Source organism: Phyllobates terribilis, unplaced genomic scaffold (assembly GCF_046119375.1).
Source record: "Phyllobates terribilis strain yellow unplaced genomic scaffold, ASM4611937v1 Scaffold_1__5_contigs__length_1240528914, whole genome shotgun sequence".
Lineage (NCBI taxonomy): Eukaryota > Metazoa > Chordata > Amphibia > Anura > Dendrobatidae > Phyllobates > Phyllobates terribilis.
The window spans coordinates 845,594,813-845,666,901 of record NW_027362761.1 but is presented as its reverse complement, the minus strand read 5'-3'; positions in this window follow the sequence as shown (position 1 = coordinate 845,666,901).

Below are 72,089 nucleotides of genomic sequence, written 5' to 3'. Positions count from 1 at the left end.
AGATACCACAGGTGGTGTCACAAACTCTTATAAAATTAACAATTATCCACCCTTTTAAAGAGTGACCCCAGGGTACGGGCCAGGGAGCCGACCACCGCGACATCCCAAAGGCCAGGCAAAGGCCCGGGTGACCTCATCGACTGGCTGACTGTGGATTGACAGTAAGTGGGATCTCCAACCTTGTCATCATCACCCTGTGTGTTATCACACCCGTCGTCCTCAAAGCCAACCTCTTCCTGCCCTGACCGAAAAGTCAAGTTGTCGCTCCAATCAGGTATTTGAGTCTCATCATCGTCTTCATCATTGTCTCCACCAACAGGAGTTACAGTTTGGGAACGAGAGTCTACATTATGCTCAGAACCTTCTTCATCTGGTCCTGGATCCGACTTATAAAGATTCTGGGCATCAGTGCAGATCATTTCCTCGTCTGGATTAACAGAAGCTCTGGAGCAGACCTCCGTTTCCCAGGCTATAGTATGAGTAAACAGCTGTGCAGACTCAACCATCTGTGTTACCCCATACTCAGACGGGCAGCTGGAGACTTGGGAGCTGTGAGGAAGCAAGTGCGATTGGGGTGACACCTCTGAGGACTGGAGTATTTGTGATGTTGAAGTTGAGGTGGAGGAGAGCCCACTTGAAGGAGCACTTGATATCCGCTGAAGCACCTGCTGTTTTTGTGCCTCATCTGGAATTTGTAGTGATGGGCGTGTCCGTAACAAAGGGATCGTATCACATTGTCCACGAAAAGAAGTCGACATGTTAGTTTGGCTGGAAGATGGTCTTTCTTCTGCAGATGTTACTCCCCCCCCACCGCGGGGGTCTCGACCCACCAGCGGACAGGCACCAGTATTAGGAGAGGGGGGCTGGCCGTCAGGGTCCACCGTGGCTCTAGCACAAACCCGGCGACACGGAGGTGGCACGGGCAGTAACGGACTGGCCGTGTCGGCTACTCACTTTTTGGATTTTAGAAGGGCATGACATGCCTATATCTGTGTCTCCCCCTCCTTTTACTCCTCCACCTCTTTTATTTTCGCATGACTATATGTACTTGTCACTTTTCCATGTGTTAGTTATGTCTTCTGAGCAGTTTGTCAGCTGTTGGACACCTTTGAAGGTGTTTTCTATGTGTTTCTATGTGTTTTTGTTTGCCTGCCATTGGTTTTAACGGTGTTCGAAGGTGTTCGACGAACAGTTCGACGAACAGTTCGGCGAACACACGGGTGTTCGACGAACCGAACCGAGCTCGAACACTACGGGGGTGGCTCAACACTACTGCTGACACAGTAAGGACCTTCTGGTTGTTTTCCTGCATAAACTTCCAGGTTGTAAGTGTAGGTCTTACTGGCATCAACAAGGGCATACATTTTTATTCCATATTTGTTAGGCTTTGATGGAATATATTGACGAAAGGCACATTTACCACGAAAACCAGGGAGCATTTCATCAATAGTGAGATTCTCCCTTGGGCAATAGCTTTTTTTACAGTTTTCAACAAATTTTTGGAATATATCACGAATTGGAGCAAGTCGGTCAAGTGTTTTACGTTCGGTTCGGGTAGTTCTGTCGTCAAACCGAAGGCAACGAATTAGAAGCTTGAATCTGTTTATGGACATAACAAGGCCAAATTTTTCAACTCCATCCCCATCTTTACTCCAAAGTTCCTCCAAACTTTGTCTATTTGCCCTATAAGCTCCTGCAAGGTATAATAATCCAAAAAAAGCACGCAGTTCTATTTCATCTGTGGCCTTGATGGTTCTGTTGCAGACGAACTTGTCCTTTATAATGTCTATATATTGGTTGGTATATGTGACAATAGAGTCCAGAATGTCATCTGTGAATAAACTATTCCAGCATTCAACTGCAGTTTTTGCATTACTTGCAGTTCCTATAACTGCAGGAAGGTGAGTAATAATGTTTTGAGGTTCCCTACGTTTTTTCTGGAGTGGCTTCTTGTTCCATTAGTTTTTTTAATCTTTTCCCATATAATAAGATTCTACATCTTCATCCTCATCACTGTCACCATCTTGCTCTGTTTCAGAATCCACTTCACATACTTCCACCTCATCATGAGAATTATTCTCACTTTCCTCTCCTAAATCCTCATTCAGTGTGGGGTCTGCATCATCTAACAGCATGTTTGCTGCTTCCTCAACATCAAGGTTTTTTGATAAATTGTACATTTTCCTCTCCATTTCAGCAGATAATCTGAAGCAAGAGAAGGAATATGTGTTAGGGAACTACTGTATATGCCTGAGCAGCACACTTTCTTTTTTAATCTGCCTTATTTCTATGAAATATCCTCACACTTTGTGCTATACATTCATAAAACAAGCTAAATAAACAATTGTGATGAATAAAAACATAAAATACCAATCTTATTGAGTGTGACGTGTTCACATACAATGAGCCTGAGAGATAAGCGCAGTTATATCTGTCCTCCTGAAGCTCTGCAATCCAACTGTGGTATGAGGTTTCACAGAGCTGCTAGAGACAGGAGACTACCTGGAGGGAGGGGATTTCCTCACAATCTGGTGAGGAAGGAGAAATGAAAGTAAAAGAGATGTGCCTGTCAGGCCTATTGTATGTGACGGAGGGTTAATAACTAGTAAAGGCTAAGTATACAACTGTGGGCTGACAACCTGGTAAGCTCCATGGGTATTACCCTCTTCCCAGGCTATAAACATCAGCCCCCGCAGTCAGCTTTCCCTCTGCTGGTTAATAAAATTTAGGGGGAACCCATACCATTTTTTTCTGAAATGTAATAATTTATTAATAAATTACATGTACAGTAAGCTACAAACTCAAGGTGCCCTAATTACTAACCCCATAGTCAAATTTTAAATAAATAACACGCAGAGTAAAGTTTTTTATTTTAAATAATGACACAGACTCCTTTATTCAAAAATAAAAAACACATACTTACCTGTTCCATTGAAGCCCATGTCTCAACAAAAATAAAATAATAAAGCAACATAGTACCTGTCTGACGTGGAAAGAATTCAGTGTTCCATGCCGCAATCCATCTGTGCGACATGTGCTCTTCAGCATGAGCACTGGCATGTTGTGAGTGTTTATGCTGAAGAGCAGGAGATAATGACTCGCTGGAGCGAGAGTGGGCACATGAACTGCTGTAACCTCTGTGAGATCACCACTTGCACCGTGAGAAAAACACTCGTGGTGCTGCACTGAGCTCTGAGTTTAACACAGTTAATCACGTTGAGATCTATCTGAAAACAGGCGATACACTGACAGGAGCATCATTGCTCCTGTAGTGTACAGCGCTGAGCTGCCAGGAGAGAGGTCACTTGAGTTCATCAGCTGATGACTACTGTGACCTCACTTACAGCACCACTGCTGAGTGAGAATTTTCTCCCCCAGCGGTGATGAGTGTGCCCTCTCTCGTGGCAGCTCAGCACTATTCACTGCAGGAGCGATGATGCTCCTGTCAGTGTATTGCCGGCTGCCAGATAGAGCAGTCACATCTCCGGATGTGGCTGTTCTCTCAATGATACGATCGCCATGGGACAGCCTGGACACCAGGAATGTTCGGATTCGGGCTCGACTTTTGCCAATTTTGTGAAAAATGTTCGGGAATCTGAGCACAAATCCGAATGTACAATTATTCCCCAGCTCACTCCCTGATTTCAGATATTTTTTATACAAAAACCTTTGCAATGTTTTGCTTTGCTTTCTAGTGCATTGAGGAAAAAGAAAAAAAAACATTATATAAATTATGTAATTGTAATTCAAATGCAAAGGACAGGTTCCAGCTACACTCTATTACTAATCAATCACACTGGTGCTGCTGGCACCTTCTCACTCTCCCTCCCCATATAAATTGAATCTCTGCATTATTTGCAAACTACTACTCTGTTCTTCTTCACTGCTGCTTTATTCAAAATATTACTATCTGGAGTATGTGTTGAATGTTTTAGGGCTTATTCTTCTTATCTCTATTACTGAGCTGTGAGCTCTGAAAACCTCTCACCATCCTAAAACCACCCTAAAATGGCTACTGCATTTCCTGCCTAGGCTTTTACACAGGCTTTGACAGTTCCTCCTTAATGTCTGCGCTATATCATGTGATAAGATTGCTAGGCAGTATTTGGGGTATACAGTGTGGCCATGCATTCTGTCATGTCAGTCTTCTGTGACTGATGCAATGTTCTGTATAAAAAGCAGTGGCAATTTTTTTTTTAGAATTCAACTGAATGGAGTCCCAAAATGTTTGGATTCGTTGGGACCTGTGAGCTTTATAACATTTGACTAAAATTCCATTTACATTGAATTTACATTGATAATCTCTGTTAGTGATTAAATTGGAATTTGACAATTCGCTCAGATTTGGCCAAGGAGTTCTATTTTCATCTAATTTATTTGATGTGAATCAAATGTTACTTATGATGCTCTGGGATCTCTCCAGACCCCAAAACATAATAAGAATTGTAAACATAGGGTTAAAATAAAATAATTTTCATCTTCTCACTCATTTGTCCGGCAACCACAGCCCACCACGTCTGGTTCTCCATACAGCCCCATCCAACCTCTATTCTTCTGCAGCGCTTGCAATGTCCTCTTCTTGCATCTTTACTCTGCAATGGGTTTCCAGCAGTGAGTAGGTCTCAGATATCATAATGCACATTGTGTTATCAGAGGTTTATTCGATTCTAAAAGCCCCAGCGCAAAGTGAAGATGCAGGAAGAGCACATTGCTTTGTGAAAAGAAAGATGAGGCCAGAGGAATTTGAGCAGATGACTCAATGGGAGCTGCTTCGGATAGGTGGGCAGTGAGGGAAGTATTTTTTTATTTTTAATCAACGATAGGTCATCAATGATAAAATAGTGGACATCTTCTTTAAGTGCTAGCATCTCTCCTACTCTATAATTGGATAGCTTGCAGAGAGAGTGATTTGAATAATGCTATTTAAAGGAATTTCTAAGAATGCATACCATATTCTATCTAAAGTATGATTAAAAGTAAAGGTAAACTTTAGATTTCTAAACTCTACAGTTTAGAAAGTCAAATAGTGACATTTTCAGATCTGCACGGATAAGCTCTTATGCATTGACAGGAAGTGAAATATTTGACACGCATTTACATTTGATGAGGAAAAAGCTATTATTGTCTGTCTGGCATTCAAAGGGAAACAAATATAAAAGTCATTCCACATGGATGTAGATTATAACAAATGTTTGAATTTTTATATTTATTTTGTAGGCTATGTACACCATTGAAACGCACGATAAGGAAACGCATTTAAGGAAACCAGGATGGATGAACACAGAACTTAAACACATGCTAAAAAGAAAGAAAGAAATGTTTATTAAATGGAAAGAGGGAGGCATATCTAAAGAAGATTATAATGCAGTCTGCAGATCCTGTAGGGCACGTATCAGGTTAGCTAAAGCTGGCAATGAATTAAGGCTTGCAAGAGATGTCAAAAGCAATAAAAAAGGATTTTGGGGGTATGTCAAAAGGAAAGGAAAAGTCAAAGATGCTATAGGATTTTTACAGGATGAAAATGGAGAAATGGTAAGAGAGGATGTTGAGAAGGCCGAACTTTTTAATTCCTATTTTGCATCTGTTTTCTCTCAGAAAGAAAATGTAACATCAACTGATCTTCACTGTCCTTTTAAAGGAATAGAGGAATCCAAGTTATCTGTAAACAGAAAGATTGTGAGGGAATATTTAGCTAACATAAATGAGTTCAAGTCTCCAGGTCCAGATGAATTACACCCCAGAGTACTGAAGGAGATCGTAGAAGAAATTTTAGAACCACTCTCCATAATCTTTGAAAATTCTTGGAGAACAGGAGAAGTCCCAGAAGACTGGAGAAGAGCAAATGTTGTTCCTATCTTCAAAAAGGGGAAGAAGGTGGACCCAGGGAACTATAGGCCGGTGAGTCTGACTTCTATACCAGGAAAGATCTTTGAACAAATTATTAAACAACATATATGTAAGTACATGGATAAGAATGAAGTGATTAACCAGAGTCAGCATGGGTTTGTAACTAACAAGTCATGTCAGACTAACTTAATTTCCTTCTATGACAGAATCACTGACTGGGTGGATCAGGGAAATGCTGTAGATATAGTATATCTTGACTTCAGCAAAGCATTTGACAAAGTATCTCACACCATCCTTATTGAAAAAATGACCAAGTATGCAATGGACCAGGCAGCTGTTAGGTGGATTCATAACTGGCTTAGTGATCGGACTCAAAGGGTGGTTGTAAATGGCTTCACATCCAGCTGGATGAATGTCTCAAGTGGGGTACCACAGGGCTCCGTCCTGGGACCTGTATTGTTCAACATCTTTATCAATGATTTAGATGAAGGAATTGAGGGTAAACTGATTAAATTTGCTGATGACACAAAGCTAGGAGGGATAGCTAATACTAAAGAAGAGAGAGAGAGGATTCAAAAAGACCTAAATAAACTGGAGCAGTGGGCAGCAACCAACAGAATGGTTTTTAACAGGGAAAAATGCAAAGTACTACATCTGGGCAATAAAAATAAAAAAAGCATATACAGAATGGGAGGAATAGAGCTAAGCAACAGTACATGTGAAAAAGACTTAGGTATACTAATAGATCATAGACTGAACATGAGTCAACAGTGTGATGCAGCAGCAAAAAAGGCAAATACAATTCTGGGATGTATTAACAGAAGCATACAGTCTAGATCACGTGAAGTCATTATCGGTCTTTACTCCTCTTTGGTCAGACCTCATCTGGAATACTGTGTACAGTTTTGGGCACCACATTTTAAAAAAGACATAGACAAACTGGAGCAAGTTCAGAGAAGAGCGACCAGAATGGTGACTGGTCTGCAAACCATGTCTTATGAGGAACGGTTGTAGGATTTGGGAATGTTTAGCTTGCATAAAAGAAGACTGAGAGGAGACTTAATAGCTGTCTACAAATATGTCAAGGGCTGTCACATTGTAGAAGGATCATCTTTATTCTCATTTGCACAAGGAAAGACTAGAAGCAATGGGATGAAACTAAATGGGAGGAGACACAGATTAGATATTAGAAAAAACTTTTTGACAGTTAGGGTGATTAATGAGTGGAACAGGCTGCCACGAGAGGTGGTTAGTTCCCCTTCAATGGACGTCTTTAAACAGAGGCTGGACAGACATCTGTCTGAGATGATCTAGTGAATCCTGCTTTGAGCAGGGGGTTGTACCAGATGACCCAGGAGGTCCCTTCCAACTCTACCATTCTATGATTCTATGATAAAAGGAGCTCAGCTTCTGCTGTACAATGCCACACTGTCAACTGTTCCTGTTTCAATCACTTAAGTAGCCATGCCAAATAGCCAAAACTTCAACCAAACCAACCAAAATTGTTCCTGCCTTTGTTTGAACAATGAGATGGTAAGAAGTTTGGCGATATGTGAGAGACGCTGACCTACGTCTCTAAATACTGAGCATTTGAGCCATTGTGGCTAGTGTTGAGCCACCCCCGTAGTGTTCGGGTTCGGTTCGGTTCGTCGAACACCGGGATGTTCGAGGAACTGTTCGTCGAACTGTTCGTCGAACACCTTAGAACACCGTCGAACACCGTTAAAACCAATGGCAGGCAAACAAAAACACATAGAAACACATAGAAAACACCTTCAAAGGTGTCCAAAAGCTGACAAACTGCTCAGAAGACGCTTTCTTTAAAAAAGCCGGCCGGCAATTCAGCAGCGGCATACACCGGTACCCGACAATTTAGACAAGAAGGAATAGAGCCTCACACATAGATTAGATAGATAGAAACATGTCAGTCACATATATATGAAGTACAGTGACAGTGTTGCTTACTGTACTTGTCATTTAGTGTAAAGGATTTATTAAAAAATATAATAGTGTTTTCATGCACTGTCTCTTTAAAAAAGCCGGCCGGCAATTCAGCATCTGTACCCGACAATTTATAACAGACAGAATAGAGCTTCACACATAGATTAGATAGATAGAAACATGTCAGTCACATATATATGAAGTACAGTGACAATGTTGCTTACTGTACTTGTCATTTAGTGTAAAGGATTTATTAAAAAAAATAATAGTGTTTTCATGCACCGTCTCTTTAAAAAAGCCGGCCGGCAATTCAGCATCTGTACCCGACAATTTATAACAGACAGAATAGAGCTTCACACATAGATTAGATAGATAGAAACATGTCAGTCACATATATATGAAGTACAGTGATAGTGTTGGTTACTGTACTTGTCATTTAGTATTAAAATAAAGGATTTATTATTAAAAAAAATTGGCGTGGGGTTCCCCTTAATTTTAGTCTCTAGCGGAAGTTAAGCAGACAGCTGGGGCAGATGTTTGAAGCCTGGGAAGGGGGTAATACCCACGGAGCTTCCCAGGCTACTAATATGAGCCCCCAGCTGAATACATAGCCTTTACTAGCTATTAAAATGGGGGACCCCCCCAAAAAAATGACGTGGGGTCCCCCCTAATTTAATAGCTAGCAAAGGCTAGGCAGACAGCTGGGGGCTGATATTAATAGCCCAGGAAGGGAGCCATGAATATTGGCCCCCTCCCAGGCTAGAAACACCAGCCGTCAGCCGCCCCAGAAATGGCGCATTCATAGGATGCGCCAATTCTGGCACTTAGCCTCGCTCTTCCACGCTGCCCTGTAGCGGTGGCAGGGGGTAATAGGGCTGGGGTTGATGTCAGCTTATAATGCCAGCTGACATCAAGCCCAGGTTAGTAATGGAGAGGCGTCTATAAGACACCCCCATTACTAACCCCATAGTCAAAGTTAAAAGAAAACACAAACACCCAGAATAAAGTCCTTTAATTGAAATAAAGACACAATCCTTTATTGTTCTAAATTAAACCATACTTACCATCACGCCCATTCCAGCTGAAGCCAACGATCTCCTGCAATAAAAGAAAAATAATAAAGCAACATCATCCTTACCTTTCCATGGTTCCCATGACAGCTTCAGCTCTGCTACATCGAGATGACAGGCTGGACCGCAGCAGAACGCTGCCATCCAGCCTGTCATCCCGCAGACACTGAGAAGTGCAGGCATGCTTGCGCTCTGCAGTGTCTGGCTGTGACGGCATAAAGATGAGACGAGTTCATGTCCAATGAACTCGGCGCACCTCATGCACGTCACTGACAGCGTGGGAAAATTCTCACGCTGAAGCGCTGAGTGCAGGAGAATTCCCCCACGCTGTCAGTGACGTGCATAAGGTGAGCTCATGTCCAATGAACTCAGCTCACCTCCTGCACGTCACTTACAGCGTGGGAGAATTCTCCTGCACTCAGCGCTTCAGCGTGAGAATTCTCCCACGCTGAAGCGCTGAGTGCAGGAGAATTTTCTCACGCTGTCAGTGACGTGCATAAGGTGAGCTCATGTCCAATGAACTCAGCTCACCTCCTGCACGTCACTGACAGCGTGGGAGAATTCTCCTGCACTCAGCGCTTCAGTGTGAGAATTCTCCCACGCTGAAGCGCTGAGTGCAGGAGAATTTTCCCACGCTGTCAGTGACGTGCATGAGGTGAGCCGAGTTCATTGGACATTAACTCGACTCATCTGGATGCCCTCACAGAGAGACACTGTGGAGCGCAAGCAAGCCTGCGCTTCTCAGTGTCTGCGGGATGACAGGCTGGATGGCAGCGTTCTGCTGCGGTCCAGCCTGTCATCTCGATGTAGCAGAGCTGAAGCTGTCATGGGAACCATGGAAAGGTAAGGATGATGTTGCTTTATTATTTTTCTTTTATTTCAGGAGATCGTTGGCTTCAGCTGGAATGGGCGTGACGGTAAGTATGGTTTAATTTAGAACAATAAAGAATTGTGTGTTTATTTCAATTAAAGGACTTTTTTCTGGGTGTTGTGTTTTTTTTAAATACTTTACTAGAAATTCATGGTGGTCATGTCTAATATTGGCGTGACCCCATGAATTTTGGGCTTAGGGCCAGCTGATAATGCCAAGCTGGCCCTAACCCCTTTATTACCCAGTGAGCCACCGCATCAGGGCCCTGGATGAGTTGGGTACAGCGCCAGAAGATAGCGCTTCTATGAACGCGCCATTTTCCGGGGTGGCTGCGGACTGCAATTTGCAGCGGGGGTGGCCCAGAAAGCTTGGGCCTCCCTGCGCTGCGGATTCCAGCCCCCAGCTGCATAGTTGTACCTGGCTGGACACAAAAACAGGGCGAAGCCCCACGTCAATTTTCTTTAAATTATTTCATGAAATAATTAAGAAAAAAAGGGCTTCCCTATATTGTTGTGTCCGGCCAGGTACAAATAGGCAGCTGGTGGTTGGGGGCAGCCCGTTCCTGCCTGCTGCACCTGACTGGACACAAATATAGTGCGAAGCCCCACGTCAATTTTTTTTTAATTATTTCATGAATTTCCTGAAATAATTAAAAAAAATTGAAGTGGGGCTTCGCACTATATTTGTGTCCAGCCAGGTACAGCAGGCAGGAACGGGCTGCCCCCAACCACCAGCTGACTATTTGTACCTGGCCGGACACAACAATATAGGGAAGGCCTTTTTTTCTTAATTATTTCATGAATTTCATGAAATAATTAAAAAAAAAATACGTGGGGCTTCGCCCTATTTTTGTGTCCAGCCAGGTACAACTAGGCAGCTGGGGGCTGGAATCTGCAGCGCAGGGAGGCCCAAGCTTTCTGGGCCCCTCCCGCTGCAAATTGCAGTCCGCAGCCACCCCGGAAAATGGCGCGTTCATAGAAGCGCCATCTTCTGGCGCTGTACCCAACTCATCCAGGGCCCTGGTGCGGTGGCTCACTGGGTAATAAAGGGGTTAGGGCCAGCTTGGTATTATCAGCTGGCCCCAAGCCCAAAATTCATGGGGTCACGCCAGTATTAGACATGACCGCCATGAATTTCTAGTAAAGTATTTAAAAAAAACACAACACCCAGAATAAAGTCCTTTAATTGAAATAAACACACAATTCTTTATTGTTCTAAATTAAACTATACTTACCATCACGCCCATTCCAGCTGAAGCCAACGATCTCCTGCAATAAAAGAAAAATAATAAACCAACCTCATCCTTACCTTTCCATGGTTCCCACGACAGCTTCAGCTCTGCTACATCGAGATGACAGGCTGGACCGCAGCAGAACGCTGCCATCCAGCCTGTCATGCCGCAGACACTGAGAAGAGCAGGCATGCTTGCGCTCCTCAGTGTCTCGCTGTGACGGCATCCAGATGAGCCGAGGTCATGTCCAATGAACTCGGCTCACCTCATGCACGTCACTGACAGCGTGGGAAAATTCTCACGCTGAAGTGCTGAGTGCAGGAGAATTCTCCCACGCTGTCAGTGACGTGCATGAGGTGAGCTCATGTCCAATGAACTCAGCTCACCTCATGCACCTCACTGACAGCGTGGGAAAATTCTCCTGCACTCAGCGCTTCAGCGTGAGAATTCTCCCACGCTGTAAGTGACGTGCATGAGGTGAGCCGAGTTCATTGGACACGACCTCGGCTCATCTGGATGCCGTCACAGCGAGACAATGTGGAGCGCAAGCAAGCCTGCTCTTCTCAGTGTCTGCGGGATGACAGGCTGGATGGCGGCGTTCTGCTGCGGTCCAGCCTGTCATCTCGATGTAGCAGAGCTGAAGCTGTCGTGGGAACCATGGAAAGGTAAGGATTAGGTTGCTTTATTATTTTATTTTTATTACAGGAGATCGTTGGCTTCAGCTGGAATGGGCGTGACGGTAAGTATGGTTTAATTTAGAACAATAAAGAATTGTGTCTTTATTTCAATTAAAGGACTTTATTCTGGGTGTTTGTGTTTTTTTTAACTTTGACTATGGGGTTAGTAATGGGGGTGTCTTATAGACGCCTCTCCATTACTAACCTGGGCTTGATGTCAGCTGGCATTATAAGCTGACATCAACCCCAGCCCTATTACCCCCTGCCACCGCACCAGGGCAGCATGGAAGAGCGAGGCTAAGTGCCAGAATTGGCGCATCCTATGAATGCGCCATTTCTGGGGCGGCTGACGGCTGGTGTTTCTAGCCTGGGAGGGGGCCAATATTCATGGCTCCCTTCCTGGGCTATTAATATCAGCCCCCAGCTGTCTGCCTAGCCTTTGCTAGCTATTAAATTAGGGGGGACCCCACGTCATTTTTTTGGGGGGGTCCCCCATTTTAATAGCTAGTAAAGGCTATGTATTCAGCTGGGGGCTGATATTAGTAGCCTGGGAAGCTCCGTGGGTATTACCCCCTTCCCAGGCTTCAAACATCTGCCCCAGCTGTCTGCTTAACCTCCGCTAGAGCCTAAAATTAAGGGGAACCCCACGCCAATATTTTTAATAATAAATCCTTTATTTTAATACTAAATGACAAGTACAGTAACCAACACTATCACTGTACTTCATATATATGTGACTGACATGTTTCTATCTATCTAATCTATGTGTGAAGCTCTATTCTGTCTGTTATAAATTGTCGGGAACAGATGCTGAATTGCCGGCCGGCTTTCTTAAAGAGACGGTGCATGAAAACACTATTATTTTTTTTAATAAATCCTTTACACTAAATGACAAGTACAGTAAGCAACACTGTCACTGTACTTCATATATATGTGACTGACATGTTTCTATCTATCTAATCTATGTGTGATTCTCTATTCCTTCTATTCTAAATTGTTGGGTACAGATGCTGAATTGCCGGCCGGCTTTTTTAAAGAGACGGTGCATGAAAACACTATTATTTTTTTTGATAAATCCTTTACACTAAATGACAAGTACAGTAATCAACACTGTCACTGTACTTCATAAATATGTGACTGACATGTTTCTATCTATCTAATCTATGTGTGATTCTCTATTCCTTCTATTCTAAATTGTCGGGTACCGCTGCTGAATTGCCGGCCGGCTTTTTTAAAGAGACGGTGCATGAAAACACTATTATTTTTTTTGATAAATCCTTTACGCTAAATGACAAGTACAGTAAGCAGCACTTTCACTGTACTTCGTATATATGTGGCTGACATGTTTATATCTATCTAATCTATGTGTGAAGCTCTATTCTTTCGGTTCTAAATTGTCGGGTACCGGTGTATGCCGCTGCTGAATTGCCGGCTTTTCGTGTTTCACTGTGAGCACTGTTCCCATCGATTTGGGCAATCACTGTAATGCCACAACCACCATGGCTGTGGCATTACAGTGAGTGGCAGACAATCCCTGCATGATTGGTGCTCTAAATAGCACCAGACATGCAGGACACGCTTTTGGTGCACGAACAGTTATCGAACTTAACCTCGAACAGCCGAATTTTTTGCAAATCGTTCGGGTTCGTCGAACAACTCGAACACCGCCCATAACAGCTCGAATTTGAGATTGGCGAACAGTTCTAGTCGAACACCGCTCATCTCTAATTGTGGCTACTGTGGTCCAACACTTAGGGCACATTTATATGAGCCTACTAGGGCCATTTAATGACCACTGGTCACCATCATTCGAGCTGATCAGTGGTTGTTTAGAGACCTGTTTAGACAGGCCAACCACTGCTCTAGCTGCACATAAAAATCATTTATATGTTTGTTCTGCACCCATAGACTGTCATCAGGCTTGACAGCACACATTCTGTTTAGACAGAGATTGGTGATTTTTAAGCTTGTTCATACCGTGATTTCCAGCCTGTTTAGATAATCAGAAAACAAGTCTTCCTAAAAAAAAACTCATTTATGATAACTTACTTTTCTAAAGGGGTCCTAAGCCCTCGGGGAACTGATGTGCCCTACCACAAGATATACGGGCAAAACATGCTGAGATATGTTTTACAGTGCTAAATGGCTCATACATTAGAATCCTTCAAACTCTGTACAGATCCCAAATAAGTGAAGAAAAAAAAACAAAAATGAATGAATGACTGCAGTGGTTTGACAGAAAATGTGTTTTACCTTGATTATCTCTACTTCAGCAGGTTTTTCCATTACTTTAAATTCTCTTCCTTCCAAGGTGAGATAGAAATGATCCAAGTATGTATGAGTCATGTTAATAGACACTACCAATGCATTGTAGTATTAGGTAACTGGGTATTTTAGTCATGTATATTAAAGCAGTAATTTATCAATCCAGTACAATCAGTGCTTTGGTAGTGGAGTAATTTATCCCATTTAGGAATTTGTGATTCCCATGTGTTGAAGAGGAGAACCTGTCAGCAAGTTTTACATACAGAAGTGATAGGCACTTGATTTGTCCCCCAATAAAATTATACTTTTTTTTAAAGATTCAATATGCATATTTTGAGAAAGCTAGCATATGCAAATCTGGCTAGAAGTGCATCGGGGTCAATGCACCTGGACTTCTATTTAAAACATGAAGGACCATGTCCTACCATGTAGGACAAAAAATAGGAGATAAATGTCTCTACCTAATTTACATCAATATAAAGTGAGTTATTAAGCTGTACAGATGTAACAGTGAAACAATAAAGTCATCTTAGCTTTATCCATATATACATAAATATAAATAGTAACAGTAGATAAAATGGAAGTCCAGTGTTCCAGATTTCTACTTTCCAAGTCCTGCAGGAATTGAAATGAGAATTGTATAAAAAGTTGACATATTTGCATCACGTATATGGGACATAAAATCATTAGACTACTCTCTATAGCATAATATGGATTTCCAGTTCCACAACGCATTATCTAAAGTGACTTTTTATTACATCTGTGAAGGTCATAATTAACATCGATTTTACTGGAAACATAGCATTGTACTAATCCTCTGAGTTACAATGTGCAATTTGTGCAGCAAGTCGACAGCAATCTGCAGTTATAGGCAATGTATACAAAACAAATATTGTTTTTGAATATTTTATGAAGCCCATCCACTCAAGAACATGGATACCATAGAGGCAGGCCATGTGATTACTGAGAGAAAAGGATCCAGCCAGTGCTGTTAGTTGGTGAATATCTGTGCAGCACTCATCTTGCCAATGGTAGTGGAGAACTGTCTAGAGGGAAAGGAGTGTGAAATAGACACCAGAAAATGTTGTAATGGGTAGGAAATCCAGCGTTATGGTGAAGTCCAAATTTTAAACTTGGTAAAATAATGAAATTCTACAAAAAAATCTAAAGTCCACTTATCTAGGTCCAAATTGTGTACTGATTAATTCTATTATTTTTATTTAAAGGGAAAGGGAAAGATGTTCTGTTTGTAGACCGGGTAGAACTCAATAATAAGTCAGATTTCAGTAAACTTCTATGACACCTCTGGCTAGCGTTGCTGACAGAAGAAAGTTATGACTATAAAAAAAGGTTGAAAAGAATATGTAATATCCTCCTAAAATAGAACAGGTGCTATTTATAACATATTCCAACATGGCATTGATCTACAGTATTTGTCTTCCTGCAGTGTTTTCTAATTTTTTAACACAGATATACCTGGGGATTTTGCTTAATATAAAGTGATAACAGTCTAGTTACTCATTCCATCATTTTGTGATAAGTGTGGGTCAGACTGCTTGGACCCCCTCTGGTCAAGGGAATGAAGGGACCACAGTGCTAGTTCAGCGCTTTATAAACCATCAATTTTTGTGATGGTGAAAGCTTTAAATCCCATGATGATGAGCACAATTATTGTACACCGCTTGTTGGGAGCAGATATGTGGAGTAGGCTCAGGAAATGAGTTCACAATTCCCGGTAGATGATTGCTGTGTGGTTCAGTCATCATCTGCCTCCAGCACCTGCAGGTGGAGCTGAGTTCCACTCACTGCTCTTAACTTGATAAAAGGAGATATCCAGGACTTTTATTGATTCTGCATATAGGGCTAAGAACTTTACAGGCAGGTATTTGCCTTTTCTGCACTGGGACAATTTCTGCTTCATTTCACCTCTTGTCAACAGAGCAGCACCTTGTCTTCTGGTCTTCTCTGTTGATGGGGCTTCACTACAGGATTGACAGCCTGCTCCCTGCAGTTAGGTAGCAGGAATCCAGCTGGCAACCAGCATGATATTGGCAGAGATACCATGTCAAAAGAGCAGAAAAGAGAGACAGTGCTCTGTCAACATAAGGTTAAGCAGAAGCCACAGAGTCACCAGTGGGAACAATCCATGACTGCTCTGAGCCAGCAATGATTGCAGGGCAGAATAGGCAGGCAGTAAGCAACTTTTTGCCTTTTAATTCTTAGCCCCATATGCAAAAATAATAAAAGTTTCAGATAACCTCTTTAAATGTTGCTGTCAATATCTGTAAATACAGTGCAGTTGATCACAGGTTCATGTCCCCCAAGGGGACTAAAAAAGAGTAAAAAGAAAAAAATAATTAATTCAAAGAATGTAAAAATGTAAAATATATAAAAATTCAAATCACTACCCTTTTCCTCATTAAAAATAAAGAAATTTAAAAATAAAGATATTTGGTATTCGTTCTTAAAAGTCCAATCTATCAAAATATAAGATTAATAAACCCAATCAGTAAACAGAGTATTGAGATGTTTTTAACTCTGGTGAAATCTGTGAAGTCTCAGATCAGTGATTGTGGCTCTCTAGCTTTCTGCTAACAATCTGCAATATTCCTGCAAAAAATCTAGTTTCTGATGTAATCTGCACACAATTCCCTATGCAATACCTGGTCATAACATTATAGATCATGACGCTTATGGCCCTTTGTATGACATATATTTGTGCCCATAAACTTGATTTAATTCCACCAGTGGAATAAATTAAATCCTTTAATTGTGTTATCACATGATTTGATCTATTTTTCTGCAAAATATAAAGGTTGCCCATGTAACATGGCTGTGAATAAACCCTTTAGGTGACACTTTTTCTGGTAAGGTTTATAGAATAGGGATTCTTTATGTTATGTTACAATAAATATAGGGTGAAACTTGCAAGGAAGTACATTTATCTCTAAGCTTGTAATCTACTAATGCCTCTTTATGGTGCTCTCCTGAAATATAATTCAAGGTGCCAATATTTTCAAGTGAAATATCTATTATGGCTCTAATTAGCATTGAATTAAATTATGCTGGATCATAAGTGCATTGGATTTTCCTTGACAAGTACTTATTGCCCACTCAGGGCTTCTGTGAATTTAACAATTCATTTGAAAGAATTCTGATGAAGTATATTGTGCTTCATGCGTGTCTGCTTGGCCACAATTACTAGATATAAACATGAAAATGGCTCTTTTCTCTCAATTTTATCCAGCAAATCTACTGCAGCTGCACATTTATATAGAAATAAAAATGTGATTTTTTTTTTTAACTATTGAATGATACCTTCCAGCAGCATTTCTGGTCTTGGTTGACAGAGAGAGAAAGATGTCAGGCATTATTGAACTGTCTTTTTTCCTTTAAATTAATATATCTGTTAATCAATCGGATTATTTTCTGAAAAAATATATACGTGATAGGGGTGGTTTTGCATTTATGGTCACTAGCAGCTTTTCCTGCTGATCACCAATGTTTTCTACATCTGAACCCATGGAAATAAGCTTATAATAATAACTAGTAATATTAATGCTGGTTTGGAGAGATGGGAAGCCATCAAGGGATTTTAAGATCTAGTGGAATGTATAGTAATATGGGAATAGCATGGCTTTACTACTACCAAACTAGTTTTTCTCTTTACTATTCTCTCTACTATTAGAACAATACATTAGAAACAACACCCACTGATTATAGCAATATGTATGGTTATTTGTAGAAAAATCTAATATTCGAAGCAACCATATAAAAGGATTATGTTTGCTATGTGGACTAGAAATGGCAGACCTGACCATGAGAACATAACCAGCAAAGAGAAGCACTGAACAATAGAGGAGAATAAAAAAATCTTTATTGAAAAAAGTGATCCAGTGGCACTACACACACAAGAGAGCCCACACTGTGAGAGTATATATAGGTTAAAAAACAAACAATCTACAATGTAAATTGGAGGACCACATGACATGCAGTATTGACAAAACTATATATGATACACATAACCTTGTATATCTATATTGTACCCCAACACATACAAAAAATGTAAAAATGTATATTGTAAATTGTTTTTTGACCTATATATACTCTGACAGTGCGGGCTCTCTTGTGTGTGTAGTGCCACTGTACCACTTCTTTCAACAAAGATTTTTTTATTCTCCTCTATTATTGTCTATATAATAGCTTATATGTATATATATATATATATATATATATATATATATATATATAAGCTTTGAATTGAATATTAAATGACTCATGTTAATCTGAAAAGACTTGATATGGGTGCACTGCCTAACAGTTACTGCCTTTTAAGTGGAGCAAGCAGCGTCAGGAAGCTAATTTCAGAGAATAAGAAAGGGAGCAGAGCAAAATGAAAGATTTTAGGACAAATGTATTAGGAAGCAACTTATCAGCAAGTTCTTCAAGTTTATGTGTTGTAAATATTAAAATGAGCACATCTCAACAACTTTGGCCAAAAAGTTATGATTAGACTTCTGGGTGAGAATTAGTGGGTCTTGTGGGGTGACCCTTTTATGTAGTAGTTGGTACCCACCTAAAATGGTACAAGGAAGGACAACCGGTAAATGAGAAGGTTCCTTAACGGGAAACTGTCACCTTGTAAAATTCTATTTACCTGAAGATATAGAATAAAGATATGAAAAGCAGCACTAGCAAGCAATTAACAAAATATGGGTGGCAAGTCTTCCAGGCATATATCAAGCCTTTAATAAACCCACGTGGGCTTTAGGCGACGTTTCGGCTCAAAGTGTTGCTTGAGAAAGGCTCAAACTTTGAGCCGAAACATCGCCTAAAGCCCACATGGGCTATTAAATCACTGTTTATATTTTTCTAATGTAGAGTGCTGTCTTCATTTTTTTATTCTATACCTGAAGATATAGGGTTAATCTGTAGGGAAATAGAATTCCAATGCTGCCAAGCTGCCATACCGAATGTGCGGCTACCAGTAATAAAACAACTTATTTCCTCCTGAAATCAACCAGCTTTCAGTCATAGGAAGGGTGCTACAAAAATTTTTAGAAATGATTTGAGAAACATGCCAAAAAAAATCAATGAATTCACCTCCTGTTTTCCCAGATTTAATTCCAGCTGAGTATCTGTGCTGGATGTGCTGGAAAGGGAAGTCTGATCCATGAAGGCCCAGTTTTTCCACTAACAGGACTTTAAGGTCTTGTATTGTAAATGCTCTGTACAGTACCACAAAAACCTAGATGATGCAGGGTGCATGTCTTGACAGGACAGAGCTGTTTTGCTTGTACAAAGTCATCCTACCTAATATACAGGAAATACATTTGCCTTTTTATTCTATTGGAGATAGTCTGTTGGTACTGCTTATCATCGAAGAGTTTTGCTAGCACTGTTAATTAGGGCTGTTGTTATTTGTTGAACATTTCAAGTTTCCCAGAATGGAATTCTTAAAAGCATTAAAGGAATATTCCTATCTTCAAAATCCTATCCCAGTATGTAGTAGGTGTAACAATAATAATATTGGCAAATACCTACCATTACAAATGTAATATAGTTCTTCTGATTTGGTATGTGCAGGGCATTGCAGGAGCTTAGGCATCCATGGTTACAACCACTAATAGGTGACTGTGAAGAATATTGGAGATATAATCATTGTAACCTATTTGGCAGGGGATGCAGTAATTGATGCAAAAGGAGCCCTGACCAAGTATTGAGTGCATTTACTGAACATACATTTCAGTAGGCCAACATTTCGGATTTTAAAAACATTTTTCAATCTTTTGATATAAAGTATACTAATTTATTGAGATAATGACTTTTATGCTTTCATCATCATTAACAGAAATAAACACTTGAAATAGATCACTGTTTGTAATGACTTTATATAATATATGAGTTTCACTTTTTGCATTGAAGAACTGAAATAAATTAACTTTTTGATGATATTCTAATTTAGTGAGATGCACCTGTAATATGGAAAAATACCTCTACTATCAAACTTCATTTTGAAGAATGAGTTTCTTGATAATCATTGATCAAATAAGATGATTGATGTCATAAAGAAAACAAAATAAAATCCATAAATACATCTCTGGAGAAGGGACATATTACCTTCACATTGAACATGTGGAATTAATTATAACTGTAGAAGTGAGAAAGAAATGATACTTCAACCTCTACAGAATTAGAATGTCCTGCCATGACCAGGTAATTACAACAGGAGAACTGCTGAGAACCAGCCACGAAGTCTAGGATTTGTATACTCAGAGGTGCAGAAAAACAGGGGCTTCCTCTGTTCAAAGGAATTATGTCAGACAATCTGGAGCCAGTGGTCATTGATGAATATAGAGGTTTGCATCGATCCAATACTTATGGGAGATATATTTTTGGCGTCATAGCGAAGGGATGAACATAATGTATTCACTCACATCACCTTAAGGCCGGCCGAACACCAACAACTTAATATAGGTCAGAAGGATGTTGCTATCCATGCCATGTTTCATCTACCTAAAGAAAGTTAAAATCGTGATAGGAAATATGGCAACAATATCTCCCACCTGGCACCTCCAGGTGAAAAGATATCCTGAAAGTTGGAGATCTCATCTTCTAAAAACCTAGCACATCTGATGACCAGCCCCCCATATGAGCTTACCAAGGGGAGGTATGTGGGCATAACCTTGATCTAATAAAAATAAGAGTTTGGGATTTTGTCATTTGTTAGTTCTAGAAGACACAGCACTCTGTGGTTCTGTCCATTACCCTAAGAAGTTGTTCTAAGGAGTGCTTCCCTCCACTAAGCACTGAGACATTTCTGTGACAAAAGTTTAGTATTTTGCTTTTCTTATCCTTTTTATTTTATGTGATTGCATATGCCATATTGTTTTGTTCCCATTTTGTAACATCTTTGTACCTTTTATAAACACTGCCTTCCTTACCGGATTAAATATAAAACATTTAATAGCTCTATTCCTCTTGCTCTGTAAACCATACCACTGAAGCCATATGCTACCTGTAACGGATGTCCAATCTGCCTGTATAAGCAATTGGTGGTGGCAGCTAGTTCCTTTTGTTATTGTTTAGTTGGGGGTTATCATATTTGGGTAGGGAAAACAATCACGGCCTTGTCCATCATTAATCAGTCAATTACGTACTTATCCTGATGATTGGAGGCAGCGGAGTTGCATCCTCTGTCAATTGATTTTCTCTTGGAAATTAAAACTTACAGCACATGATATTTATAATGCAATATGCTGTCCGTACAAGTAACAGCAATAAACCTACATGTAGCTGTAGTATGTATCATAAAGTCCCAACCACAGTGTCCCCCTGTACAAAAGCAGTCACAGTGTGCACTAAACCCAAACTATAGTGTGTCCTCCTAAACAAGCCACAATGTGTGATAGCCTGTTAAAACTAGTGTCAGCTGATAGAATGCCTCAAACATCAGCTAGTAAGCCCTTATTGGAAGTTATAACATCCTTCAATGTCAGCAAAAGGGTTCACAGATGATCACAATTCCCCTTAGTCGGCTAGAATGCCCAAGTGAGGTCATCAACAGCCCTCTTTACCGTAAGAAATAATGACCTCCAGTGTTTTCCATAGCTCTTTTTGTTGTTATGGTTGTGTAAACTATTAGTGCCACAGGAGGAGGAAAACTTGGCAGACACTAGATGCAATAAAAAAAGTATTTTTTAAGCAGAATTATATTACTAAAAGCATTAAATATATCATTTGAACTTGACAATTGTACATTTATTATTAACAGAGGTAAAAAAAAACAATTAACTTGTTTTATATTGGGAATATTATTTCATTACATTTTTAACCAATTACCTTTTATATCATATTGATCACTTTTTATATAATGTCAGGTGCTTGAAGAATATCTTAAAAATCTGAAAAAGCACTGTCCAAATGTTTTAAGCAGGTGTAGAAAAATGCTGCAGGGTAAGACTAAGAATGCTTTAAAAAATAAAAATGAGTTTATTTTTACCAACTAACCAAGTGTAAAGTGAATTAACAAAATAGAAATCTTAAATCAGTATTTGGTGTGATCACCTTTGCCTTTAACAGAAGATCAAAGCATCAATTCTTCTAGGTATAACTGCACACAATTTTTGAAGGCACTCGGCAAGGAGGTTGTTCCAGGTATCTTTAAGAACTAAACAAAGATCTTCTGTTTGGATTTAGGCTTGTGCAAATCTTTCTGTCTCTTCATTTAATCCAGGACAGGCTCAATGATGGTGAGAGCAGGGCTCTGCGAGCGCCATATCATGACTTACAAGATTCATTGTTCTACTTTACAGCTCTTAATAACATTTGCTTTATGTTTGGGTAGTTGTCCTGCTGCAGAATAAACTTGGAGCCACACGCCTCCCTCATGGTATTGCATGTTGCATCCTGATGGTATTGCCTCCTCTGCATTGAGGAAACCATTAAGCGTGACCATATTCCCAACTCCAGTTGCTGAAATTTAACCCCAAACTTGCATGGAACCTTCATTATGCTCTACTGTTGCCTTCAGAACCCATTAATACTTATATTTTTTAATGCATATTTTTTCAGACCTGCCTAATACTTTTTCACAATTCTGTATGGCTTTATATATGAATAAACACGTCCTGCTATAAAGACCAATCTGAGGACATGCATTTAGTGTTCAAATTTATCATCTGAAATCATTTTCACAAGCAACAAATATCAGTAATCAATAAAGTACAGACTCACCCTTCCATGAAAACAAACAAAATAATGTTAATGCGAGTCAATTAAAATAGTCATCAACTCCAGCTCTTTCATTCCAATTACTAGTGTTATTTATGACCACCTTGAATTTGTATTCCTTTTACAATTAAATCCCTAGACCAGTTACTAATGCCTTTAATACCTGTTTTTCATTAGTTCATATTAAACGACTCATTGCCACTGTTTTCACTTGAACAGCCTTCTCATAAAATCTGGTTAGGCATGATAGTGATATTGCATAATAAATTAAAAGTATTAAATCATGCAGCAAAAATTGTGTCCATATCAGACCGCACTGTACATTATAGCTATTTATGGAGCATAGTTACCATTACCATTTCAATTTCTATACATTTAAATGTAAATCGGCAACAGATGAAGTGACAGCCATAAGGTTTCTTTCCAGAGAGTCAATCCTACTTAAAATACCATTACCTATTTTACTTCCTGAAAAAAAAGATAAGAACCAGTCAAAAACATAAAAAAAAGTTATTGACCATAATTGCAATCTTCCACAGTGCTGTCCTTTTAGAATTATGTGATGAAATATCATAAATATTAGCTAGCCTATTACTATTAATTATAAGAGCTTTAGTCCAAAAGATTCCATAGCATCAATTCTTTTTTCACACAGTCTCATTTTCTGGTAAGCTAAAATAATTAAAAAATCACATTTTAAAATCATTTTAAAATGACTTTTTTTAAAATCTAACATACCTATTTTATGTTTCCAAGAATTTTTGGATATTTTCACAGAATCATGTGATTCGAAGATTCTTCCTTGAATCACAATATTTCAAATGTGAAAAATGCCACAGAAATCCATTTTTTTATGTAATGTATTTTTTATTGTCTGTTCCACTTATATCTATTTTTGTGCGCAGTGTCAGTGCTTTAGGAAGTAATTATCCCCGTGTATGATTGCCATTCTCTACCTTTAGCACTAGTATTTATATTTGGACTGAATATGATAGCACAGTGGTGTTTTAATCTCTCTGACAGGCTGTTCAACCAGCAGCTTTTCACATATTCTGTGGTCATTTAGCATGCCTATAATTCATTTAGTGAGCGGCAGTTTGTTTTATAGATTCCTTTATATTGTGTTTTTAAGGAGTTTTCAGGCTATATTCCCAGAATGAGCCTTTGGTGAGTTTTTGATGTTGCGGAATTTCTGCACCTATTATTTAATTTTTAACATACATTTTTATTGCGTTTTTGATGCTACGTTTTTTGTCTCTTGTCTGTGTGTCATACTTTAAATAAAGCTGCTTTGTTTTTGATACTTCCTGATATTTGACTTTGACAAAACTTTATTGACATACTTAGAAGTGGATTACATGCATGCATTTTTGTTGCGTTTCTGCTGCAGAAATGCACTAAAAACACATGTGCGTTTTTTACCTGTGGAATTTCCGCACCTAATGCAAGTCTATGGAGAAAATCTGCACAGAAAACTCAGCATACCAGCAGGAGAAATTGACATTCTGCGGATGTGAAACATGCTGCTGGGCCATGCTACATCACCAGAAATTAACTGTTGACACAACCAGCTTCAGCATTACTATGTTGCTGAGCTCTGCTACAATACTCAACTCTGCTCCGTTTAAATTGTGAGCGACCTGACCTACTCCTCTCTGCTACATTCTTGAGACTATGCTACTTTGCCATTATATCAACTCAGCTTCATTGGTCTTTTTATGGTGATTCTACACCACAGTTCCTTCAACTGTTATCCAGTCACTACTAGTTCCATTGCTCAATGGTAACCTCGCTGCATCATTGCCACCAGTCCGTGCTGCATTCCATTTTCCCAAAAAGTTTTAAGGATCCACGTCGTCAGGTGAGACATAACAATATTAACTACATACATAAGTTGTTTTTGCTTTGATTCAATACCCCAAACTAGGACTACAAGGCAATAAGTTTATAACACTGGACAAAAAACTTCTTTTAAATTAAGATCTGTGCAATAAATAGTTGAATTGTGCAATAATTACCTAACACACATATTTTAGCTGGCAATAATTGAAAGCTTTTTTTGTGAATCCATCTTTATCTATACATATTTCATTATTATACTGGTTGGTCCAATTGAGTGAATACTATAAGGCTTATGCAAGTGTCTAAATGTACCTGATCAGCGTTTTCCTTATGCTAAAGCATAAATTTCTCGCTTTGCATATCCTGCTGTCATTGTTTTTATTAATTTTCATATGCAAATTGTTGTTGGCTGTCATGAGTGGTGCACACTGCTGAGAACTGTTTTTACTACTGTTTAGAAGATTTACCACAGATATCTAAAAAGAAACCTCTAGTTCTTATATATCTGTTTTCTAAAATCAGGACTTTCTGGACATTCTTGAAATATAACCTAAACAAGAAATTAGAATTTTCAACATGTAACTATTACCTAGCACCAATTGTGATATTACAGCCCCAAATACCAACAAGTTACAACGCTATGTAAAATTGAAAGAAAACAAGAATTGAATGATTTAGTAATCTCTTATAGCCATATTTTATTCATAACAGTCCATAGAATACAAAGCAGAGGAAGAAGTTAGACATTTTTGCCATTTCGTTTTTTTAAAAATAACTAATTAGTAATGAAAAACATTTGGAGAGTCAATTTTCAACTAAGTCACATTGCTATGTATAAATAGAGCATATTACAGAGGGAGAGTCTCTCAGAAGCTAAGAAGATCAAAGGTTTCAGAAAAATGTTCAATGTAAAATTGCAAAATTGCAACATGTATGGTATTTAACATCATCAAAAGATTCAGCAGAGATCCTAAAGAAATCGATGTGCCCAATGGACTACATTAACCCCTTTATAACATGCACCGCACACGTACAGTGCTGGGGGAAGTGAATTCCTGCGCAGCAAGTTCCCGTCACCGCGCCAATTGGTGCGGTGACAGAGTAAAGATGGCTGTGGTCTCTGACAATAGGCCATCCCAGCACATCATCATGGGAGGCAGTACCACCCCCCGTATCGGCGATCACTGTGATTTGCTGGTCAATTCTGACCAACCAATCGCAGCGTGTTAGCAATGAAGTAAAAAAAAATTAACTTGGCATGCTATGATTGTTGCTGACTGACACAGCTCTAATCATAGAAGTGAAAAAGGATGGAGTGATTGTGGTGTCACCTCTGTTTATTAACCCTTTTGTTGACAATTGGTTAAACAATAGTTGCTGATCAATCTGCATCAAAAGGATTCATTTAAAACAATGATCATCATTCTGCATGCCATATTTTCCTCACATCTAGAGTGCAGAGTGGGTGTATACCCCTGTATGCTTTTGAAAGAGAAATAATTGGTGGTCAGTCGCTACAATCCTCCTCCATCGATTGTCTGAATTGCTGTGCTGTGATTTCTGCTCTTCTGTGTGACTGATCTGTGAACACAGCAGCAGTTCTCAATCCCCCTTCCAGCTGACAATACTTGTCCGGTAAGTAGGCAATGTATGGAATTAAACTTTTCAAGCTGTGCAAGTGCACTTCAGGTTACACTCACAGATTTAGGGTTTATGAAAGGAGGGACATCCGGATTGACCACCTTGAATGTCCTCTGTCCAGGGAGTGATGGGAAAATTGTATGGGAATTGGTGCACCCACTGCTTGATCAGGGTTATCACCTATACGTGCTTAACTTCTACCCTGCCAGAGGCACTCTCACATGCGGCACCATGGGAAAAAATCAGAGAGGCTTTCCTAATCCACTAATTGGGCAACTACTGAGAAAGGGTGAAAGCAGAACCTAAAATATCGACAAAATGCCCAAGGTCAAGTATAAGGACAAGAGGGATGTCCTTGTCTTGACTACATTACAAAGTGACAACAGCTCCTCTGTCACTAATCGAGGTATCACAACAGAAGTCCCAAAGCTAGATTGTATCCTGAATTATAAAAGGTTCATGGGGGGTAGAGATCTCTCAGATCAGGTCCTGACACAGTACATTGCCATGAGAAAAACAAGAGCATAATACAGATGGCACTGTACAATGTTTTTGTGCTGTTTCGATGTGCAGACAATAGGGGGACCCTCCTTTAGATTCAGGAGGTAGTTATCAAGGCCCTAATGATTGGCAGTTGGGAAAGTGAGGGTCTCGGTGAGGTTCCCCAAACTGTGAGGAAGAAAAGAATACAGGAAAGGTGTTCCAAAAGGGGAATTCACACACCAGTAAAACCAAAAGCATTATTACCATTATTATTATTATAAGAATGCCTATAGATAAATTTGTTGAGGGGTGTATCTTCCAAAATGGGATCACTTTTAGGGGTTTTCCGCTATTAGGCACACTAAGGGCTTTGCAAACATGACATTGCGCCTGCAGACCATTCCATCAGAAGTCTGCGCTTCAAAACATCTCTCATTCCAATTTGGAGCACGGCAGTGTGCCCAAACAATAGTTCAGCAGTTTCCTACCACATATGGGGAATGGGCATACTCAGAAAAAATTGCACAACAAATTTGGGGATTAATTTTCTTAAAAATTTGGGGCTAAAGCAAAATTTTAGTGAAAAAGTCTAATTTTTCATTTTCACGGTTCAACGTTGTAAAGTTCTCTGAAGAACCTGTGGGTTCAAGGTGCTCATCACACCTCTAGATAAATTCCTTGAGGATTGTAGTTTCCAAAATGGGGTCACTTGTGGGAGGCTTCCACTGTTTCAGGGCCTCTGCAAACACGACATTGCGCCCACAAATCATTCCATCAAAGTCTGTGCTTCAAAACTTCACTCCTTCCTTTCAGGGCTCGGTAGTTTCTCACCACATATGGGGTATCGGCGTACTCAAAAGAAATTGCACAGCAAACTTCGGAGTCCATTTTCTCTTGCTAACCTGCTATACGTAATTTTGCCGATTATACTGATTGTGATTAATTATTTTTATATTTTGATAGATTGAACTTTTCCAAAAAGTGGCGATACCACTTACGTGTATTTTTTAATATCTTTATTTTGATGTAAAAAGGGGTGATTTTAACTTTTATGTTTTTTATTTTTTTATATACATTTTTTTTAACTTTTTTTTACTTTTCACTGTTCTTAATAGTCCCCTTAGGAGACAAGCTGCGATCTTCTGATCACTTGTGCTATATACAGCAATGTCACAGCATCTCTGCACATAGTTAAAACCATGTTCTCCTTTTGAAGGCTGTCTTAGCAACCCATCGGTGACAAGCAATCACGTCACAGGTGTACCGATGGCACCATGGAATGATCTGACCCCATGTCGGCGCATGTTAAATGCCACTGTCAGAGTTTCACAGTGGCATTTAACAGGTTAATATAATCACAGGCGGAGCTATGATATCTCCACTCTGGTTAGAAGCAAGTCCTAGTTTTAATACATAGCCATTACCTGCTGGGTATGGGGCAGGCTCACCCCGTAAGAAAATCTAAACAAATGCAATGTGTAACGGGTCTGGGAGGCGGAACCTGTGAGCTACTATACAAGGGGGCGGTCCTTGTAAGGGAGCGGTTGGCGACCAGGGTAGACGGGCAGGCAGTCACAGCAGGTGACCGGGACAGTCTCTGAATGAACGGACAGGAGGTCACAGCAAGTGACCGGGGCAGTCTCTGGATGAACGGGCAGGAGGTCACGGCAAGTGACCGGGGCAGTCTCTGGATAAACGGGCAGGAGGTCACGGCAAGTGACCGGGGCAGTCTCTGGGTAAAGGATTGGTACGACCTGTGGCGGCAGATGATAGACTTGAGCTCCCAGGTGAGCAGGCGAGAGTCTCTGGATAAACGGGTGGTCACAGCATGTGACGGCGGAGCCTCCAGGAAGACCAACAGACAGGTAGCAGATGAGCGCTCCCAGGTGAGCAGGCAGGACTCTCTGGACAGGCGGGTGGTCACAGCACGTGACGGCAGAGCCTCCTGGTAGGCTAGCAGACAGGCAGCAGATGAGCGCTCCCAGGTGAGCGGGCAAGCTGGTCCTTAGACAGACTGACAGGAGTTGGAAGGCAGACCGTCGGACCTCAGGCAAGCAGGCAGGTAGAAGATGTGCGCTCCCAGGTGAGCGGGCAAGCTGGTCCTTAGACAGACTGACAGGAGTTGGAAGGCAGACCGTCGGACCTCAGGCTAGCAGGCAGGTAGCAGGATATCAGGCAGGAATTAGACAGCAGGCTGGCAGGAATCTGGCAGGTATCTGGCAGGTAACTGGCAACGGGACCTGAGGGCTGAAGCAGAGTAGTGAACAGTGCTACAACATTGCTCGGGCACCTCCATTTTGGAGGAGGTGCCTTTTATATGGGAGGTCCTCCGGCAATTGGCCGGGGACTCCTTAGGATGGCGCGCGCGGTCCCTTTAAGAGAGGGGGAGCGCCCGCGCGCCCTAAGCACACTGCCGGGGAAGGAGCGCGTGCCGGAAGCAGCGGGGAGAGAAGCGCTGGAGGACGCCGCGCCAGGAGCGGGGAGGTGAGAGGGACGGCGTCTCTGCCTAGAACGGGGCAGAGACGCCGATGCTACAGTACCCCCCCTTTAGGCCCCCTCTTTTTTTGGCCAGAAAGAAATTTCTCAAGGAGAAGCGGGGCGTTGATGTTCTCCCTGGGTTCCCAAGTTCTCTCCTCAGGACCAAACCCCTTCCAATCTACCAGAAAAAAGGTTATTCCTCTTACCCTCTTGGAGGCCAGAATACTCTCTACCTCAAAGATGTCATCAGCGGAAACCGGAGCAGGAGGGGCACCTGGATTTTTGGAAAAAAAGTTAAAGACAACGGGTTTGAGGAGAGATACGTGGAAGGAGTTGGGGATCCGTAGGGTGGCCGGGAGTTTTAATTTGTAGGCCACAGGGTTAATTTGCCTGAGGACTTCGAAGGGGCCGATGAATCGAGGACCCAACTTGTAGGAGGGTACTTTGAGCCGCACATGTTTGGATGAGAGCCAAACCTTGTCTCCCAGACGGAATTGGGGCGGATCCAGACGTCTCTTATCAGCATATCTCTTCATCCGCTCAGAGGAGAGAAGAAGAGCGGACCTGGTGCTCTCCCAAATAGTAGAAAATTCGCTGACAAGAGACTCCGCAGCAGGGTTGTCCACAGAAACGGAGACAGGAAGTGGAATCCGGGGATGTTGGCCACCGACTATAAAGAACGGGGATTTGGAAGAGGACTCGCTCTCATGGGTGTTATAAGAGAACTCGGCCCATGGTAGGAGATCCACCCAGTCCGAGTGGTGAGCATCAACGAAGTGCCGGAGGTAGCTGGTCAAGATCTGATTGATCCGCTCCACTTGACCATTGGACTGAGGGTGGTAAGCGGAGGAGAAATCCAGGGTAATGTCCAGCAGCTTACATGTGGCTCTCCAGAAGCGAGAGGTGAACTGAACCCCACGATCGAACACGATGTGGAGGGGCAGACCATGGAGACGGAAGATGTGGCGGATAAAGTCTTTAGCCAGCTCGGGTGCAGACGGAAGACCAGGCAGGAGAATGAAGTGGGCCATCGTAGAAAAACGGTCAGCGACAACCCAAATGACAGTACAACCGTCAGAAACTGTAAGGTCGGTGATAAAGTCCATAGCGATGTGTTGCCAAGGAGCAGCAGGTACGGGAAGGGGCAGGAGATGGCCGGCAGGTAGATGTCGGGGAACTTTGTCACGGGCACAGGATGAACAGGCCGCGACGAAGTCTACCACGTCCTTACGCAGGGTAGGCCACCAGTAATGCCGGGTAATGAGTTGGAAGGTCTTCTTTTGGCCAGCATGGCCAGCTAGTTTAGAAGAATGTCCCCAGCGAAGAACCCTCTCCCGATCTGGCACAGCTACGAACGTCTTACCGGGTGGAAGATGAGTCAGATCCAAGGGGGCCACATTCATCACCTTGGAGGAGTCGATGATGTGCGTAGGTTCCTCCTCTTGATCGGAGGACAGGAAGGACCGGGACAAGGCATCAGCTTTGACGTTCTTGTCCGCCGGACGGAAATGAAGAATGAAGTCGAAGCGGGCAAAAAACAACGACCATCGGACCTGGCGAGGATTGAGTCTCTGGGCATTTTGGAGATATGCCAGGTTTTTGTGATCCGTGTAGATAATTACCGGGTAGAGAGCCCCTTCAAGCAGATAGCGCCACTCTCCCAGTGCCAATTTGATGGCTAGCAATTCACGGTCTCCTATGGAGTAGTTGCGCTCCGACGAGGAGAAGATTTTGGAGAAGAAGCCGCACGTTACCATTCTCCCGGTAGAAGACTTCTGGGTGAGCACCGCTCCGGAGGAGGAGGAGGAGGCATCAACCTCCAGGTAGAATTGTTTATTACAGTCCGGACGGTGCAGGACGGGAGCAGAGGCGAAGGCTTTCTTTAGGGAAAGGAAGGCCTCCTCGGCTTCAGGCGACCATGTCCTGGGGTTAGCCCCCTTACAGGTAAGAGCAGATATGGGAGCAGTCCGAGACGAGAAGTGTGGGATGAAAAGACGATAGTAATTAGCGAAGCCCAGGAATCGCTGTATCGCCTTCAAACCTTCAGGACGAGGCCATTTTAGAACGGAAGAGAGCTTCTCGGGATCCATTTGCAGACCTGTTTGGGAGATGACATAGCCCAAGAACGGAAGGGAGGTCTGATCGAAGAGGCACTTCTCGTATTTGGCATAAAGGTGGTTCTGCCGAAGCCTAAGCAGGACCTGACGAACATCCCTCCGGTGTGTGGGGAGATCCGGAGAGAAGACCAAGATATCGTCCAGGTATACCACTACGCAGGAGTACAGGAGGTCACGGAAGATGTCGTTGACTAGTTCCTGAAAGACCGCGGGAGCATTACAGAGACCGAAGGGCATCACAAGGTACTCGTAGTGACCGTCCCGGGTATTGAATGCCGTCTTCCACTCGTCTCCTTGACGGATACGGACCAGATTATACGCTCCTCGTAGATCCAGCTTGGAGAAGATCCTGGCGCCCTTGAGACGGTCAAACAATTCGGAGATGAGTGGCAGGGGATATTTGTTTTTTACCGTGATGAGATTGAGTCCTCTGTAGTCAATACAGGGACGTAGCGAGCCGTCTTTCTTTTTGACAAAGAAGAATCCGGCTCCAGCCGGGGAGGTAGATTTTCGGATAAATCCCCTAGCCAGATTCTCTTCAATGTACTCAGACATGGCTCGGGTCTCGGCTGCAGACAATGGGTAGATACGCCCACGGGTAGGAGTGGTGCCAGATACCAGGTTGATCGGGCAATCGTATGGCCTATGGGGTGGCAAAGTCTCAGCTTCCTTCTTACCGAAGACATCCGCATAGGGCCAGTAGGGAGCCGGGAGACCAGGTAAGTTAGCTGGAGTAGGCTGAGGGCGAAGTGGACGGACTGGGACCAGGCAGGTCCTATGGCAGTCAGGACCCCATCGGAGTACTTCACCGGACCTCCAGTTCAATACGGGTTCGTGTGTCTGGAGCCAAGGTAGACCTAGCAACAGGGAGTGAGAAAGTCCGGACAGCACATGGAATGAGATATCCTCAGAGTGCAGAATTCCCACCTGCAGGGTTATGGGTTCAGTGACGAGCAGGATGGTCTCCGAGAGAAGTCTTCCATCCACGGAGGCGACTGACAATGGTTCAGCCAGGGACTTGGTGGGAATATGGTATCTCTCTACCAGAGACTGGGAGATGAGGTTTCCAGCAGCTCCAGAATCCAGATGGGCGAGTTCAAAGAGACGGTTCTCTCCCCAAGCAATAGAGACCGGTAAGGTCAGAGACGGAGAGGGCTTACTTTTGTCTAGGACGACCTCTCCGAGTGGTCCTAGACACTGGCGTTTCCCGGCTTTTCCGGGCAGGAACGGATGAAGTGCTTCATACTGTCACAATAGAAACAGCTTCCCTCGGCTCGGCGAGATTCTCGGCGAGAACCGACCATCTTGGTCTGGTCGACCTGCATAGGCTCAGGAGAGTGTACCTGAGGAGAGACGGAGGGAGTGACGGGTTTCTGAAAAGTAGGAGCTAGACGTGGAAACCTCCTCTCACGTGTGACCTCTTTGGCACGCTCCTGGAACCGCAGGTCAATCCGGGTGGCAAGAGTTATTAGGTCATCGAGAGTGGTAGGAATGTCCCGACCGGCAAGTTCATCTTTAATACGGCCGGACAGACCCTCCCAGAAGACGGAAACCAGAGCGTCATTATCCCAGGCCAGCTCCGAGGCAAGGGTACGGAACCGTATGGCATATTGGCCAACGGTGAGACTTCCCTGATGGAGGCGTAGCAGAGATGATGCGGATGAGGTCTTCCGTCCGGGTTCGTCGAAGACTTTCCGGAAAGCCGTGAGAAAGGCAGGCAAGTCGGACACCAGGGGGTCTCCTCTCTCCCATAGAGGATTTAGCCAGGCCAGGGCCTCCCCGGTGAGATGGGACATGATGAAGGCAATTTTGGCCCGGTCGGAGTTAAACTGGTGAGACAGGAGTTCAAAGTGCAGGGTGCACTGATTTATGAAGCCCCGAGCCTGGGCGGAGTCGCCTCCGAAACGAGGAGGTGCAGAAAGCCGGGGTCCGGGGTAGGATACCATGTTATTAGTGGGCAGTGGAGCTGCCGGATTGCGAGTCATGGCACTGGCGGTGGTTGCAGGCAAAGCAGTCAGAGTGTCCAGGCGAGAATTGACATTCCGCAGGTGACCCAGGATGGACTCCTGTTGGGACCTCTGGCGGGACAGTTCATGACACAGGTCCGAGAGCGAGGGAGCTTGGGTGCCACCGGGTTCCATGGCCCGAGCAAACTGTAACGGGTCTGGGAGGCGGAACCTCTGAGCTACTATACAAGGGGGCGGTCCTTGTAAGGGAGCGGGTGGCGACCAGGGTAGACGGGCAGGCAGTCACAGCAGGTGACCGGGACAGTCTCTGAATGAACGGACAGGAGGTCACAGCAAGTGACCGGGGCAGTCTCTGGATGAACGGGCAGGAGGTCACGGCAAGTGACCGGGGCAGTCTCTGGATAAACGGGCAGGAGGTCACGGCAAGTGACCGGGGCAGTCTCTGGGTAAAGGATTGGTACGACCTGTGGCGGCAGATGATAGACTTGAGCTCCCAGGTGAGCAGGCGAGAGTCTCTGGATAAACGGGTGGTCACAGCATGTGACAGCGGAGCCTCCAGGAAGACCAACAGACAGGTAGCAGATGAGCGCTCCCAGGTGAGCGGGCAGGAGTCTCTGGACAGGCGGGTGGTCACAGCACGTGACGGCAGAGCCTCCTGGTAGGCTAGCAGACAGGCAGCAGATGAGCGCTCCCAGGTGAGCGGGCAAGCTGGTCCTTAGACAGACTGACAGGAGTTGGAAGGCAGACCGTCGGACCTCAGGCTAGCAGGCAGGTAGCAGGATATCAGGCAGGAATTAGACAGCAGGCTGGCAGGAATCTGGCAGGTATCTGGCAGGTAACTGGCAACGGGACCTGAGGGCTGAAGCAGAGTAGTGAACAGTGCTACAACATTGCTCGGGCACCTCCATTTTGGAGGAGGTGCCTTTTATATGGGAGGTCCTCCGGCAATTGGCCGGGGACTCCTTAGGACGGCGCGCGCGGTCCCTTTAAGAGAGGGGGAGCGCGCGCGCGCGCCCTAAGCACACTGCCGGGGAAGGAGCGCGTGCCGGAAGCAGCGGGGAGAGAAGCGCTGGAGGACGCCGCGCCAGGAGCGGGGAGGTGAGAGGGATGGCGTCTCTGCCTAGAACGGGGCAGAGACGCCGATGCTACACAATGATTTACTATCTCCAATGGGAGTTTGAATGATGTGAGACTCACTAATTTTGAGAATGTGGCTCTGCAGTACCCTATCTGAACACAATAGTGGTTAAACATGTGTTTTACTGTTCAATTCATTGAGTACTATACAGCTAGAGACATTTAAAAGCATTTTATTGGGATAGGTGGCGTTATCAGCAGTTGAATCCACCAGAAAACATCACACTATCACCGCAGATAGAGAATAATTTGTTAAGTATCCCTTGCAAGAAAAAAACATACATAGGGTGCAGCTTGCATTTATGATTTCAAATTTAAATTGAAGGGGAAGTTTATGGAAAAAAAGTAGAGATAGTGTTTTAAGAAAACACTCACTTGAATGCCCCCCATGTCAACTTTCTTCAATCAAAGTGTAATGTTTGTTGACACTTTGCCTATGTGTCATAGAATCTTTATGTTTTCAAATTTGAAATTTAAAAATGAACTTCTATATAAATGTTTTGCCTGACCGCAGAAATATAACTATATCAAATTTTGCAGAAGTCTAGTACAAAGGATAAGTGGAACAGGTAACACGTCTGTATCTATTCATGATAAAAGGTCCTGATTGTAATGCTAGACTATAAAACTTACAGAAATCCACTTTTTTTAACTTGTCTCTTTGGTTTTCAGTTTCCATTAGCAAGATTCACTAGTCCATACAGAAAGTAAATGCATTAAGCATGTAGTAAATCATTAGTGTAACAGTAACTGCACAATGAAGTGCAGCTATCACAACAATGTGTTTGTCACTTATAGCAGGTTATGTTAAATTAAACATTTTAACCATCCCACTAGAGTAAAGGATTGAATTTTATAAAAGGGGTTGTCCACTATTGTCTCATATAACGGGGGAAAAAAAGGATAAACATCTCCCAGATCACCGCTGCCCCAACTGCGTTATCACTGTGTCTCCCATTGGTGACGAGATATTGTTATTTCACTTGCCTGCTGCAGCCGATCAGCAGATGCTGATCGGCTTTAGCCTTCACTCTTCCACTGAGGAATGGTTTCCTCTGAGGAAACAGATAAGACTGCAGTCCATCAGAGGCTTCTGATAGGTTTCAGCGCTCAAGTGAAATAAGAATGTCATGTGAATAACAGGAGACCTTGTTGGAATGACAGTAGTCCAAAAGGTGCAAAATTCAGGCTACTATTTTTTTTATCAGTGAAACAGAAAACTAGTGCTAAACTATAGGTAATATCTAACGCCGGACATCTATTACTGTCAGAGTTAGTGTGGCCCCCTTTTCTATTCACATCCTATCACGATGTAGCTCTCAGCATTGAGTACACCAGAGGAGATGAGGTTCACGAGGCTCTTGTGCTGATTTGTCATACATGTCTATAATGGAAATAACCTTATGATACTTATGGAAAAGTGGAAAATACAACTATGTTGAAAGATATTGTAAAAAGGTGAGCTACAGATATTAGATAGGTTTATAGCTGTGATAGCTTAACTGGCTAATGTGAAAATTGTGACATTGAAAATGCTTTTTCAAAATAGTCACAAAAAACAACAGGAAAAGTTTAAAAGAATTGTTTTTAACAAAATCTTTGAATGATATCCATTCTATTATTGGGTGGAAACATTCCCAATTATGTACATCATAACATACTGTACATTTAAACATCCCATACACATATGAAAGAAAAAAATATATATACTCACCTCGCTCCCATTCCCTTGTGCATTGTGTCTCAGCAGCAGCGCGATGAGGTGACATCATCGTGTCTGCTGTCTCACATGCTGATTGGTGGAAAAGGAGCTGCCAGCGCCATTCTCCACCAATGTATTTACATCTGTCTGCATCCTAAGGATGCGGATAGCGGTAACAGTGGGAAACGGCAGCAGTGAGCGAGGGCATGGTGCGGCCCGTGGACCACTGTTTTCAGCCACCTGGCTGTCTTGGTCCATGGGCCATATTGGGAGAGCCAGAAGGCTGGATGTGGCCCACTGGCCACACTTTGCCCAGGTCTGGTGTAGATGAAAGGCAATGAACAGTCAGGCAGACAGATAGATAGTATGGTAGATTTAAACATTCGCATCAGCCAATGGTGCATGAAAGTCTGCACTGATCCATGCCTGATTAATTTTGACAAATTATGTTAGGTTTTTCTTGCTTGCATGGGATAATCTGGTCCACTTTGGTGTGACCAATCTACCAGCCAAGCTGAACACCCTCTATGTCATTACACGGGAGACTGGACATGATACTAAAACCCTAGAAAACTGGGCCAATTCTTGCCACTATTCTAATTTGTTGACCCAGAAATCAATGGGATTGGTGCTCTGGATATCTGCTTGAGAAAGGACACCGTCTAGCTAAGACTGAAGCAGACTGTTCAGTTTTACTACTATGCATCAGATTTTCCATCGTCAGAAAGACCATATGATTCATAATGTCATATACATTGTAACTGGTGCTGCTGCCTCAGTTATTTGTAAAATTGTAAATTTTGTGAAAGAAAATACACAGAGTTCAAATAATTTGAAAATTTGAAACTCTTTGGCTCTTTCTGATAAGTTTTCTCTTCTTGATCTGACCTGCGCAGGGGCGCAACACCCGGGAAAGTGTTGACTCTGAACATAGGGTTCCATGGGTAGGGCAGAACATAGTGTGCTGGCGAGAATCAGCGATTTCTCAGCTCAGGCGAGAGATTTTGCCCAGCTATGAAGATGACGCAGAAGGCATCATTCACATCAATTTCAGCAGGAGGACGGCTATCAGTAGCCAGAAGAAGGGATAGGAAAGCCAGGAGGAAGGATGGAGACCGCAGAAACCACGCCCATCGGACTGTACCGACAGGATGAACATACAGCGCGGAAGAATTTCAAAAGATTTCTTTGGGGTTATATAGGGAATATAAAAACCCACAAATATATCATGAGCACACAAATTGCACAAAAAAATATAGACTAAACTGATAGAAAAAAAGTGCAAGGCATAAAGATACACATAAAAATATAATTTTATTTCAACATCAATTAAAATTGACTAAGCTAAAAAACATATACATGACACAATACATTCATGGCTGGTGAATACCATAATAACATAATGGACTCACAATATATACAATCAACTACAGTAGAAGGAGGGTATATTCATATGTTACAGACGGATACCAATGTAATAAAGATAACAAAGGTATTAAGGTACAGTAGATGTAAATAGTAATTCTAAAAAGATCAATTACCACAGGATAATTTAGTATATTTCCATAAATATGGATTGTAGAAAAATGCACAGTGTCAATAAGGGAAAAGTAACAAATCTTATCAAACCTTGAAGAATCGCACACAACGCATGTTTCACATCTAGCTTTGTCAAGGTTTCGCATCTAGCATCTTGTCAGGAGGTTATATAGTCATTGATGGACTGCAACACAGGTGTTGATCAAGGTCATAGTTTTAGCTGATACAGGACATATCAGGTGACAGGATCCCTTTAGCAAAAAAGAGGTCGCTAGATAAGTATGCGCACAGAAAGTAATTGTTGTGATACCTATGATTATTAACTGCAACTAGTCAAACAGTTGCAAAACATTAAACTCTTATTATTGTTGTTTGTTTTTTTATTTTATTTTTTAATAATAACATTCAAAATTAAAAGTAATTTAATGAATTCCAAAATGCTAGGTTGCTACACATAGGTTCACCATCTGTAACAAAGTTCGGGCAACAACAGCAGTATGGTCATGAGATACTGTAAAGAAAAAAACAAAACAACTGCCTTTACAAAATAAGATCAGAAAATATAGGCAAATCTGCAGCATGTCAAATCTTTAAATTCATTGTTGAGATTTGTACATACAGTTATATGAAAAAGTTTGGGCACCTCTATTAATCTTAAGCTTAATGTTTTATAAAAATTGGTGTTTTTGCAACAGCTATTTCAGTTTGATATATGTAATAACTGTTGGACACAGTAATGTTTCTGCCTTGAAATGAGGTTTATTGTACGAACAGAAAATGTGCAATCTGCAATCAAACAAAATTTGACAGCTGCATAAGTATGGGCACCCTTATCATTTTCTTGTTTTAAATACTCCTACCTACTTTCTACTGACTTACTAAAGCACTATTTTTTGTTTTGTAACTAGAGATGAGCGGTGTTCGACTCGAACTGTTCGCCAATCTCAAATTCGAGCTGTTTTGGGCGGTGTTCGAGCCGTTCGGCGAACACGAACAATTTGAAAAAAATTCGGCTGTTCGAGATTATGTTCGATAACTGTTCGTGCACCAAAATCATAACTGGATTTTTTCTCAGTAATGCTGAAAATTAATGTTAATACGCAGTTTGAGTGTACAACGGGGTGGGGGGAGGGGCAGGGGATGGATCTCTGCAGGAATAAAGAAGATCTCAAATTTTTTTTCTCTTTCCCGCAATTACAGTGGGGAGGTGCAGTCTGTCAGCCTATCAGCAGCGCACACACGGAGCGAACTGCTTTTTTTCACACAAGCAAGGGCATGTGTCATTGGCAGTGTATGTCACATGTCCTTGCCCTATAAGACCCAGCCATTTTCCCCATCGCCACCATTTTCTCACTGCTGCAGCTGCGTGTTAGACGGCACCGCTGTTGCTGTGTGCGCTATACCTTGTTAATTTCAAGCCAATTTTCGAACAAATCTACAGATAGCTTGGGAGTAGGGAAGAGTTGTGATTGCAGTCCTTTTAAGGACTAGGTTACATAATTTCATACGACATTTATCAGGCAGGTCTGTACTCTTAAATAGATAGGTTGGGAGTAAAGACTAATTGTAATTGAAGTCCTTTTCAGGACTAGGTTGCATCAGTTCCTATCACTTTTTGCCAGGAAGGTCTGTGCCAGTGCTGTGCAAGTTTTTTTCACAGCATTTGGCTAAATCTAGTAAAGCAAATCCTTTTTGGCCTATTGCAGAGTGTGTTAGTCAGTGGAGAAGCCTATCTGTGTTGCAAGCTACACCACCTGTGCACAGAATACAAATTTTTTTACTGCACCTAGTGAAGTAAAACCTTTTGGGCATAGCATCATTCTTTTAGCCCATCTATACTAACCTCCACCAGGTTGCAAATTTAATATAATTTTTTTCTGCATCGAGCTCTGAAAAAATATTTAGGCTTCTAACAGTGTGTGGGACTTGTTCTATTAGTCCATCTATACAAACCTCCATCAGGTTGCAAATTCAATATAATTTTTTTCTGCATCTAGCTCTGAAAAAATATTACAGCTTGTAGCAGTGTGTGTGACTTGTTCTATTAGTCCATCTATACTGACCTCCATCAGGTTGCAAATTCAATATAATTTTTTTCAGCATCTAGCTCTGAAAAAATATTTCAGCTTCAAGCAGTGTGTGGGACTTGTTCTATTAGTCCATCTATACTAACATCCATCAGGTTGCAAATTCAATATAATTTTTTTCTGCATCTAGCTCTGAAAAAATATTTCAGCTTGTAGCAATGTGTTGGACTTGTTCTATTAGTCCATCTATACTAACCTCCATCAGGTTGCAAATTCAATATAAATTTTTTCTGCATCTAGCTCTGAAAAAATATTTAGGCTTCTAGCAGTGTGTTGGACTTGTTCTATTAGTCCATCTATACTAACCTCCATCAGGTTGCAAATTCAATATAATTTTTTTCTGCATGTAGCTTTGAAAAAATATTTCAGCTTGTAGCAGTGTGTGGGACTTGTTCTATTAGTCCATCTATACTGACCTCCATCAGGTTGCAAATTCAATATAATTTTTTTCTGCATCTAGCTCTGAAAAAATATTTCAGCTTCTAGCAGTGTGTGGGACTTGTTCTATTAGTCCATCTATACTGACCTCCATCAGGTTGCAAATTCAATATCATTTTTTTCTGCATCTAACCCAGCCAACACTTTTGGCCTAATTCCACAGTTTGGCCACTCAGCTCTGCTCGGTTCCCATCCATTGTTTTTTTTGTGCAAACAACTCCAGAGTTGTGAATTAATTAACCACCAAAATGAGTGGAAAAAGGCCTGCTGCTGGTGGAAAGGGGAATAGGCTTGTTGGGATGGGGAAAAAAGGTTGTGTCCGTGGGGTAGGTGTTAAAGCAACAGTAACATATGCAGAAGAAAGACCATCTTCCAGCCAAAATAAGATGTCTACTTCTTTTAGCGGACAATGTGATAAGATCCCTTTCTTACGGCCACGCCAATCGCTACAAATTCCAGATGAGCCACAAAAACAGCAGGTGCTTCAACGGATATCAAGTGCTCCTTAAAGTGGGCTCTCCTCCACCTCAACTTCAACATCACAAATACTCCAGTCCTCAGAGGTGTCACCCCAATCGCACTTGCTTCCTCACAGCTCCCAAGTCTCCAGCTGCCCATCTGAGTATGGGGTAGAACACATGGTTGAGTCTGCAGAGCTGTTTACTCATACTATAGCCTGGGAATCAGAGGTCGGCTCCAGAGCTTCTGTGAATCCAGATGAGGAAATGATCTGCACTGATGCCCAGAATCTTTATGAGTCGGATCCAGGACCAGACGCAGAAGGTTCTGACCATAATGTAGACCCTCGTTCCCAAACTGTAACTCCTGTTGGTGGAGACAATGAGGAAGACGATGATGAGACTCAAATACCTGATTGGAGCGACAACTTTAGTTTTTTGTCAGGGCAGGAACAGGTTGGCTCTGAGGACGACGGGTTTGATAACACACAGGGTGATGATGATGAGGTTGGAGATCCCACTTACTGTCAACCCACAGTCAGCCAAGAGATGAGGTCAGCAGGGGAGGTGGAGGAGGATGCTAGTGACGACGAGGTCAGGTTGCGCCTTCCTGGACAGAGACGTAGTACTGAAAGCACGTCAACAACTGCATCCTCAAACACAAGACTGCTTCTGACCACAAGTCGTGGTGGCTCTTCAGGTCGCATGGGTGCTAAGCCTTGCATAGCCTGGGCATTTTTTCAGATCGATAAAGATGACCCAACTCGTGTTATCTGTAACATTTGTCAGCAAAACTAAGTAGAGGCCAAAAAATACATAGTTTGAGTACTTCATGCATGAACCGGCACATGGACATGAAGCACAAGTTGCAGTGGGAAGCTCACTGTGCTACAATGCGGCCTAGCCGGCCGGGCCAACCACCGTCTGCCACATCTTGTGCATCCGCGGCCTCTTCATCCTCTGTGACAGGGGGGACAGCAGTCACACCTGTTTTGGGATGCAGACCTGCCACCTCTTTACCCGCAACAGCCAGCGTGATTTGCAGGTCATCATTTTTTTTGGAGGTGGTAACACCAGCTGGTGTTGAGCGCTGTCCGACATCGATATCACCACCTTTGGACCAAGGCAACCTAACATGTCCACCTGCATCTTCCTCACAGACCGGAAGTTTGCCGGGGACACCCTTCTCAACCCCGTCTAAGCACAACAGCCAGCCCTCGGTCCCTCAGATGTGGACAAGTAAAAGACCATATCCTCCTAGCCATGAGAAAGCTAAGAGGTAGAATTTCACCATCTGCAAGCTCTTGGCTACAGAAATGCTGCCTTTCCGCCTGGTGGACACAGAGGATTTTCGAGACCTTATGTCCGTCGCAGTGCCCCAGTACCAGATGCCAAGTTGGCACTACTTCTCAAAGAAAGGTGTGCCTGCGCTCCACCAGCATGTCGCACACAACATCACCGCTTCTTTGAGAAACTCTGTGTGTGACAGGGTGCATTTCACCACAGAAACTTGGACGAGTAGGCATGGAAGGGGCATTACATGTCGCTGACTGGGCACAGGGTAACTATGTTGACAGCAGGACAAGGGGCTGCTGTCCAAGTCTTGCCGTCCCCACGAGTTGTGCGTCAATCCTCTTTATCTCAAAGTTCCTCCACTGCTTCTGCCTCCTCAACCTCCTCTCGGTCCTCCACCTGCACCCAAAGCCTGTCTGGTCATGCCACAAGCTTTCTAACTGCACAGAAGGGATCCTGCACACCTCCTTACTATGCTGGCTGCAGGGCTCAACGTCATGAGGCGGTTTTTACTTTGAAATGTCTGGGATATGTGAGTCACACAGCTGAGGAATTGTGGTCAGCTCTGGAGAACCAGTTTCATGAATGGTTGTCTCCACTGGACCTGAAACCAGGGAAGGCCGTGTGCGACAATGCTGCAAACCTGGGTGCGGCCCTTCGCCGGGGCAATGTCACACACGTGCCTTGTATGGCTCACGTGTTGAACCTGGTTGTCCAGCAATTTTTAGCCCACTATCCCGGACTAGATGGCCTTCTGTAGAGGGCACGGTCGCTGTGTGCTCACTTCCGCCGTTCGCATCCCGCAGCTCTGCGACTTACATCTCTACAGAAGTCGTTGGGCCTGCCAGTTCACCGGCTAAAATGCGATGTGCCTACCCGGTGGAATTCAACTCTGCACATGTTGCAGCGACTGTGGCAGCACCGAAAAGCCCTGGTGCAATACGTTCTGACGTATATCCTGGGCCAACCAGATCCAGAGGTGGGGCAAATCACGCTGGAGGAGTGGTCTCAGATCTGGGACCTATGCACCCTTCTGCACAGTTTTGAAATGGCGACGAAGATGTTTAGTGCTGACGATGCCATTATCAGCATGACTATTCCGGTGATTTACATGCTGGAGCACATGTTAAACAGAATTATGAGTCAAGTGGTGGCACAAGAGGAGGTGGAGGAAGTAGAGGAGGAGGAGTTGTATGCGAAAGGGCTAACATCTGCAAGGTCCAGACGGTCGGCAGCACCAATGGGGCAGGCATGTGAGGGTGGGGGAGATGGTTTTACCAGGGCGCATGGTAGCAGCCAAACTAGTGAGGAAGGTGCAGGATCTCAGGAAGAAGTGGAGGACGAATGATGGAAGACTCATCAGATGAGGGAGACCTTGATCACATTTCTGTTGTGCGAGGTTGGGGGGAGAGGACAGAGGAAGGAAGCATGATTGTTACCTCGCCACCAACAGGGACTTGGTGCTCCTGGATGCGCAAGACTCATGAGTGCCTTCTTGCTGCACTACCTGCAACATGACCCTCGAATTGTGAGAATTAGAAATAATCCTGACTACTGGGTTGCCACACTGTTAGATCCCAGGTACAAAAGTAAATTTGCAGAAATTATTCCTGCCATAGAAAGGGATGCACGCATGCAGGATATCAGCAGAGACTGTTGCAGAATCTTACATGTGCTTTTCCACAAAACACCAGTGGTGCACGTAGTGAATCTCACAGTTCCAACTTGCCAACCGTGGGACCGTCGAGTGTTCAGCACTCAAACCGTAACAGAAACACAGTATCTGCTGGTAACATCAATTTTGCGGAATCATTTCACCACTTTTTTAGCCCATCCTTTGCAAGGCCACAGGAGACAAGAAGTCTGACACATAGTCAACGCCTAGAGACGATGGTACAGGAGTATCTCCAAGTAAACATTGAAGCCATGACTGTGTCACTAGACCCTTGCTCTTTTTGGGCTTCCAATCTGGATAAATGGCCGGAGCTCGCCACTTACGCCTTGGAGATCTTGTCATGCCCCGCAGCCAGCGTTCTGTCTGAACGTGTGTTCAGCGCTGCTGGTGGTGTGCTGACAGATAAGCGCACGCGGCTCTCCACTGATAATGTAGACAGACTCACGTTCATAAAGATGAACAAATCATGGATCCGAAACGACTTTTCTACCCCTGTGTCATCCTGGGGAGAGTAAAAGCTTGCTGATTGGTTAAAATCACCTCACCAACCGTTTTAAGCTTTAAAATTACTAATCATGTTTATCTGTATCTTGGCTGGAAAATAATTTGGGCTTTGTAGCAGTGTGCAGTACTGATTCTATGACGCCATCTATACTTAGCTCCACCAGATTTAAAATTACTAATCATGTTGATCTGTATCTTGGCTGTAAAATTATTTGGGCTTTGTAGCAGTGTGCAGTACTGATTCTATTAGGCCATCTATACTAAGCTCCACCAGCTTTCAAATTAATACTAATTTTAGCTGCATCTAGCGCGGAAAATAATTTTGGGTTTCCTAGATGCGCAAGACACATGAGTGCCTTCTTGCTGCACTACCTGCAACATGACCCTCAGATTGTCAGAATTCGAAGTAATCCTGACTACTGGGTTGCCACACTCTTAGATCCCCCACACTCTTCGATCAACCTTTTCATTTTAATAAAGAACAAAAACATGGTCATTTTTGAAATTATAAGCATTAGCAGGTTATTAGAAACTGAAATCAAACAGTTTTCAACTCAAAACTTTATTCTAGGTGATGTTACATTTGCACATAGGACCCCTTGTTCGAAAGGATCTTCTGAACAGTCTCGTCCATTGAATTTGTCAGGTTTTGGATGGTTTCTGCTTCAATTGTTTTGCATGAGGACAGAATACCCTCCCAGAGCTGTTGCTTAGATGTGAACTGCCTCCCGCCATCATAGACACTCCTTTTGATGATGCTCCAGAGGTTCTGAATGGGGTTGAGGTCAGGGGAGCATGGGGGTCACACCATAAGTTTGTCCCCTTTTATGCCCATATCAGCCAGAGATGCAGATGTGTTATGTGCAGCATGAGACGGTGCATTATTATGCATGAAAATCATCTTGCTGCGGAATACACGGTTCTTCTTCTTGAACCATGGCAGGAAGTGCTGTTTGAGAAAATCCACATACATTATGGAGTTCATCTTTACCCCTTCAGGGATCCTAAAGGGGCCGACAATCTCTCTCCCCATGATTCCAGCCGAAAACATTACTCCACCTCCTCCTTGTTGGCACTGTAGCCGTGTTTGCGTGGGGTGTCCATCAATCAGCCATCCTCCACTCCATCCATCTGGACCATCGAGCGTTGCACGGCACTCATCGGTGAACAAAACAGTTTTGAAGTCAGTCATCATGTATTGTTTGGCCCACTGGAGCCGTTTCTGCCTGTGTGCAGTGGATAGAGGAGGTTGACAGGATGGCTTACGCACAGCTGCAAACCTCTGAAGGACTCTGCATCTTGTTGTTCGGGGGACGTTGGAGGCACCAGCAGCTTCAAAAACTTGTCTGCTGCTATGACAAGGCTTTTTTGCCGCTGCTCTTTTAACCTGACGTAATTGCCTGAAGGAAAGAGTCCTCAATTTTACCTTATCAGCACGCACACGTGTGCACTGTGAATCAGATACATACTTCTTGATTGAGCGATGATCAGGATGAAGTGTCTTGGCAATGTTGATTGTAGTCATGCCTTGACCAAAACACTCCACAATTTGTTGCTTCTCAGCAGCCGACACATCCTTTTTCTTTCCCATTTTGGCAGAAAATGTAGGCTGCTTAATAATGTGGGACAGCCTTCTTAAGTAGTCTTGCCTTTCATTGGACACACCTGTCAAACTAATTAGCACAGGTGTCTGCAATTGCTTACAGTGATATAAAGAGCCCTGACACACATCACCATCAATGAGTTTAACTGACAAACAAATTCTTCCCTTATCACCTTAAACACTTTTTGCATAATAATTTGGAACACAGTGTACATGTGCTTTTCCACAAAACACCAGTGGTTCACGTAGTGAATCTTACTGTTCTACTTGCCAACCGTGGTCTGTATGGAGTTGTTCAATAAAGGGCCCAAATTTAAGATAACATAGACGGGAGAGGTCTCTATGTATAGGAATTCCTAAGCATTTGATACCCTGTGAGGGAGACATCGAGGGCCTCAGACTTCTCTGCATTGATTTTAAAATTTGACCATGTAACAAAGTGATCTATTTCAGCCATAACAGCAGGGATGGATATATGTGATTGATTGATATATACTAGAACATCATCAGCAAATGCAGAGCACTTGTACTCGGTGCCTCCCACCTCAATCCACCTAATATTGGGGTTATGGCGAATTGATGAGAGCAGGTGCTCCGTCACTAGGATGTATAAGTGAGGGGACAGAGGACATCCCTGCCTTGTCCCATTGGTGATTATGAAAGGAGATGAAAATGTTCTGACGCGCCCCCTGGGCCTTGGGACACCTGGAGCCGGACCCTTTTTGGTGGATGCTGGTGGTTGTAGTCTCCGTGGCGTTGACCCGGTTCCGTGGCTCAGGGCGGTCAAACCAGTGGCGGAACTATTTATGTGGTTTTGATGTTTAAATGTCCGACTACGCCACCCGTGGATTGCGGTCAGAGTGACCTGCCTCTGCAGGGCAGACCGCTGAGGATGGTGTTGTGGGTGCAGCAGAGCGTAGTATAACTCCCCACGGGAGGAGTATAGCCTCAGGGCAGTGTATGCGGAGGATGGGGGCGATGGTGCAGGGCAGCAGCAGTAATGACACGGAGTCAGTGATGCAGTCCAGGGCCTTTACTCACAGTTCTTATTATCCAGACAACTTATGCAGGTAACGGCTGCCCACGTCGTACTGTGCTCACCAGGTGAGGGGCTCAGACAACTCCCAGATAACTTTGGAGCGCTTCACAGGACCCCCTTTGTGTGTCCTTTGTCTGGCCTTTCTTACCAACACTTCTGTCCGGCTGCCTCGGGCCTCCTCTTGGTAAACTTGGCGCCAGTTTCCCTGACCCTATGTGGTGCCTTCCTAGCGGGTGTAGCGAGGGGCTCCGCCTCATAAAATGTCACAGCATCCGGTTTCTAGCTGAGGGTCGTTTCCCGCCTCCACTAGTTTCGGGGATCGGTCTCCCCCTTTGGCCTGACCCCTCCATGCAGGTGGATTCGGGCGTGCGGTGGCGACACGCCCGTCCGCACCCCTGGGATCCCTTCGTTCCTCGTTCCTGGAGCCTTCTCCGCTCCTCTTCCTTCCTTCTCCCTCTTCCAGGCCTGGGCCTCTGTTACTAGCCCCGCCTCCGGAGCAGAGCTCATGCAGAGCCCCTGCTCCCTGTCACTTCTGCTCAGACTTCTCTGCACTGAACTAAGATGGTGCCCACCTTTTGTACTCCTTTCTTAACCCCTTCCCGACCCGTGTCACACCGTTTGTGACATGGAAAACAGTTCGTTCCTGACCCATGTCACAGCGTCTGTGACATGGAGGGAAAGAGCCCCTGCAGCGCCTGCGAGCGGGGTCGCTCAGGTTTCACAGTTGCTACTGCAACTGGACATCCTGAAGTCGACCCCCCGGGGGGTGGACTAACCCCCCCCCGTGCCTGGGACCCCTCCGATTGGCTGTTTCATTTTCACTTTTAATGAAACTGCCAATCGGTATGAATTAAATATTTCACCAATGAAAATTGGTGTAACATTTAAATCTGGGCATGGCTTGATGCTTACAGCATCAGTCATTGGCTGGGGGGAGTGTCACCTCTGTCCCCCCCCTCCCCCCAGATCTGATTGGGGGGCTAGCGTCACATGGATACTAGCCCCAATCAGATGTGGAGAGAGTTTTTAATGATGCCGGCCGTTGTGGACCCTCTGCTGCTGCCCCCTGTGGACCCTCTGCTGCTGCCCCCCCGTGGACCCTCTTCAGCTGCCCCCCCCGTGGACCCTCTGCAGCTGCCCCCCCGTGGACCCTCTGCTGCTGAGCTCGTGGATCGCTTCTGCCGCCGCTGATCGCCTGCTGCCGCCGCTGATCTGCATCAGGTAGTATTGCCCCCGCTCCCCCCCGACCCCCCCTCCTCTCCACCCTGCCCCCCCCTCCACCCCCGACCCCCCCTCCACCCCCGCTCCACTTTCATACCTGCACCCCGACCTCCGCCTCTGCTCCCTCTCCCACGTCTTCATCCACCGGCTGCTGCTCTCCTTCTGACAGCCGGTGGACTGTGATCACAGCAGCAGCAGGCTCAGTGTAAATGCCCTGCTCCTGTGATCAAGCCCACCATCCCCCAGTCCCAGTGATATCACCCCCCATCTCCCAATAATCACCCCTCCCCCCAGTGTTCACCCCCCCTGTCCCCAGTGTTCACCCCCCCCTGTCCCCAGTGTTCACACCCCCTGTCCCCAGTGTTCACCCCCCCCCTGTCCCCAGTGTTCACCCCCCTGTCCCCAGTGTTCACCCCCCCTGTCCCCAGTGTTCACCCCCCCCTGTCCCCAGTGTTCACCCCCACCTGTCTCCAGTGTTCACTCCCCATCCCCAGTGTGCACCCCCCCATCCCAGTGATCACCCCCCTGCTGCTGGCTCCTGCTCCGCTTTCTGCCCCAGTAATCACCCCCCTGATGCTGCCGGCCTCCTACCCCCCTTGCTGCTGCCGTCTCCTGCCCCAGTGATCACCCCCCTTGCTGCTGCCGGCTCCTGCCCCAGTGATCACCCCCCTTGCTGCTGCCGGCTCCTGCCCCAGTGATCACCCCCCTTGCTGCAGCTGCTTGCTCCTCCATCTCTTCAGCCCCCCCCTACGCCTGACAGCCCCCTACGCCTGACAGCCCCTACGCCTGACAGCCCCCACACATGACTGCAGAAGGTTACACCAAGCACACACACACACACACACACACGTACACTCACACTATAATAAAGTTTCGATTTTTTTTACACACGCACACAGCACACAAAATGTCCCGCCCGTCCCACTCATCCCAGTCTAGGGCGTACTCAGCTTAGGAGGCTATGTCAGGTTGGTGTGTGTGTTGTAGTGTGTGTGTGTGTGTGTGGTGTATACACTACAATATACCACACAGCACACCAACCTGACATACACTACACAATGGTGTCCACTAACAAATTGGAACCATGTTGCGTTTGGAGAGTCCCTGTGTGCCCAAACATTGGATCTCCCCAACAAGTGACCCCATTTTGGAAACTAGACCCCCCAAGGCACCTATCTAGATGCATAGTGAGCACTTGAAACCCCCAGGTGCTTCACAAATTGATTCATAAAAATGAAAAAGTGGAAAAAAAAACACTTTTTTATTTTTACGGATTAATTTGTGAAGGACCTGGGGGTTCCAAGTGCTCACTATGCATCTAGATAGGTGCCTTGGGGGGTCTAGTTTCCAAAATGGGGTCACTTGTGGGGGAGCTCCAATATTTGGGCACACAGCGGCTCTCCAAACGCAACATGGTGTCTTCTAACAATTTGAGCCGACAATTTGTTAGCGGACACCATGTTGCTTTTGGAGAGTCGCTGTGTGGCCAAACATTGGAGCTCCCCCACAAGTGACCCTATTTTGGAAACTAGACCCCCCAAGGCACCTATCTAGATGCATAGTGAGCACTTGGAACCCCCAGGTGCTTCACAAATTGATTCATAAAAATGAAAAAGTGGAAAAAAAAACACTTTTTTATTTTTATGGATTAATTTGTGAAGGACCTGGGGGTTCCAAGTGCTCACTATGCATCTAGATAGGTCCCTTGGGGGGTCTAGTTTCCAAAATGGGGTCACTTGTGGGGGAGCTCCAATGTTTGGGCACACAGCGGCTCTCCAAACGCAACATGGTGTCTTCTAACAATTTGAGCCGACAATTTGTTAGCGGACACCATGTTGCGTTTGGAGAGCCGCTGTGTGGCCAAACATTGGAGCTCCCCCACAAGTGACCCCATTTTGGAAACTAGACCCCCCAAGGCACCTATCTAGATGCACAGTGAGCACTTGGAACCCCCAGGTGCTTCACAAATTGATTCATAAAAATGAAAAAGTGGGAAAAAAAACACTTTTTTATTTTACGGATTAATTTGTGAAGGACCTGGGGGTTCCAAGTGCTCACTATGCATCTAAATAGGTGCCTTGGGGGGTCTAGTTTCCAAAATGGGGTCACTTGTGGGGGAGCTCCAATGTTTGGCCACACAGCGGCTCTCCAAACGCGACATGGTGTCCGCTAACAAATTGAATGGAAAATCGGCTCAAATTGTTAGCGGACACCATGTTGCGTTTGGAGAGCCCCTAATGTGCCTAAACAGTGGAGCTCCCCCACAAGTGACCCCATTTTGGAAACTAGACCCCCCAAGGCACCTATCTAGATGCATAGTGAGCATTTGGAACCCCCAGGTGCTTCACAAAATGATCTGTGAAAACAAAAAAGTACTTTTTTTTTCACAAAAATTTTCTTTTAGCCTAAATTTTTTAATTTTCACATGGGTAACAGGATAAAATGCATCCTAAAATGTATTGATCAATTTCTCCTAAGTACACTGATACCTCATATGTGGTCATAAACCACTGTTTGGGCGCATGGCAGGGCTCAGAAGAGAAGGAGCGCAATTTGACTTTTGGAGCTAATTTTCCATTCAAAAAGTAAAATGGCGCTCCTTCCCTTCTGAGCCCTGCCGTGTGCCCAAACAGTGGTTTATGACCACATATGAGGTATCAGTGTACTAAGGAGAAATTGACCAACAAATTTTAGGATTCATTTTATCCTGTTACCCATGTGAAAATTAAAAAATTTAGGCTAAAAGAAAATTTTTGTTTGAAAAATAAAAATGTTCATTTTTTTCTTCCATGTGGCTTTAGTTCCTGTGATGCACCTGAAGGGTTAATAATCTTCTTGAATGTAGTTTTGAGTAGCTTAAGGGGTGCAGTTTTTGGAATGGTGTCACTTTTGGGTGTTTTCTGTCCCCTCAAAGGGACTTCAAATGTGATGTGGTCACTTAAAAAATGGTTTTGTAAATTTTGCTGGAAAAAAGATAAATTGCTGATGAACTTTGAACCCTTCAAACTTCCTACCAAAAATTTTTTTTTTCCAAAATTGTGCTGATGTAAAGTAGACATGTGGGAAATGTTATTTATTAACTATTTTGTGTCACATCACTCTCTGGTTTAGTAGAATAAAAATTCAAAATTTGAAAATTGCTAAATTTTCAAATTTTTTCCCATAGTTTTGATTTTTTCACAAATAAACGCAAATATTATCGACCTAAATTTAATACTAACATGAAGCCCAATATGTCACGAAAAAATAATCTCAGAATCGCTAGGATCCGTTGCAGTGTTCCAGAGTTTTTACTTCGTAAAGGGACACTGGTCAGAATTGACAAAATGCCAAGGTCTTTAGGGTTAAAATAGGCTGGGTCCTGAAGGGGTTAATGCTTCCTCCCTGCTCCTGCACTACAGGGTTCCCTTTCCTCTGTGTTCCCTCCCCCCACTCCAGCCAGGGACAGGGACTGTCGTGCCCATCTCAGGGGCATATTGGTCGCCCTGCCCCACGGCAATGTGGTGTAATGCATGAGATGTCGGGGTCCTGATCCACACTCCATCTTTACCTGAGAGTGAGATATTACACCTCTGGGTGAGGTGCAATACCTCTGTAGCAACCGAGCCCTCAGGTTGCTACAGTTCCATTTATCTTCAGCCTAGGTGACGTATTGCGATACAGGGCCATGATTTTGGCTATAAAAGGGTCCCCTAGACCCCTACCCCAAGCTTTTTAAGAGAATAATATATGGCTTGCCAGGAGACTCTATGGAATGCTTTCTCAGCATCCAACGAGAGTATCTAATTACAAATTTTTAACTGCATCTAGCCCAGGAAATACTTTGTGCCTAGTAGCAGTGTCTGCTAGTCAGCGGAATTTCCCGGCTTGTAAGCAAGCTACACCACCTGTAGTTTGGACACTTAATTTTTTCAAAGGAAATGCTTCGGGACCCCGGGATACTCAGTGAAGAGCATCAGGAGGCACCCCAAGGCATAGGGGTTGGGACTGGCGGTAGGCGCCTTGCGGTGGACCGCCGAGCTCGATCCTTATAAAAGCTTTTTAACTGCAGCAGCTTTAGTGGATGCTACTGGAGCTGGAATTACGCGGCTGCTGGCATGAGACTTGCCCTCCAATAGATCCTTGTAAAAGGATTTAAAGTGTATTCATTCAAATTAGAGAGACAATTTAAATTAAAAAGCTTTGACCTGCCCCCACCATAGGGGGGCTCGCTCGACCCACCAGTGGACAGGCACCAGTATTGGGAGAGGGGGGCTGGCCGTCAGGGTCCACCGCAGCTCTGGCACAAAGCAGGAGACACCGAAGTCGCACAGGCAGGAACGGACTGGCCGTTTCGGCTTCGCACTTTTTTGGTTTTAGAAGGGCATGACATGCCTATATCTGTGTCTCCCCCTCCTTTTACTCCTCCACCTCTTTTCTTTTCGCATGAATATATGTACTTGTCACTTTTCCATGTGTTAGTTGTGTCTTTTGAGCAATTTGTCAGCTTTTGGACACCTTTTAAGGTGTTTTCTATGTGTTTCTATGTGTTTTTGTTTGCCTGCCATTGGTTTTAACGGTGTTCGAAGGTGTTCGACGAACAGTTCGACGAACAGTTCGGCGAACATGCGGGTGTTCGACGAACCGAACCGAACTCGAACACTACGGGGGTGGCTCAACACTATTTGTAACCTAATTGAGCTTTAAACTTCATAGCCAGGTGTATGCAATCATGAGAAATGCTACTTAAAGTGGCCACTTGCAAGTTGTTCTCCTCTGAAGAGTGGCATCATGGGCTCCTCAAAACAACTGTCAAATGATCTGAAAACAAAGATTATTCAACATAGTTGTTCAGGGGAAGGATACAAAAAGCTGTCTCAGAGATTTAACCTGTCAGTTTCCACTGTGAGGAACATAGTAAGGAAATTGAAGTACACAGGGACAGTTCTTGTTAAGACCAGAAGTGGCAGGACATGAAAAACATCAGAAAGGCAGAGAAGAAGAATGGTGAGATCACTCAAGGACAATCCTCAGACCACCTCCAGAGAGCTGCAGCATCAACTTGCTGCAGATGGTGTCACTGTGCATCGGTCAACTATACAACGCACTTTGCACAAGGAGAAGCTGTATGGGAGAGTGATGCGAAAGAAGCCGTTTCTGCAAGCACGCCACAAACAGAGTCGGCTGAGGTATGCAAAAGCTCATTTGGGGAAGCCAATTTCTTTTTCGAAGAAGGTCCTGTGGACTGATGAAACCAAGATTGAGTTGTTTGGTCATACAAAAAGGCGTTATGCATGGCGGCAAAAAAACACAGCATTCCAAGAAAAACACTTGCTACCCACAGTAAAATTTGGTGAAGGTTCCATCATGCTTTGGGGCTGTGTGGCCAATGCCGGCACCGGGAATCTTGTTAAAGTTGAGGGACGCATGGATTCCACTCAGTATCAGCAGATTCTTGACAATAATGTTCAAGAATCAGTGATAAAGTTAAAGTTACGCAGGGGATGGATCTTTCAGCAAGACAATGATCCAAAACACCGCTCCAAATCTACTCAGGCATTCATGCGGAGGAACAATTACAATGTTCTGGAATGGCCTTCCCAGTCCCCAGACCTGAATATCATTGAACATTTGTGGGATCATTTGAAGAGGGCTGTCCATGCTCGGCGACCATCAAACTTAACTGAACTGGAATTGTTTTGTATAGAGGAATGGTCATAAACACCTTCATCCAGGATCCAGGAACTCATTAAAAGCTACAAGAAGCGACTAGAGGCTGTTATTTTTGCAAAAGGAGGATCTACTAAATATTAATGTCACTTTTCTGGTGAGGTGCCCATACTTATGCACCTGTCAAATTTTGTTTGAATGCAGATTGCACATTTTCTGTTAGTACAATAAACCTCATTTCAAGGCAGAAACATTACTGTGTCCAATAGTTATTACATATATCAAACTGAAATAGCTGTTGCAAAAACACCAATTTTTATAAAACATTAAGCTTAAGATTAATAGGGGTGCCCAAACTTTTTCATATAACTGTATATGAATATTGTGAGATGGCTTATTATTATCTCTTGCCCCATGGGATAGAAGCCATTGGGGAATGTTGTCCAGCGGAATTAGGAGAATGTTAGTATCTGAATGTTGGTATCTACCTCCCATCTGTGTCTACAATTTTTTAGTGGACTATATTTCACATATGTAATACACTTTCTATGCAGATCCTGCTTATCTATATGTACCAGTGACATATTATGGATACCAGTCTTGTTTAGGCGAATAGTGCCCTTTGATTATACAGAGGGTTTTAATATGGTTGCTATATCAAGACTTTTTTACCCCTATAGACATCGATATTTGTCACCTAATGTATCCTCACCCATCCCTTATAGATTGTGAGCCCTCGCGGGCAGGGTCCTCGCTCCCCCTGTACCAGTCGCTGTCACATTGTGTTCAAGATTATTGTACTTGTTTTTGCTATGGATACCCCTTTTCACATGTAAAGCGCCATGGAATAAATGGCGCTATAATAATAGATAATAATAATAATATTTTGATATAATTATGGATTGATGCTATGTAGGCCTAATATATTGATGACTGCACAATGTCACTTTTTTTAGCACTGCACTTTATTAGTCTTTAGTAGTGATGAGCGAACGTTCTCGCCACTACTATAATAATAATAATAATAATAATTGTTATTTTTATAGCGCCAACATATTCTGCAGCACTTTACAATTTAATCTACTTGGTACTCGCCCAAGCATCACTGTGCTCGGCAAGCTCGGCGCTCGGCAAGTATTTCCGGCTTGCTCGGGCTGGAGCTCGGGTCCCCGACCTGCATGTTTGGCACACATTAGAGAGCCAATGAACATGCAGGGATTGCTTGCCACGCACTGTAATGTCGTAGCCATGTTGGTTGTGGCATTACAGAGATTGGCAGGCCGCATAGCATCATCGGGTCTATATTAGAACTAGTGGTGCTATGCTCGTCATAGTCTATCCCAGAGACAGGCAGAGTAGGGAGAGCTGCTGCTGCTTCAGGGAGAGATTTGCTTGTTTATAGTTAGTATAGGTACTCCACAACATATATCTATAATATCCATCTGAATTAACAGTCCTTCTGAGGACTAATCCAGCTGCATGTATTCAGTGGTGATAGCAGGAGTTAGGCAGGTAGGCAGGGTATGTGGCAGACAGTGTATACAGCACAAGAGTGTCCATTGCACGTTTTGACTGATTCTGCTGTTACAGATATTTGTAAACATAGCGCCAGATATCAGGGGCCAGGGCTAATTTTTTTTTTATCTTAATCCTGATTATTTGCCTAAAAAGCAATCCATAGTACACCATTTTTCTGCTCCATTTGCTTGTTAGCACTGCAGAATACAGACAGATCTATTCCACACTAAAAATTCAGAAATTTGTAGTGAACATGGAAAACATTGGCCTCCATTTACAGTTTGTTGCAGTGTGTCACTGAAGCTATTCATACGTCCTGGCTGTGAAGAACAGTAAACTACAGGCCCGCTATTTAAAACCGTGGTTGTCTGTCACTATTATTACTATTCTTCACAGCAACCTCGTGTGAATAGCTTCACTGACACACTGCAACAACCTTTAACCCTAGAACGCATGACCATAAAAACCTACACTTTCACATACCTGGGGCCTTTTAGGCCCGTGTGCAAATAATAAATAAATGACCAACTGGAAATGACAAACAACTATATACCTGAGGAATACCTAGAGTTTCAAAATTCTAACTAAAGAAATCATGCAGAAAATAGAAAACAATTAACAGGGCGGGCCTGCGAGGCCCCAGGTATGCCTTCTAGGGTTAATGGAGCACAAAAATGACTGAATTTGGACTGCAGTTATATGTGATACCTCTGATGGACAACCACGGTTTTAAATAGTGGGCTTAAAGTTTGTAATTAGAGGCCAGAAATGGCTGAATTTGGACCACAGTTATATATCACATATAACTGCGGTACAAATTCAGCCATTTCTGTGCTCCATTTACAGTTTGTTGCAGTGTGTCAGTGAAGCTATTCACAAGAGGTTGCTGTGAAGAATAGTAAGCAACAAGCCCGCTATTTAAAACCGTGGTTGTCCGTCAGACGTATCACATATAACTGCAGTCCAAATTCAGCCATTTCTGTCCACCATTTACAGTTTGTTACAATGTATCAATGAAGCGATTCACACGTGATTGCTGTGAAGAATAGCAAACTATAGGCCCGCTATTTAAAACTGTGGTTGTCTGTCAGACAAATCACATATAACTGCGGTCCAAATTCATCCATTTCTGTCCTCCATTTACAGTTTTTTGCAGTGTGTTAGGGAAGCTATTCACACATGCTGGCTGTGAAGAATAGTAAACTACAGGCCCGCTATTTAAAACCGTGGTTGTCCGTCAGATGTATCACATATAATTGCGGTCCAAATTCAGCCATTTGTAGTGAATGTGGAAAATATTGTCCTCCATTTAAATTGGGCAAGGCGCGTGGCAAGGGACGGGACGTGATGATGATGGTGCATGCAGAGGCCGAGGCCATGAGAAAGCTGAAATTGTGCCACAACAAACACCCCCATCTTGTTGCTCGACCATCCTTTCCCAATTACTAGGGGATCGCAAAACACCACTATTGAACACAGAGCAGTGTCAAAAGGTTGTTGGTTGGATAGCAGATAATGCTTCCAGTCACTTTGCCCCCAGCATCACTACTCTGTCTTCCACACGTTCATGTTTCAGTAGCCGTGAGTCTGGACCGCATATTCCTCACCCTGATCCTCCTTCCTCCCACCATGCCAAGTGCCCAGAGACAACTGATTCCATACTTGGAAACTCCGAAGAGCTGTTCACTAGCATACTCGCAAGTACTCGGTACTCGCCCGAGCATCTCAGTACTAAAGATGCTCGGAGCTCCCTGAGTACTTGCGAGATGCTTGGGCGGATGCTCGGGTCCCCTCCCTGCATGTTTGGCGCTCTTTACAGAGCCAATGAACATGCAGGGATTGCCTGCCACTCACTGTAATGCCACAGCCATGTTGGTTGTGGCATTACAGTGACTGACTGGCCACACAGCGTCATCAGGTCTATATCAGCCCTGGCGCCGCCATGCTCGTCAGTCTACTCCGCAGTCAGATAGTGTAGGAAGAGCTGCTGCTGAGCTAGGGAGAGATTCAGAATCAGGGTTACCCGCTCAGTCTACAGCTCCTGCACCTCATCCTCCTCAACCTTCTCTTCTTCTTCAGCCTCCATCTCCGAAATGACCACATCAGTCACAAGCTGGAAGCACTGCGGCACTGCATCGGCCAAACGGCAACTGGCTGTACTGAAGCTAATATGCTTAGGTGACAAATCGCACAATGCTGAAGAGTTGTTGACAGCTCTGAAAGAGCAGGCAGATCTGTGGCTCATGCCGCTGAAACTACAGCCAGGCATGGTCGTGTGTAACAATGGCTGGAACCTGGTGGCGGCTCTAAGGTGAGGCGAGCTCACACACGTACCATGCCTGGCCCATGTGCTTAACCTCGTTGTTCAGCGGTTTCTCAAATCCTTCCCGGAGCTGCCAGATCTGCTTGTTAACGTACGACACCTGTGTGCCCATTTTAGAAAGTCAACTACAGCTTCCACCACCCTTGCCGTGCTTCAGCAGCGTTTGCAGATTTCAGCGTCACCTTCTCGCTTCTCTGTCTTCTTAAAAGCTCGCAGCTCACAATTAAAGAGGAGGCATTGCAGGCGGAGCACGATGAGATGGAGCAAGGAACCTTACAGGGTGATTCCACACAGCCCAACCTCATCTCATCCCAATGTGGATTGGGTGACAATGAGGAAGAGGAGGAGGACAATGATGAAGAGTTGTTGACAGCTCTGAAAGAGCAGGCAGATCTGTGGCTCACGCCGCTGAACCTACAGCCAGGCATGGTCGTGTGTAACAATGGCTGGACCCTGGTGGTGGCTCTGAGGTGAGGCGAGCTCACGCACGTACCATGCCTGGCCCATGTGCTTAACCTCGTTGTTCAGCGGTTTCTCAAATCCTTCCCGGAGCTGCCGGATCTGCTTGTTAACGTACGCCGCCTGTGTGCCCATTTTAGAAAGTCAACTACAGATTCCACCGCCCTTGCCGTGCTTCAGCAACGTTTGCAGCTTTCAGCGTCACCATCAAGCTTCTCTGTCTTCTTAAACACTCGCAGCTCACAATTAAAGAGGAGGCATTGCAGGCGGAGCACGATGAGATGGAGCAAGGAACCGTACAGGGTGATTCCACACAGCCCAACCTCATCTCATCCCAATGTGGATTGGGTGACAATGAGGAAGAGGAGGAGGACAATGCTGAAGAGTTGTTGACACCTCTGAAAGAGCAGGCAGATCTGTGGCTCACACCGCTGAACCTACAGCCAGGCATGGTCGTGTGTAACAATGGCTGGGCCCTGGTGGCGGCTCTGAGGTGAGGCGAGCTCACGCACGTAGCATGCCTGGCCCATGTGCTTAACCTCGTTGTTCAGCGGTTTCTCAAATCCTTCCCGGAGCTGCCGGATCTGCTTGTTAACGTACGCCGCCTGTGTGCCCATTTTAGAAAGTCAACTACAGATTCAACCACCCTTGCCGTGCTTCAGAAGCGTTTGCAGCTTTCAGCGTCACCATCCCGCTTCTCTGTCTTCTTAAACACTCGCAGCTCACAATTAAAGAGGAGGCATTGCAGGCGGAGCACGATGAGATGGAGCAAGGAACCGTACAGGGTGATTCCACACAGCCCAACCTCATCTCATCCCAATGTGGATTGGGTGACAATGAGGAAGAGGAGGAGGAGGAAGAACAGGAGCTAGTCTCCTGCGCTATAGACGGTACCACCTGCACAACTGTCATACCGTCTGTTCGGCGTGAATGGGCTGAGGACAGGAAGGTGTTTGAACTCTCCTGTTTGTTTCTTCCATCTTGTGTTTTGCGGTCACGTGACCATCTGCCTTTATATTCCAGCTCCGCCTTTTTGGCTGAGCGAGACTTCAGTGTCGTTTGACTGTTTTGCTAGCCAGGTGCTTCGGTGCCTATCTCTCAGTTCGCTTGGTCCTTTGGGACCTCTAGTACCTTTTTGTCAGTTTATCTTTTGTTTTCTGCAGCAACTATCTCTGTTCAGGAGGTGTCCCTTTTTGTTCCAGTCCTCAGTTCTTTTAGGGATCCCTTCCCTTTACTCTATAGGTCTTCGTTCACACTAGTCTAGGACTAAGGAGGGTCTCTTCACTAGGAACAGGCAGCCTGCTACATCATAGGGATTCAGCTTAGTCTTACTGTAGGGAAAGCTTTCCCCTTCTTTCCTTAGTTCTTGTTGCAGATCATAACAGGAGGAGGATGAGGAGGAGGATGAGGATAGGAACATGGTCAGTCATCCTCTTGGTGAGGACATGGAAGTCTTGCCTGTTAGCAGTCTAGCACACATGGCTGAGTTTATGTTACGCTGCTTTTCCCGTGACCCTCACGTCCAAATTTTGGGTGACAGTAATTACTGGTTTGTTACACTTCTAGACCCACGCAACAAGGAGAACTTTCTATCTCCTATTCCCACAACGGACTGGACTTATAAAATGGGGCAGTACCAGAAGGCCCTTGTTGCTGAATTTTTAAAAAAATTCCCATCTGAAAAACACTGGCGGCAGAGGTCACAGTTCGTTGGACAACCAAGGAGTATAGGCGAGAGAGACACAAATACAATCCAGCAAAGGCAGGGGAACACTGTCAAAGTTCTGGGGCAGTTATCTCAGACCCTCCCATTGCACAGGCCAGGATGCGTGGGGTACTGCCTCAAGGAGGGAAAAGTTTGGAAAGATGCTGAAAGAGTACCTTTCCGACCATACCAACTTCCTCCGTGATTCCTCTGTGCCTTATAATTATTGGGTATCCAAGCTGGACACATGGCATGAGCTGGCCCTCTATGCCTTGGAGGTCCTGGACTGCCCTTCCGCTAGCGTTTTGTCAGAGTGGGTTTTTAGTACCACCAGGGGAATTAAAACTGATAGGCACATCCGCCTATCAACTGAAAATGCTGACAGGCTGACTCTTAAACAAAGGAACAAGGGCTGGATTGGGCCAGACTTCTCAACACTGTCAAATGATAGCAGCGTAACATAAACTCAAATCCAGTGTCTTTTTTTGGGAGGTCTATTCCCATGCACCTCTTCACATCTAGACATGGGTATATGCTTCCTGATTTTGTCTATTTGCTCTTGTCCTCCTCCTTCTCCTCATCCTCCACCACCATATCATTCACTACCATATCTACCATATCACCATATCTATGTCTCTTGCAACGGGAATTGGAGTGCCTCCAAATTTTTGGCAGCCATTGCATTCACTGCATAGGCAAACAGTATGGGAGACCCGCTTCCTAATAATGGAAAAAAAAAATTTCATGAGGCCCCCCTCTACGTTTCTTGCAAGGAGCATTGGAGTGCCTCCAAATTTATGGCAGCCGTTGCATTCACTGCATAGGCAAACAGTATGGGAGGCCCACTTTCTAATAATGGGAAAAAATTTTTCATGATTCCCTCTTCTACATCTCTTGCAAGGGCGATTGAAGTGCCTCCAAATTTTTGGCAGCTGTTTTATTCACTGCATAGGAAAACAGTATGAGAGACCCACTTCCTAATAATGGAAAACAAAATTTCATGAGGCCCTACACTACATCTCTTAAAAGGGGCATTGGAGTGTCTCCAAATTTTTGGCAGCCATTGCATACACTGCATAGGCTAACAGTATGGGAGACTAACTTTCTAATATTGGGAACATTTTTTTCATGAGGCCCTACTCTACGTCTCTTTCAAGGGGCATTGTAGTGCCTCCAAATTTTTGGCAGCCGTAGCAGTCACTGCATATTCAAGAACAGTATGGGAGTCCCGCTCCTTTCTAATGGGAACATGCCGTTACTGAGGCCCACCTCTATGAGTCTTTAAATGGTTACTGTGTTTTTTTCCTAAATTTTGGCAGCCGTTGTACTCACTGCATACCCTATAACTGTATAGCAGAACCGTTCCTTTCTAATGAGATCATGTCGTTACTGAGGCCCATCTCTATGTGTCTGAAAATTGGTATTGGGGTTTTTCCTAAATTTTGGCAGTTGTTGTACTCACTGCATACCCTATAACTGTATTCCAGAACTGCTCCTTTCTAGGAACATGTCGTTACTGAGGCCGACCTCTATGTGTCTGTAAATTGGTATGGGGGTTTTTCCTAAATTTTGGCAGCCGTTGTGCTCACTGCATACCCTGTAACTGTATAGCAGAACCGTTCCTTTCTAATGGGAACATGTCATTACTGAGGCCCATCTCTATGTGTCTGTAAATTGGTATTGGGGTTTTTCCTAAATTTTGGCAGCTGTTGTACTCACTGCATACCCTATAACTGTATCGCAGAACTGCTCCTTTCTAGGAACATGTCGTTACTGAGGCCCACCTTTATGTGTCTGTAAATTGGTATGGGGGTTTTTCCCAAATTTTAGCAGCCTGTGCTCACTGCATACCCTATAACTGTATAGAAGAACCACTCCTTTCTAATGGGAACATGTCATTACTGAGGCCCACCTCTGTGTGTTTAAATTGGTATTGGGGTTTTTCCAAAATTTTAGCAGCCGTTGTTTTCACTGCATACCCTATAACTGTATTGCAGAACCGCTTCTTTCTAGGAACCTGTCGTTAGTGAGGCCCACCTCTATGTCTCTTTAACCCCTTTACCCCCGAGGGTGGTTTGCACGTTAATGACCGGGCCAATTTTTACAAATCTGATCACTGTCACTTTATGAGGTAATACCTCTGGAATGCTTCAACGGATCCCGCTGATTCTGAGACAGTTTTTTCTTGACATATTGTACTTCATGACAGTGGTAAAATTTCTTCGATATCACTTGCGTTTATTGGTGAAAAAATCGTAAATTTGGTGAAAATGTAGAAAATTTAGCAATTTTCAAAATTTGAATTTTTATGCCCTTAAATCTGAAATATATCACATAAAATAGTTAATAGATAACATTTCCCACATGTCTACTTTACATCAGCACGATTTTGGAACCAAATTTTTTATTTTATTAGGGAGCAATAAGGGTTAAAAGTACTGATGAGCGAGCACTAAAATGCTTGGGTACTCGTTGCTCGGGTCGAGCACATTGGAATACTCGGGTGCTCGACCCGAGCAATGAGCCCAATGTAAGTCTATGGGAAACTCGAGCATTTTTCAGGCGGCTCCCCCCGGCGGTCTGCAGAGGGCCTAAAAATTGCCCAAATTGATGGGAACAGTGCTCTAAAGACATGGGAACAGCATGGGGAAGACCCCTGGAAGCATCTCTGACTCCCAGATCACTGCTGTCTACAACATTGTCAGAGTATTATGCCACTTTTACGAACTCACAATAAAACATACAAAAACGAAACCAAAAATGGATTTTCCTGGGAAATATATTAAGGAACATCCTTTCCAGGGTAATGACTTGTATATAAGTCAAAATAAATAACCCCCCCAAAAAATACTCCTCCACAACTTGGGCTATGTTCACACGTAGCATTTTTGATGCGTTTTTGCACTTTTGCATTGCTTTCAACCAAGACAAATGCATTCACCAGGAAATGTCATGTTAACATTTTGCAACCTTATCTAATCATGTGGTGTGTGACACATCATCAGACACATGCATACGGTTCTGAAAAGACATGGGAGCAGTATGGGGAAGACATCTGGAAGCATCTCTGACTCCCTGGTCACTGCCTAAAAGTGTGCCCATCATAAGTGATCCTTGGCGCATGCGAATATGCCTCCTGAAATGCACCTGTCATTGCAGACTTGCAACAATCACCGTCCACGTCCTTGTCCCAGTGCTGCGTTCAGTTGTCCCTACCCCATTCCTTGGAATGCAAGTGCAAGTATGCAGCCAGCTACCCACCAACCTACAGGCTGCAATACTATACTGCCAAATTTTTGACAGCTGCTTGCACTTGAAATGTGGCCTTTTAGGCTCGTGGAGGCAGAAGCTTTTCATAACCTCATGCCGGCGGCGGCCGGGTGTCCATACTCGGTCCCCAGCCGCCACTGTTTCTCCCGGTGTCATCTCTGCCTTCCACAACCAGGGGTCCCACAACATTACACGTGCCCTCCCCAGTGCACTTACTGGGAAGGACCGCCTAACCACAAATACGTGGACAGGTGAATGTGGCCAGGGATGGTACGGAGCCAGTCCACACCTTTTTTTGCTGAGTTGAATTTCACCACAGCCATATTCTTTAGCTCGGTGAAAGGACTTGGGAAACCATATCTACTCCAGCTGTCATTTCTCCCAGGAAGCCCTCTAAAGCTGCTTTCACTTGAAATGTGGCCTTTTAGGCTCGTGGAGGGAGAAGCTTTTCACATCCTCATGCCTAGTGTCCATACTCGGTCCTCAGCCGCCACTATTTCTCTCGGTGTTGTCTCCACCTTCTACAAGCATGGGTCCCTGAACATTACTGCTGTTACTTTTCTGTGGGAATCTGCTTGCCTCCTACCAGTCTGGAATATTTCCAGTAAACTATGGTACGACGCCATGGTATTAGCACTGCCCCCAGTACCAGTAGCGTAGCCTTCCCCAATTTCCTTCTCAGGAATTTTATTTGGTAGACTGAGTGGCTGCCCAAATACATTAGTTTCTCACAAAGGAGCTGAAGATAGAGTGGCAGTAGGTGCAAGTTTCTCCAGCCTGTTAGATATCAGAGGATGAACGGCAGCACATTGGATCAGTGGTTAGAACTGAAGCCTTGCAGCGCTGGGATCCTGGGTTCAAATCCCAGCAAGGACAACATCTGCAAGGATTTTATATGTTCTCCCCGTGTTTGCGTGGGTTTCCACCTCAGTAAAAAAGCAGCCATAGAGTGTCCGGGAACCTTCCCACACACTTTTCTTAGCCAGGACTGCTTCTCGGCAGAGTTGGACGGTCCCACCAGAGAATCCTCTGGTGTGCCCTGGCTTCTACATCAGGAGATTTCATGATAGTGCTAACTTTGAAGCTGCTATGGGGCTCTTGAGTGGGGGAGAAAGGTGAGCCCTCAGAATCAAATCCTCTGGTGGGCCCAATGTTTTTCAATCTGAAACAGCTTCTCAGTGGGAGTTTTATTTCACCACAGCCATATTCTTTAGCTCGGTGAAAGGACTGGCATAGAGGGAAACCGTATCTACTCCGGCTGTCATTTCTCCATCACAAGGTTCCGCCCATTATCACACACGACCATGCCTGGCTGTATGTTCAGCGGTGAGAGCCACAGATCAAGCGGCTGGGTTACAGAATTCAACAACTCTGCAGCTCTGGGCGGTTTTTCACCTAAGCATTAAGCATGTTATTTTCAGCACAGCCTGTTGCCGCTTGGCCAAGGCAGTGCTGCAGTGCTTTCAGCTTTTGACTGATGTGGTCATTTCGGAGATGGAGGAGGAGGTGCAGGAGCTGAACAATGATATTATTTTGAGGTTACATTGGCGACTCTATTTTTATACTGAAGAAAGATCCTACTGTTTTTTTTTTTATGTTATCTTTTAAGGCAAATGCATTCACCGGGAAATGTCATTTTAACATTTTACAAACTTATCTGGCAATGTGGTGTGTGACACATCATCAGACAAATCCTGGTTCATTGATGATGGAGGGACTCTGAAAGACACTTAGAGCAGGGCCACAGTAACGAGTACGACATGTTCCCATTAGAAAGGAGAGAGTCTGCTATACAGTTATAGGGTATGCAGTGAGTCCAACGGCTGACCAAATTTAGCAAAAACCCCACTAAGAAATTAAAGACACATAGAGCAGGGCCACAGTAATGACAAATTCCCAATTGAAAGGAGAGAGTCTGTTATACAGTTATAGGGTATGCAGTGAGTCTAACGGCTGACGAAATTTAGGAAAATCCCCACCAAGAATTTAAAGACACATAGAGCAGGGCCACAGTAACAAGTACGACATGATCCCAGTAGAAAGGAGAGGGTCCGTTATACAGTTATAGGTTATGCCGTGAGTCCAACGGCTGACCAAATTTAGGAAAAACCCCACTAAGAAATTAAAGACACATAGAGCAGGGCCACAGTGATGACAAATTTCCATTAGAAAGCAGAGAGTCTGCTATACAGTTATAGGGTATGCAGTGAGTCCAACGGCTGACCAAATTTAGGAAAAACCCCACTAAGAAATTAAAGACACATAGAGCAGGGCCACAGTAACAAGTACGATATGTTCCTATTAGAAAGGAGAGGGTCTGCTATACAGTTATAGGGTATGCCGTGAGTCCAACGGCTGACCAAATTTAGGAAAAACCCCAATAAGAAATTAAAGACACATAGAGCTGGGCCACAGTAACGACAAATTCCCATTAGAAAGAAGAGAGTTTGCTATACAGTTATAGGGTATGCAGTGAGTCTAACGGTTGACCAAATTTAGGAAAAACCCCACTAAGAAATTAAAGACACATAGAGCATGGCCACAGTAACGACAAATTCCCATTAGAAAGAAGAGAGTTTGCTATACAGTTATAGGGTATGCAGTGAGTCTAACGGTTGACCAAATTTAGGAAAAACCCCACTAAGAATTTAAAGACACATAGAGCAGGGCCACAGTGACAAGTACGACATGTTTCCATTAGAAAGGAGAGGGTCTGCTATACATTTGCAGGGTATGCAGTGAGTTCAATGGCTGACAAATTTAGGAAAAACCCCTCTAAGAAATTAAAGACAGATAGAGCAGGGCCACAGTAACAAGTACGACATGTTTCCATTAGAAAGGAGAGGGTCTGCTATACAGTTATAGGGTATGCAGTGAGTTCAACGGTTGACCAAATTTAGGAAAAACCCCACTAAGAATTTAAAGACACATAGAGCAGGGCCACAGTAACGACAAATTCCAATTCGAAAGGAAGGAGTCTGCTATACAGTTATAGGGTATGCAATGAGTCCAACGGCTGACCAAATTTAGGAAAAACCCCACTAAGAAATTAAATACACACAGAACAGGGCCACAGTAATGACATATTCCAATTAGAAAGGAGAGAGTCTCCCATATTGTTGGCCTAAGCAGTGAATGCAAGGGCTGACAAAAATTTGGAGGCACTTCAATGCCCCTTAGAAGACGTGGAGAAGGGCCTAAAAAAAATGTTCCTATTAGAAAGGAGCGGGCTTCCTATACTTGTAATGCCCATGCACTAAGTGTATGGGCTGACAAATATTTACCCATGGGGGGTATACATGAACATACTGTATAAAAAAAAAAATTTTCGGGCATCATAAACACCCTTTAAAAAATTATGTGGGTGTTGCATCACAGACCACGGTCACCCTGGTGATTTGGTGGTGGAGGATGAGGAGGAGGAGGACAAGAGCAAATTGCCAAAATCAGGAAACGTATACCCATGTGTTAGTGTGAAAAGGTGCATGGGAATATACCTCCCAAGAAAAGACACTGTATTTGATTTTATGTTACGCTGCTATCATTCGGTGGTGTTGAGAAGTCTGGCCCAATCCAGCCCTTGCTCATTTTTCATAAGAGTCAGCCTGTCAGCATTTTCAGTTGACAGGCGGATGCGCTTATCAGTTATAATTCCACCAGCGGCACTAAAAACCCACTCTGATAAAATGCTGGTGGCAGGGCAGGCCTGGACTCCCTAGGCATAGAGAGCCAGTTCATTCCACGTATCCAACTTGGATACCAAATAATTATAAGGCACAGAGGAATCACGGAAGATGTTGGTACGGTCGACAAGGTACTCCCTCAGCATCTTCCCAAACTTTGCACTCCTGAGAGTACCCCACGCCTCAGGGCCTGTGTGATGAGAGGGTCTGAGAAAACTCTCCCAGAACTTTGACAGTGTTCCCCTGCCTCTGCTGGATTGAAGTTGTGTCTGTCTCGCCTGTACTCCTTGGTTGTCCAATGAAGTGTGCCCTCTGCCGCCAGCGTTTTCAGATGTCAATTTTTTTAATAGTTCCTCAACAAGGGCCTTCTGGTACAGCCTCAATTTTGTAGACCTGTCCACCTCAGGAATAAGAGATATAAAGTTCTCCTTGTAGTGTGGGTCTAGAAGTGTCACCAACCAGTAATGACTGTCACCCAAAATGTTAAGATCGAGAGGGTCATGGCAAAGGCAGCGTAACATAAACTCAGCCATGCGTGCCAGACTACTAACAGGCAAGACTTCCGTGTCCTCACCAAGAGGATGACTGACCATGCTCTCCTCCTCCTCCTCCTCTCTGTCCTCTGGCCATCCACACTGAACAAACGGTATGACAGCTGTGCAGGTAGTACCGTCTATAGTGCATGAAACTAGCTCCTGATCTTCCTCCTCCTCCTCTTCCTCATTGTCACCCAATCCACGTTGGGATGAGAGGAGGCTTGGCTCTGTGTAATCACCCTGTATGGTTCCTTGCTCCATGTCATCGTGCTCCGCCTGCAATGCATCCTCTTTGATTGTGAGCAGAGAGCGTTTCAGAAGACAGAGAAGCAGGATGGTGATGCTAATTATGGCGTCATCATCACCGCTCACCATCTTGGTGGAGTCCTCAAAGTTTTGGAGGATTGTACATATGTCTGACATCCATGTCCACCTCTGAGGTCTTATGTGTGGAGTTTGAACTGAATACCGATGGCCTTGTTGATTCTGGTACTCAACAACTGCCCTCTTCTGCTCACAAATCCTTCCCAACATCTGCAGTGTAAAGTTCCAACGCATGGGGACATCACACACCAGTCTGTGAGCCGGAAGCTGCAAATGCTGCTGAAACACGGCAAGGGCAGCGGAAGCTGCAGTTGACTTTCTAAAATGGGTACTCAGCCAGCGTACTTTAACAAGCAGATCAGGCAGCTCCAGGTAGGATTTGAGAAACCGCTGAACCACGAGGTTAAGCACATGCGCCAGGCATGGTACGTGTGTGAGCTCGTCTCGCCTCAGAGTCACCACTAGAGATGAGCGGTGTTCGAATCGAACTGTTTGCCAATTTCAAATTCGAGCTGTTTTGGGCAGTGTTCGAGCCGTTTGACGAACCCGAACGATTTGAAATAACTCCGGCTGTTCGAGGTTATGTTCGATAACTGTTCGTGCACCAAAATTGTAACTGGATTTTTTCACAGTAATGCTGATAATCAATGTTAATACACAGTTTGAGTGTACAGCGGGGCCGGGGGAGGGTCATGGGATGGATCTCTGCATAAATAATGAAGATCTCCATTTTTATTTCTCTTGCCCGCATTTACAGTGGGGAGGTGCAGTCTGTCAGCCGATCAGAAGCGCACACACAGAGCGAAGTGCTTTTTTTCACACAATCAAGGGCATGTGTCATTGGCTGTGTATGTCACATGTCCTGGCCCTATAAGATCCAGCCATTTTCCCCGTCACCACCATTTTCTCACTGCTGCAGCTGAGTGTTAGACGGCACTGCTGCTGCTGTTAGCGCTATATTGTGTAACTGTGAATTGCAAGCGAATTTTCTCTTAAATAGACAGAAAGGTTTAGGGAGTAGGGACTAGTTTGTAATTGCAGTCCTTTTGAGGGCTAGGTTACAGCAGTTCCTAGCACTTTTAGCAGGCAGGTCTGTGCTCTTAAATAGACAGATAGGTTGGGAGTAGTGACTAGTTGTAATTGCAGCAGTTTTGAGGGCTAGGTTACATCAGTTCCTATCACTTTTTGCCAGGCAGGTCTGTTTTAGTGCTATGCTACTGTTTTTCACAGCATTTGGCTAAATCTATCTAAGCAAATCCTTTTGGGCCTCTTGCAGTGTGTGTTAGTCAGTGGAGTAGCCTATCTGTGTTGCAAGCTACACCACCTGTGTATGTAATACAAATTTTTTACTGCACCTAGCCAAGTAAAACCTTTTGGGCATATTAGCAGTGTGTGTTAGTCAGTGGAGTAGCCTATCTGTGTTGCAAGCTACACCACCTGTGTATGTAATACAATTTTTTTACTGCACCTAGCCAAGTAAAACCTTTTGGGCATATTAGCAGTGTGTGGTACTCATTCTATTAGGCCATCTATACTAAGCTCCACCAGCTTTCAAATTACTAATAATTTTTAGCTGCATCTTGCCTATAAAATAATTTTGGGCATATTAGCAGTGTGTGGTACTCATTCTATTAGGCCATCTATACTAAGCTCCACCAGCTTTCAAATTACTAATAATTTTTAGCTGCATCTTGCGTGTAAAATAATTTTGGGCATATTAGCAGTGTGTGGTACTCATTCTATTAGGCCATCTATACCAAGCTCCACCAGCTTTCAAATTAATTATAATTTTTAGCTGCATCTAGCCCGGAAATTAATTTTTCTTCCCAATAGTGGTAGCAATAGAAATATGGGGCGCGCGCCTAGCTAACAAAAATATACGCTTCATAACAAAAAACACCAGCCTAGCGCACTGCATTAATAAGATGGCATTATCGTCTCTCCCAGTGCTAGGCCTACTACGCCGGCTAGCATTCATGTGCCTAAAACACAATGTATGGGTCCGCGCTAGCCACGATGCTGAGGGGTCTAACACTGCTGCTAACGCTTTATCTCAATTCAATTGGCAGATTTTCACAGAGCTCCTCCCCAACGACCACCCATCAGGCAACAGTTGCCCACCCTCCCTATGGGATCTAGTGGAAAATAGTTGATGCCATTAATCAGAGTGTCAGTTGCCCCGTTGACGTGGCAAGCATACGGTAAGGCATGGGAAGAGTCGACACGACTAGTAGCAGGCAGACGGGTTGACCAATGTGAACAAGCCAGATTACAAGTCACCATAGAATTTCTCCACCAGCTAATGATGAGGGGCATATCAGGGGCATCAGCGCAGCGGTGTCTGACCGGAGTAGCATTTCACTTTCAACTACTGAATTGGGGAGATGTGACAAAGAGATTCATCATCAGACAATCCATAAAAGGGTGGAAAAGGGGTCAGCCAAGTCAGGAGTGTAGACGTCCCGTCCCGTGTCACTAAAACTGATTTCTCACATCATATCCCTAACACCATTAACATGACACTCACAATTTGAAGCAGCACTACTGTCTACTGCATTTGCGATCGCCTTCTTCGGGGCGCTATGCATAAACGAATTAGTCCCTCAATCCAAAATTACTACCAGTGGAGGCTAATTACACCAGGACGTAGTCATAGCCAATAATGCAATACGTCTACGCATACGCAAATCGAAAACAATTCCAGCGGGCAGGGGCACATGGGTACTTCTACAACCCACAAACGGTACACTGAGTCGGGTAACAATAGTAAAAACATATATAACCATCAGATCACAAAGTAATTTCTTCCTATCACACATTGATGGAACGCCATTATAAAGATACCAGTTCCAAGCTATATTTAATAAATGCCTAACATCGGCAGGGAACCACCCCAAAGATTCCGGGACACACTCATTCCGCATAGGAGCGGCCACGGAAGCAGCAAGAGCAGGACTGTCAGAAATGGAAGTTCAGAGGATAGGGAGATGGCGATCCACGTGTTTGGCGAGATTCATAAGACCCTACTTGTTATCCTAACGCGGTTTGTTTCTTTTACAGGTGACGCTAAGCCAACAGTGTGGGTGATAGGCCAGTCGTATATATATTGGGCAGAAAAAAGGGCGAAAGTCCGCCCAGGCGGGAGGAAATTAGAGTTTCATAACACATATTTCAACTGGAGAGGTATTAGAGGCCTGCTATGGCCACAGGTGCTAATGGAGGTAATCAAGGTAGGGAGAGAGGCAAGAGGTCTGGTCATCTTAGTTATACAGGCTGGGGGAAACGACCTAGGTCATCACAAGAGCTCATAACTAATGGCAATAATGAAACTAGACACTGAACGCTTCAGAGAATTTTTCACAAAACTAACTATAGTATGGTCAGAGATCGTGCCGATAGCGGTATGGCAAGGTGCGCGAGACATCACGGCCATCGAACGGACAAGGCGGGTAATAAATATTCGGATGGCAAAATTTAGAAGAGACAGAAGCGGTGTAGTGATACAACACCGACAACTGGAAGGAGATAAAGCAGGCCTCATACGGCCCGACGGTGTTCACTTAATGGATATTGGACTGGACATATTCCTGTCAGGACTCCAGGATGGAGTGGAACAAGCTTTAAGAGTGATGGATGGGGGTCAGAGTCCTGCATACGAGTACGCAGGATCCTCCGTTGCCTGGAAATAGAAAGGACATGTTGGAGAGTTACACTTTTTGGCCAACTTGCCGGTGTGGAGACCCAGGGTATGCTGCAACAAGCTGAATCATTTTAGAAATAAAATGCCTTTCTAATGGAATGAGTATGAAGAGTTAATAAAGCTGTGACCGATCCTCACCCATCCAGTTGTAAGAGTTACATTATTGTATTGTCAAGGAAAGTGGGGCGGTAGGGGGGCTGAGCGTCTGGGTTTGGTTGGGGGTCCCCACAGTCTGCCTAGGCTAGATGCAGTTAAAAATTCTTATTAGATACACAGGCGGTGCAGCTTGCTTCGCAGCTGGGCTACTACGCCCAAAGTATTGCCTGGGCTAAATGCAGTTAAAAATTCTTATTAGATACACAGGCGTTGAAGCTTGCTTCACAGCTGGGCTACTACGCCCAAACTATTGCCTAGGCTAGATGCAGTTAAAAATTCTATGCTGACTAGCAGACACTGAAGCTTTGGAGCAGACCTCTGAGTAAACAGCTCTTCAGACTCAACCATCTGTGTTACCCCAAGCCATAGTGTATGTAGTTTCTTACGGTTAAAAGGGGGGGGAGTGACCCAACCCACCTGGAATTAACAATGCCAATGTCACGTAAAACACAGCAAGGGGACTCCAAAAAGAGTCTCCATTTTTTCCAAAAATTGTGGCACAGACACAACTTAAGTGGCAACAATTGCCCCAGAGTTGCTTAAAATGGTTGGTGAGGTGATTTTACCAAGTCCTCAAACTTTTAGTCTCCCCAGGTTGACACAGGGGTAGAAAAGTCCTTGCGGATCCATGATTTGCTCATCTTTATGATCTTGAGTCTGTCTACATTCTCAGTGGACAGCCGCGTGGCTTATCTGTCAGCACAATACCAGCAGCGCTAAACACACGTTCAGTGAGAACGCTGGCTGCAGGGCATGACAAGATCTCCAAGGCGTGAGTGGCGAGCTCCGGACATTTTTCCAGATTGGAATCCCAAAATGAGCAAGGGTCCAGAGACACAGTCATGGCTTCGATGTTCACTTGGAGATTCTCCTGTACCATCCTCTCTAGGCGTTGACTATGTGTCAG